The following is a 72,089-nucleotide window of genomic DNA, read 5'->3' as shown; positions in this document are numbered from 1 at the left end:
GGATCAAAACACATTGTTTTATTAATATTGTATTGTTCAGAGTCTACAAAATGATATCACAAGCACAGATGTCACAGTCTCCCCTACTTTAGGAAATTTCGTCCCGAAATTTATTTAGAGGAAACTTGTGAGAATAGATGCGGATATTTCGCTTTCATCTGATCTTCACGTTCCCAAGTAAACTCTGGGCCACGCTTAGATTCCCAGCGAGCTTTGACCAATTTAATTCGTTTGCCCTTTAACTGTTTAAATGAACGGTCCACTATCTCCATAGGTTTCTCAACGAAGTGCATCGTGTTATCAACACGAATTTCATCAAGTGGTATGTGGAGGTTCTCATCAGCTAAACACTTTCTGAGATTGGACACGTGGAATGTTGGATGAACATTTCCAAGTTCAGGAGGTAGCTCTAATCTGTAGGCTACTTTTCCGACTCTTTCAACGATCTTGAATGGTCCAACATAGCGAGGTGCAAGTTTTCCTTTCTTCCCAAATCTAATCACACCTTTCCAAGGGGATACCTTGAGTAGGACGTGATCACCAACTTGGAATTCCAAGGGCTTGCGTCGTCGATCTGCGTAACACTTCTGACGTCTTCTAGCTGTCTGAAGGTTTTCACGAATCTTCTTGACCTTATCTGTAGTCTGTCAGGTCCAGTAAGATGAGCTTCACCTATCTCATTCCAGCAGACCGGTGAACGACATTTTCGACCGTATAAAGCTTTGAAAGGAGCCATATTGATGCTAGAGTGATAACTGTTGTTGTAGGAGAATTCGATCAATGGAAGATGCGAATCCCAACTACCACCAAAATCAATCACACAAGCTCTAAGCATATCCTCCAGTTTCTGGATTGTTCTCTCAGATTGACCATCTGTCTGTGGATGGTACGCTGAGCTCAAATGAAGTTGAGTACCCATGGCGGATTGCATGGTTCTCCAAAAACGAGACGAGAATCGAGCATCTCTGTCAGATATAATGTTCAAAGGAACACCATGTCGAGATACAATCTCATCAGCATAGATCTTGGCAAGATCATCAGCAGATAGACTCTCACGGATCGGTAAGAAATGTGCTGACTTTGTTAGACGATCAACAACAACCCAAATGGCGTCATAACCTTTTTTAGTGCGCGGCAGCTTGGTAATGAGATCCATAGAAATGTTTTCCCATTTCCAAACCGGAATCTCTGGTTGCTCCAATAATCTAAAGGGATGTTGATGTTCTGCCTTAACCTTAAGACAAGTAAGGCATTTTGAAACATATAAGGCAATGTCTTTCTTCATACCCGGCCACCAGTACTGGGTTCGAAGATCCTTATACATTTTGTCTGCACCAGGATGAATTGAATAACGAGACTTGTGGGCTTCATCCATAAGCAAGGTGCGAAGATTATCTATACTTGGGACCCACAAACGGCCCATGTAATAGAAAATCCCAAAATCTCTCAGTTCAAGCTCAGGATTAGTATGACACGGTATCTCTTTACCCATCAAGTCTTGTGCAACACAAGTATGTTGAGCTTGAATTATGCGAGATTGAATGTCAGATCGAACCTGAACACAGTGAAGCTTGACACGTTCCTTACGACTCAATGCATCAGCCACGACATTCGCCTTACCAGGATGGTAGCGAATTTCGCAATCGTAGTCGTTTAGGAGTTCAACCCAACGTCGTTGCCTCATGTTTAGTTCTTTCTGATTGAAGATATGCTGGAGACTCTTGTGGTCAGTAAACACTACACACTTTGTACCGTAAAGGTAATGTCTCCAGATTTTGAGAGCAAAGACTACTGCACCTAACTCAAGATCATGAGTGGTGTAGTTCTTCTCGTGTACCTTCAGCTGTCTTGATGCATAGGCTATAACTTTGTTTCTTTGCATAAGAACACAGCCAAGGCCTAAGTTGGATGCATCACAGTACACGACAAAGTCGTCATTACCCTCATGCAAAGATAGAATAGGTGCATCACAAAGTTTCTGTTTCAAGGTCTGGAAAGCTTCTTCCTGTTTAGGTCCCCACTCAAAAGGTTTGCTTTTCTGAGTTAAAGCAGTGAGAGGAACCGCAATTTTGGAGAAGTTTTCGATGAAACGGCGGTAATAACCCGCCAGACCAAGAAATGAACGAACCTCGGTAGGAGTAATAGGAGTATCCCAATCCTTAATCGCGCTGATTTTGGCGGGATCTAGATGTATACCTTGTTCGTTGACTATGTGTCCCAAAAATTGAACTTTCTTAAGCCAGAATTCGCACTTGGAGAATTTGGCGAAAAGCTGTTCTTTCTTTAGGAGCTCCATTGTAAGACGAAGATGTTGCTCATGAACAGCACGAGTCTTAGAATAGATCAAAATATCATCAATAAAGACGATGATGAACTTATCCAAATAAGGCTTACAAAACCTATTCATCAAGTCCATGAAAACAGCAGGAGCATTTGTTAAACCGAAAGGCATAACTGTGAACTCATAATGACCATAACGCGTACGAAAAGCTGTCTTGGGAATATCTTCTTCAAGAACTCGAAGTTGATGATACCCAGAACGTAGATCAATCTTTGAAAAGCAAGTAGCACCCTGTAGCTGATCAAAGAGATCATCAATGCGAGGTAGGGGATATCGATTCTTGATGGTAAGCTTGTTCAGCTCACGATAATCGATACACATCCTAAAAGATCCATCTTTCTTTTTCACAAATAGGACAGGAGCGCCCCAAGGGGAAAAGCTTGGACGGATGAATCCTTTATCAGATAGCTCCTGAAGCTGCTTAGATAACTCTTGCATCTCAGACGGTGCAAGACGATAAGGTGATTTAGCAATGGGATTAGCGCCAGGTACAAGATCAATACGGAACTCAACTTGGCGCACAGGGGGTAAACCAGGTAATTCTTCAGGAAATACCTCTGGATAATCCCGAACAACAGGGATATCTTGGATACTCTTACCCTTGCCTTTATCCTCTACGACATGTGCTAGGAAAGCAACATACTTCTTGCGTAGATATTTGCGGGCTTGGGTACAAGACATAAGCTTAAGACTACTGACGAGTTTCTCCCCATGGATTTCTAAGATCTCACCGGTCGAAAGCGGTATACGGACCAACTTCTCAAAACATACCACCTCAGCATGGTACTTTGATAACCAATCCATTCCTACTATAATATCGAAGCTCCCGAGTTGCATCGGCGTGAGGTCGATAGGGAAAAGATGGTTATTGAGATTCAACTGGCAATTTCGAAGAACAGAGTCGAGTACAACAGGTTCACCACTAGCTACTTCTACTGTCAAGGGCTTTCCTAGTTTTGTTCTAGTCATCGCAAGCAAAGGCTCAAATGCTAAGGACACAAAACTCTTATCGGCACCCGAATCAAATAGAACAGAAGCAGGATGGTTGTTAACAAGGAACGTACCGTTCACCACTTCGTTATCCGCACGCGCCTCATTGGCATTCAAGTTAAAAGCTCTACCATGAGCTGGTGCCTGATTTGCGTTTGCCAACCTCGGGCAGTTATTCCTGTAGTGGGTCAGATCCCCACAATTGAAACATGAACCAGGCGGAAAGTGAGGTCGTGCAGGATTCTGAGCAGGGTTTTGTGCATGGTTTTGAGCAGGCTGATTCTGACTAGGAGCAAAACGGCAGGTATTCGCAAGATGACCAGACTTGCCACAATTCGTGCAGATATGGCATTGCATATGTGGCTGGTGGTGGCTGTTACATCTGGTGCACAGAGGTGCATTACCAGCATACTGCCTCTTGGTAGCAGGTTGTGCAACCTGATTCTGCGCTACCTGATTAGGAGCAGCCTGATTAGTCTGAGTAGTGACAGCAAAATTTTTGGAAGCCTTACGCTTCCTCGATTTCTTAGAAGACTCGGCAGCCTTCTTGCCCTTACTCTCCTTGGTGCTATCAGACTGTTTCTGCTTTTTGTCACCTTTCCTGTGGAGTTTACCCTTCTTGATCTGCGATTCAGTAAGGGTAGCAGCTAGCTCAATGGCTTGACGGACGGTAGTAGGGTGACTGCCAGTGACAATATCCTGAACAGGATCTGGCAAACCGTCTATGTACCTCTCAATAGCCTTATCCAAAGGCGTGACCATAGTCGGATAGAGCAAGCTTAACTCCTCATATCTGTCAGTGTAAGCCCGATGTTCACCACTGACTTGCTTCAGATCATTGAACTCATCTTCGAGTGCCCTCTGCTCGTGTTGAGGACAAAATTCTCTCATCATGAGAGCCCTGAGTTCCGCCCAAGTTTGACCCAAAGCAACATTTGCACCCCTATCTCTCATTACCCCATTCCACCAGGTAAGAGCCCTCTTTTGGAATACACTAGAGGCAAACTCAACCTTACGGTTGTTCGGACACTGAACATGGCGAAATGTGCTCTCAAGACTCTCAAACAACTGGAGAAGCCCTGTTGCTCCTTCAGTACCACTAAACTTGAGCGGTTTAGCCGAGTTAAACTATTTAAAGTTGCATGGAGCAGGTGCATTAACATTGCTATTGGTGGCTTGGTTTATTTGAGTTATGAGACCAGGTAGCATAGCAGCCATCTGCTGTGCTATAATAACTGCCAGTTCGGCATCAGGTTGAGGAACGTTACGTCGAGGAGGCATTCTAAAAGAGGAAACATGAGAGAAAACGAGTGAGATGATGTGATGAAAATGAGATAACAATAAAATCGACAAAAAGCAAGGATGGTGGTCGTTTGTTCGTTACCACAAAGCAAACAAACAACACACAGTGACAAATCAAAGTAAATGAGTCATAATAATGTATCGCAAAGACATGCTCGCCTATAAGTGAACACTCACCCCAAGAGTTCCCAGGTAAGAGTGACTGGTCCGATACTGCGGATTTGTACGAACACTCTAGCCTTAGACAGAAAACTCAGGGTACAGGCATTCACTCTTCCAGTTTGCACGTGTTCACATTATTTAGACACAAAACTTTGACGAGATTTTGAAAATTTGGAAGGCACACGGCCAAAAGAAATCGTCTAAGGATAGATGATTGATTTCAAAATCATTTTGGAATATTGTGTTCAAGTTTTGGTAATCACCTAAGGATAGGTGACGTGTATTGTTTTAAGATCTAAACACAAGTAAACTTGTGTTAGGGGCCTAGAAAGTTATAGTCTAGGTCAAAGCATTACTAATAACCTAATTCCCTATAACCATTGGCTCTGATACCAACTCTTCTGTCACACCCCGGCCGGGGTAAAACAACGAAAGTCGCGGCGGAAACGCCGGGGAGGTGAGTAGCGACAGAATTATTGTTTCAACAACCATGACAAATAAAGTTTTGTACTATTAAAATTAAAGTTACATTGTCTTTGAGTTCAACTAAAACTACATAATAACTGTCTTTTAAGTCACTAAGGCCCGAGTCCGCCTAAGTGAAGCACAAACACCCTTATGCATTAGCACCTGAAACACATGTAAAAATAGGTACGTCAGCATGAAAATGCCTGTGAGATACATAGGTTTTGTTTATGCAGATTCATGACTTGTTTTTGAAAGAAGTGTTTAAATAAAATGATGTCATGAATCTTGTAAAATGTTTTTCTTTGTAAAATCATGTGAAAATCGATATGAAAATCAAATGATAATGAATGAACAATGCATGGTTAAATAAATAACCAAGTGAAAATGAGTTTGTATAAAAATGTGTAATTTGTAAGACAATGTCATGTTTTTGTATAAAATGTTTCATGTCTTGTCCAAGTGGTTTATATAACGCAACGATGTATAATATGATAAAAGCACTTATATATAGGAAGTACCAGCGGTGTATCCACCATGCTTTTATCATATAACACATAGCCTTGTTACATAAGTCACTTATCAATAACCAACCAAAATGTCTTGTTCCATGTCAAAATGTGTATGTGTAAACCGTGTACAATGTCATGTGTATCATGTATAACCAATGAAATGCATAGCAAGTAGGAAATCATCTACTTAACTATGTAATGATGTCTAATGTGAAAACAATTGTCATGTATGGTGAATAACTAGAAGTTACTCAACCCCATAGAAAATGTACAAAACATGTTTTTGAATAAACCTAAGTTTAAATCAAATGTTATGTTTTGCAGAAAAACAATGCTTTATGATTACAAACATTTATGCAGTAATGTTAATCGCATACATTCAAGCCTTGCGACTATGGCGACAAACCCTTAAACGAATTAAAGGTTTATCTAAAGTTATGTAGTCGGATTCTGTCATCCCCAACTTCCAAACAAACCCAGGAAGTCGGAAACGGGAGTTGTCAATTCCTATGGTACCATTACATAAGTCCGAGCGGCGTGATAATGTTAATGAATGTATTATTGTCCCGATTGAACATACCAAATGTCATAACCAATGTAGCATGTGAAAACCATGTACTAGGTATGCTAAGTAAACATGCCCAGTAGAAATGTTCATGTAAAACAATGTGCTAGCATGCTCAGTAAACATACATAGCAGAAATGTCATGTAAAACAATGTGTTCCATATGCTAAGTAAACATATGCAACAAATGTGTAACAAATCAATGTGCTAGCATGCTTGACATACATAGCAAAACACAATGGAAAGCATGTACTATATATGTACTAGGTGAAAGTAGCATGTTTATGTCATAAAAGCATGAAATGCACGAAAGTAACATGTATGTACATGTGTATCACCCCAAAATATTTGGAAACGGTAAAAGAGGGGAACTATGTACTCACTTGGGATTGCTAATTAGTCTTGAGAATAAGACCAATTTAAGCTCCAAGTATCACGGAATCAACCGGCACCTAGTATAGGTAACTATGTTAATAAACGGCCCTAAATCGGGAGATAGGATAGAATGAGGTTCTATAAATCAAATGAGTAACTGAACTCATATGGTATGATTTAATAGTCCCAGCATTCTGATTAGAAAGCCTACCTAAGTGCTTTTGACCCGTTTCGACACATTATGGTAACATAAGTCACTATAAGGCGTCATTAGCGTAACACTATGTCCGGATGGTTAACTATGTGCTATGCCAAGTCTTACATGCCCAACTATCCCTAAACATGATACTAAATCAGATTATATGTCAAAAATATGTTTACGTAGGCAAAAATACGGATTTTAGCTTTAAAAGGGCATTTTGGTCATTTCCTATGGGCATACAAGCTACCTAGCAAATGACTAACCAATCCTACGTGATCATAAGGTTATAACCTCAGTGGTTATTCCCTATGAAACTATGATCACTAACTAAGCTTGGTCGGATCCTAAAGATCGACCAAACGGGTCGGGTTCGGTAGTATAAGCGGTTGTTTAGTCCGCTTACCTTACGACCCTAAACAAGCACAAACTAATAGTGTCGAGTTAAACATGTCAAAACATGTTTAACCTACTGATTTGGTATCAAAACAAAGTGTTTTGATACCCTAAAGTAGTTCCGAGGCAAAATGCGTGCTAAAACGCATTTTGACCGAAACTTTGACTCGACACTACAACTAGTTAACGTGGTAATCAGCAGTTATAATCACGAAGGATTATAACTATCGTGATTACAATCACGTTTCAAAGTTCAATTGAACTTTGACTTGACCAATTGATGGTCAAAACCGAAAGTCAAACTGTTGGCCCAACGTTTGACTTTCTGCACTACATAAGGAAAAAGGCAATAAAAAGAATGAAAGAAGCTCACTTAGGGTCCTTGCTATCTTTTCTACAAAGAAGACAAAGTCCCAATTCAGCTTAGAGAGCTTCCAAGCAGATGAGAAGGAGAGAAATGATGAATGAGCAAAGAAATGAGTGAACTTGGGTGGCTATTTATAGTTGTGGTGAGTTAATAGGATCATCACAAGTGTTTTGATTAGCCATTAAGCAAAGAAATCTGGCCATCCACGTGTTACAAGCTAATTAGAGCCTTGGTGAACACACAAACTTGCCCACCACACAAAGAATTAACCATAACAGCCCCTAAAGATCAAACAGATTGCTAAAACTCATTTCTGGTCGCTGGGCCTGCTTTACGGACCGTAAGGTGATGGGCATACGGTCCGTAAGGACCTGCAGATCAGCAACTTTCATATATTTACAGCATTGGTCCCTGCACTGGCATAAGCTCATTTTAGGCCCGTTTGACCCCCGTTAAGCCATTTTCAAGGATCTACAAGGTCAATAAAGTTTAAAGGACTCAAAATATGCTCAGAAAAGTCTCGGATGTCGGCTCGTTTGGTCGTACGGTCGCGTTGTTCGTTAATTTACGACGAAACTCAAACGAACGCGGAAACGAACCAAATTAAGCGACGAGTGGGATTTTTGCATGCCGATCACTAAAATAAAAATATTTTAGTGTGTACAAAAATTTTGGATGTCCAGATGTGTCCAGAACGTAAGATATGCGCGAAAATGCAAACTTACGCCGTTTTTGACACTTTTAGTCCCTATAAGATCATGTAAGCATGTTTTTGTACACCGAACCTATCAAAGCTTATTTCTAAGCCATGTTTAGGTTATATATGGTATGTTTAACTTATGATCAAGTTCCAGACTGTACGTTGTCTTACGAAACGGCAGACTTTTGCAAGTTGACGCAAATAGTCCCTGAGAGTGAATAAACTTGTTTTTGCCATACCAAAGCCTTTAAAACTTATTTCTAAGTTATGTAAAGGTCATTTAAGGTATGTTAAGTTTATGATGATGTTCCGGAGTGTTCGTTGCGTTAAACTGATCGTGTTTTCGCATCAGTTCGCGTATAACTTTCCAGAAAGCGATATAGAGTTCAAAATCGATCAAAAATCAACACGGGCACAAAACCAAACATAAATGACAAACACTGGGATCAAAACACATTGTTTTATTAATATTGTATTGTTCAGAGTCTGCAAAATGATATCACAAGCACAGATGTCACAGTCTCCCCTACTTCAGGAAATTTCGTCCTGAAATTTATTTAGAGGAAACTTGTGAGAATAGATGCGGATATTTCGCTTTCATCTGATCTTCACGTTCCCAAGTAAACTCTGGGCCACGCTTAGATTCCCAGCGAACTTTGACCAATTTAATTCGTTTGCCCTTTAACTGTTTAAATGAACGGTCCACTATCTCCACAGGTTTCTCAACGAAGTGCATCGTGTTATCAACACGAATTTCATCAAGTGGTATGTGGAGGTTCTCATCAGCTAAACACTTTCTGAGATTGGACACGTGGAATGTTGGATGAACATTTCCAAGTTCAGGAGGTAGCTCTAATCTGTAGGCCATTTTTCCGACTCTTTCAACGATCTTGAATGGTCCAACATAGCGAGGTGCAAGTTTTCCTTTCTTCCCAAATCTAATCACACCTTTCCAAGGGGATACCTTGAGTAGGACGTGATCACCAACTTGGAATTCCAAGGGTTGTTTAGTCCGCTTACCTTACGACCCTAAACAAGCACAAACTAATAGTGTCGAGTTAAACATGTCAAAACATGTTTAACCTACTGATTTGGTATCAAAACAAAGTGTTTTGATACCCTAAAGTAGTTCCGAGGCAAAATGCGTGATAAAACGCATTTTGACCGAAACTTTGACTCGACACTACAACTAGTTAACGTGGTAATCAGCGGTTATAATCATGAAGGATTATAACTATCGTGATTACAATCACGTTTCAAAGTTCAATTGAACTTTGACTTGACCAATTGATGGTCAAAACCGAAAGTCAAACTGTTGGCCAAACGTTTGACTTTCTGCACTACATAAGGAAAAAGGCAATAAAAAGAATGAAAGAAGCTCACTTAGGGTCCTTCTATCTTTTCTACAAGAAGACAAAGTCCCAATTCAGCTTAGAGAGCTTCCAAGCAGATGAGAAGGAGAGAAATGATGAATGAGCAAAGAAATGAGTGAACTTGGGTGGCTATTTATAGTTGTGGTGAGTTAATAGGATCATCACAAGTGTTTTGATTAGCCATTAAGCAAAGAAATCTGGCCATCCACTTGTTACAAGCTAATTAGAGCCTTGGTGAACACACAAACTTGCCCACCACACAAAGAATTAACCATAACAGCCCCTAAAGATCAAACAGATTGCTAAAACTCATTTCTGGTCGCTGGGCCTGCTTTACGGACTGTAAGGTGATGGGCATACGGTCCGTAAGGACCTGCAGATCAGCAACTTTCATATATTTACAGCATTGGTCCCTGCACTGGCATAAGCTCATTTTAGGCCCTTTTGACCCCCGTTAAGCCATTTTCAAGGCTCTACAAGGTCAATAAAGTTTAAAGGACTCAAAATATGCTCAGAAAAGTCTCGGATGTCGGCTCGTTTGGTTGTACGGTCGCGTTGTTCGTTAATTTACGACGAAACTCAAACGAACGCGAAAACGAACCAAATTAAGCGACGAGTGGGATTTTTGTATGCCGATCACTACAATAAAAATATTTTAGTGTGTACAAAAAATTTGGATGTCCAGATGTGTCCAGAACATAAGATATGCGCGAAAATGCAAACTTACGCCGTTTTTGACACTTTTAGTCCCTATAAGATCATGTAAGCATGTTTTCGTACACCGAACCTATCATAGCTTATTTCTAAGCCATGTTTAGGTTATATATGGTATGTTTAACTTATGATCAAGTTCCAGACTGTACGTTGTCTTACGAAACGGCAGACTTTTGCAAGTTGACGCAATAGTCCCTGAGAGTGAATAAACTTGTTTTTGCCATACCAAAGCCTTTAAAACTTATTTCTAAGTTATGTAAAAGTCATTTAAGGTATGTTAAGTTTATGATGATGTTCCGGAGTGTTCGTTGCATTAAACTGATCGTGTTAACGCATCAGTTCGCGTATAACTTTTCTAGAAAGCGATATAGAGTTCAAAATCGATCAAAAATCAACACGGGCACAAAACCAAACATAAATGACAAACATTGGGATCAAAACACATTGTTTTATTAATATTGTATTGTTCAGAGTCTGCAAAATGATATCACAAGCACAGATGTCACAGTTTTCAATATTCAACTCTTCCCTTTGGGCAATCTTCGGGAATTCAAGGGGATGGTTACGATGATGGGTATGAAGAGGAATTTAGGGGATATGAATAGGAGAATTTTTACTATGGGGGTGATGGAGGATATTTGGGGTTACAAGGCGAAGCGGGTCAACAAAGTCAACCCATTCAACAATTTCAAAATATGGGTAGACTACCGGTTGGAGTGCAACACATTAGACCGCAAGGGCCACAATTGCAATGCCCTAGACCGCTACAACAAGTGCGGCCTCAAAATATGCAACCTCAATTTCAAGGGCCGATTCCACAACAACAACCAATGCATCAACATCAATATCAACCACAGTTTGCTCCTCAAGGGCCTATGCAAGGGCAAATGGGTCAACCAAGGGCACCATTGGGTGCCCCTCAAAGACATCAACGGGAAGTAGTACGGGGAATTGAAGCTCACTTCCGGCCCATTATTACTAACAATCCTTCGCCGGTAGTGATCCCTCATCGTGCGGATGGAAGAACTTTTGAAGTTAGAACAACCGCTCTCCAAAGTTTACCAAAGTTCAAGGGGTTAGCAACGGAAGAACCTTACTTTCATTTGGAGACATACGACTCTATTTGCAACATTATTGGAGGTCAAGGGTTTTCTGCGGATGATGTTAAGTTGGTTCTTTTCCAGTTTTCCCTAGAAGATAAAGCAAAGAGATGGTTTCACACATTGCCCTCCGCGTCCATTTTTACATGGGCCGACATGCAGCAAATATTCTTAGATGAATATTATACTTCTCAAAAAACCAACGATGCTAGAAGAGGTTTGAGAAGCTTTCAACAACAACCAGGGAAAATGTTTCACGAAGCCTTTGAAAGGCTCAATATGATGTTATAGAATTGTCCTCATCACGGGATCCAACTTTGGGAATTGTTGAATGCGTTTCATGAATGGTTGAGTTCGGAGGATGCACGGGATCTAATGTCAATCACTAATGGTACATTCGGTACCAATTATGAACATGTTGATTGGGCATTTTTAGAACAAATGGCGGTGAATTTAAAGAGAAAAGCTCAATCGTCAAGGCGGGCAAGGCATGTGACACAAAGGCCCCAAGTGCATGGAGTAAAGAGTGGCAATGTTCAAACCACAAGCCAAGTGTACGACGTGTGCACTAATTGCATTGAAATAGGCCATACAGTGGAAGTTTGTGTAGTGGGAGTAGTTGATGAGCAAGTAGAAGAGGTTAATGCAATTCAAGGAGGGGGTGGTAGAAATTTCAATATGAACTCCAACACATACCACCCCGGGTTACGAAATCATCCGAATTTTCGCTATGGGAATGCGGCGAACCAAGCTAACCCAAATTTTCAAGGAGCTCAAGCTAACTTTGCACCTCGTCAATAATACAATCAAGGCAATTATCAGGGTGGAAACAATTATGGTTATCAAGGGCAATTCCAACAAACGGGTCAAGGTGGTTTGGGCCAAAGCTCATCAAGCGGGAATGAAGTCATGGATATGCTTCGGGCTATGCAACAAGATATGCAAAAGCGGAATCAACTAGATGAAGTCCGGATGCAAAAGGATGAAGTTCGTGATAAGAGCATTCAATCACTAACAACCCAAATGGGTCAATTGGCAACCGATGTGTCGGAATTGAAGAAAAGAAAGGGTCAACTTCCTAGTGATACTAAGGTAAATCCTTCACATGGTTCGTCACAAGGTAATGTTAATATTAGTCATGTTAGTGTTTTGAGAAGTGGCAAAGAATTTAAGGCCAAGTCACCGGGTGTGGTCGAGGGGGTCGTTGAGGATATCACGGGTAATGAAAGTGATGACGAAGTTTCACCGGTTAAACCTAAAGAATCAAATGTTAACAAACCGGGGTTGGGTGAAAACGAGAAAAGTGAAAAAGTTGAGGGTGAACGAAGCCAAGTCCCGTTTCCATCGGCCTTGCTTGACCCGGGTAGAAAGAATTTTATTGCATCAAGAGGTCCCCAAAAAGAAGAATTATGGGACATGTTTAAACAAGTCAAAATAAATCTTCCATTACTTGATGCAATGAAACAAGTACCCGCTTATGCCAAATTCCTTAAGGAATTATGTACGCCAAAAAGGCAACAAAAGAAGAAAATGCCTAAGCGGGTAGACTTGACCGGGCAAGTGAGTGCGGTTTTGAACGGGGAGCTTCCCCTAAGCTCAAAGATCCGGGTACACCATTGATAAATATACAAGTTGGTAATTTTCAAATGGCAAAGGCGTTACTCGATCTTGGAGCCGGGGTAAGCATTTTACCGGGGGGCTTATATGACCAATACGATTTTGGTCCATTAGCAAGAGTGGAGACAACAGTTGTTTTGGCTGATTTGTCTCATAAGCTACCCCGAGGGATGGTTCAAAACGTGATTGTGAAGATTGATGAGTTCTATTACCCGGTTGACTTTCTAGTCTTGGACTACTCGTCCGCGGACCCAAAACAACAACAAAACGTAATTTTGGGTCGGCCATTCTTGAGCACCGCGCATGCTGTGATCGATTGTAGATTTGGTACAGTCGATATCACTTTCGGGAATCGAAAAATGCGCTTAAATGTTTTTACTAACAATGCTAATGATGTTGGTGTTGATGAGTGTTTCATGGCAGATTTAGTTGACGGATGCAACCCGCATGAATATGAGGAGGATGGTATGGATGTTTGCTTGTGTGAATTTTCTGAACAGGTACATGCTTATGCACTACGGGTTGAAGAGGAAAAACAGGATGCCATGGCTTTGAGGGAAGGTCGACCACCATGGACTCATCAATTCGAAGGCTTACCAGCGGAAATAGACTCGGGTACTAAACCATCGCTGGAGGAACCGCCAAAGTTGGAACTTAAAGACTTGTCGAGCCACTTGAAGTATGCTTTCTTAGGGGATAATGACACTTTACCGGTCATTATTGCCTCTAATTTAGAGTTGGTGCAAGAGCAAGCATTGTTGAAAGTTTTGAAAGAAAACAAGGGAGCTATTGGATGGACGATTGCCGATCTCAAAGGAATTAGTCCATCTATCGTCATGCACAAGATTATTACCACCGATGATGCAAAGCCGACACGAGAAGCTCAAAGGCGATTGAATCCGAACCTACGGGAGGTAGTAAAAAAGGAGGTAATAAAATGATTGGATGCGGGAATTATCTATTCGATTTCGGATAGCGCTTGGGTGAGTCCCACCCAAGTTATGCCTAAGAAGGCAGGTATTCAAGTAGTCAAAGATGAAAATGGTGAACAAATTGCCACCCGACCGGTCACCGGGTGGCGTGTATGTATTGACTACTGAAAATTGAATGCCGCCACTTCTAAGGACCACTTCCCACTTCCTTTCATTGACCAAATTATTGAAAAATTATTGGGTCAAAAATTTTATTGCTTTTTGGACAGGTATTCGGGTTACAATCAAATAGCAATACACCCGGATGACCAACACAAGACCACTTTCACTTGTCCATATGGCACTTTCGCTTTTCGGCAAATGCCATTTGGCTTGTGCAATGCTCCGGCAACTTTCCAACGATGTATGATGAGTATCTTCTCGGACATGGTTGGAGAGTCGCTCGAGGTATTTATGGATGAATTTTCCATTTTCGGCACTAGTTTTGAAGCTTGTCTCAACGAATTACAAAAAGTTTTAAAAAGATGTGTTGAGAAAAATTTAGTGCTAAGTTGGGAGAAAAGTCATTTCATGGTGCAAGAGGGTATTGTGTTGGGTCATGTGATATCAGAGAGGGGCATGGAGGTGGACAAGGCAAAAGAGGGGCATGGAGGTGGACAAGGCAAAAATAAGGGTAATATCATCTTTGCCACCTCTAAAAAATGTTAAGGGTGTAAGATCATTTTTGGGGCATGTAGGGTTCTATAGGCGTTTCATAAAAGGTTTTAGTGTTATTACAAAACCTTTATGCAACTTGTTATTAAAAGATGTCCCATTTGATTTTACTAATGAGTGTATGCAAGCTTTTACTGTTTTGAAGGAACACTTGGTCAAAGCTCCTATTTTGCAACCTCCGGATTGGTCAAAACCATTTGAGATCATGTGTGATGCAAGCGACACTACTATTGGTTCAATTTTGGGTCAACGGGTTGACAAGAAGCCGGTGGTTATTTATTATGCGAGTAAAACTTTATCCGAAGCGCAACTGAATTACACCACAACCGAGAAGGAATTATTAGCGGTGGTGTATGCTTTGGATAAGTTTCGCTCGTATATTTGGGGGAGTAAAGTTGTGGTATATTCGGATCATAGTGCAGTCCGATATTTGATGGAGAAAAAGGACACAAAGCCTCGTTTGATTCAATGGGTTTTATTGCTATAAGAATTCAATTTAGAGATCCGAGACAAAAAGAGAAGTGAGAATGTAGTGGTGGATTACTTGTCCCGGATCCCGGTGGAAGGAATCGATGACATAAGTGAAATAAACGAGAGGTTTCCCGACGAGCATGTAACGTCTCGCTTTTCGCCGCTTTCTATTTTTAGAAGGTCTATCTTGTAATTCTATTTTCGGAAGTTTTGTTCCTCTTGTATTCGAACTTCGTACCACATCATTGTAAACTCGAGACTTCGATAAAAAAAAACTTAATATTTATGAGAATTATACATTACCTATTCATTTACATAGTCGTTCAAATTCATATTCATGTTTGATGCTTATTCGTTATTCGTAAAAACGCGATGCATATCGCATAAGCAACTATAATAAACACGATACGTCAGTGTTTTCAATCACCTTATCCAAATTTTACAACACATCACCTAAGATTGGTATATTTGATTTATACTTAAACCTTGTTATACATACTTGTTACTACTTAATCACATGCCTCCTTCTTTTCTTACCTAAAAACATGGTTATTTTTACATATGGAACCTTAGGTTATACCTTGAAACATCATGTAACATCTTAACTAGGTTAGTATACAATAACATGTCTTATACACAACTTGCAAAGTAAAAAAAAAAAAAAAGATTATAAACAGCCCAAGCCCCAATCACAGATCTTGGGGTGGGGTGTGTTTAATTTGCTTTTCTTTATTTTCCAACGTCCATTTACTTATAATATCATAAACACATGTTGGCTGATTAGTTTGTTATTTTTTTTATTATTATATACAAATCTCTCAATGTTATAATTAATTTAGTTAGTTGGGTGATAAATTAATGTATCATACCATATTAATGCCCTACCTATATGTTGAACAAAACAACAACAAAAAAAAGAAAGAAACGATGGACAGTAGATTTCCAATCGCAGCTTAGATTGCCTCTATGTTGTTGTTTTTTTTTTATTTAATTAACCTCCCACTTAATGTGCATTTGAATTAAATGGATAATATATGTTAATATGTACATATACTAACTTATGTTGTCAAAAAAAAAAGAAAAGAAAAAGAAAAAAAAAAGGTGAATGGCTGTTAACAGCCCACTTCCGGCCGCAAGCATGGAAGGGCTTTAATTTCTTTTTTTTTTTTTTTTTGTTTAATTAAACCTCCAACCACTTATAATTAAAGTCAACCAAATTAACCCTAAATCATTCCCTATAAATACCAACTTATGTCCAGCCCCTTTACCACTTTTACAACCCTCAATACTCTTAAAATAGAATCTAATTCACTCAAAAATATTCAGCTTTGAGCAGAAAGTTTAAGCGATTAAAAGTGAGTTCTAACTCACTTCATCATCTATTTTCTTCTTGTTTCTTTCTTCTTAACACTTGGATAACCTCTAGGAAGGTTTTTACAAGTTTGCTTGGGCAAACTAAGGTGAAACCTCACCATTTTTGAGGTCCAAAGTGCATATAAAATTCTGCTCGTTTTTATTTCTTTTTATGATCACGATTTGATAGAAAACCTAGTGGAATCTTGTTCCCACCAAGCTCACAACTTAGTCCATGGTTGTGGGTTTGTGTTTAGGGGATTTCCATCAAAGTTTTGGGTTCAAACACCCATTTAATTTCTGTTTAAACTTGATAATCGAATGATGAAAACAAGCGCAAGTCATCATCTCCTATATAATGAACTTGTGACTTGTGAAGTGTGAACAAATGGAGGCTTTGGCCTTCCAAACAAAGTTCCACTCCTTCATTTGAATACTTTTGTGACTTGATTAGATTAGATTTACTTTCTTGTTGTTCATGACCCTCCCACCATCTTCATGACGGTGTGTGTAGTGGTGAATCATATAATGAGGTTTCAACCTCCATGCTTGACAATACATGATACTACATGATATTCTTTGATTGGACATAGTTTAGGTCATATTATTACCTTATAAGTATACATATAATTATATAAACATGGCCGAATTTGTGATGGTAATCAAGTTGTGATTATTCGTCATAAACCTAGGCTAACATACCTAAGATTCTAAGTTATTTGTTATGATTCCAATGGGCAATTTGGGACCCATGAAACCACTTAATATGGTGTCATAAACGAGCTCTTAGAACTAGATAGTATTTTCGTATACATACTTTTGTTACTTTAATTTCTAAATCCCGAAGCTCACAACTTCCTAAATATCAAGAAACCTTGCCAATAAATCCTTATTCTCTAACAACTCGTCACTCATGGATAATCGGAAAGCATATGCAAATTTTGTGAGTATACTCGATCCCTTTTTCCCCTTTACACTTTGGGATGCAACATGTATACCTATTCAAAACAACTTTTATGCTTAAACAAAACATACTCTATCTATGAACGTGACATGAAACTATTATGAATATTTGCTATGCTTGTATGCTCTATGAACGATTTGAAACGTTATATGCTCATTAACTTTGCTAGCCCACCTTAACAATTATAGCGCTATAGGATTAACGCCCCGCCCGCTATTCTATTGGGTATTGTTAAGTTAAACATTACCACCCCGCTAAACTATTGGGATTAGGCTATTTTATGCGTTGTATTCATGGGTTTGATCATATAGTACGCCAAAATTGCATTGCTAGTAAATTTATTCATTTTGTATCATGTTGGATATGAGTTTTTATTCTATTATGCTATGTAGTCAAACTTGTATACTCGCCTTTGCTTTTGCATTGAACTCTATTTTAATACATGTTGCAGGTTAATTGTTGAGGTGATACTTCGAGATGAAACAAGATTTAGGGTGGACTAGATACACACCTAGATTAATCTATCTTTTATTGTTATGTTACAATTTGAAACAATGTTGTTATTTTTTTATTTGAATCTTGTATGACAATTTAGTATTGCAATAAAATTTGAATTTAATTAAATATTGTCACATAGTGTTATGAAGTCTCTAGCAATCTATACACACTTCGTCTCATCCCAATGTTTCCGCCATCGGTTGGGGTGTGACAGATTGGTATCAGAGCCATAACTATAGGGAATTAGGAAAAGTAGGAATGCTTTAACCTAGTCTATAGTTTTAGAGCTTTATTCGTATGTTTTACTTGAAACTACTTGCATGCCACTTTATGTGTTTCTTATTTATTCTCTTTGAGCCTTTTAAACATATATGTCGTTTTATCCTTGTGTACCATACTTGACATGCTATTCCTATGTGTTAATACTAGTTTCATTATGTGTTAATCTTTGTTTTAATATTTCATTCTTTATGTGCCATTCTCGTCAAGTTTATACTTGTATATTTAATGTTCAACATACGCTTTTTCCTCATACATTTTACTCGACTATTCTAATCCGTAAAACACTCGTATTATACAAAACGAGACAACTTCACCAAAATAGGCGTGAAACCCACAATTTGGCGAACGACTCTCAATCTACCTATTCTTTTTTTTTACACGAGATTCGTCATCAAGTTAGGAGTGAAGTCCTCACCTTGATGAAGAATTTCGATTTCAAATTCTAGTGGACCCTCGTCAATGTGTCGAAATCACATTTTGACCCGACGAGTACCAACCACACCTAGGGCATGAAATCGTCAAGTTAGGGGTGAAACCCGCATCTTGTCGACTAGTTCCACTCCTTGTTTTTTTTAAATCCCGCCAAGTCTCGAATTTTCGATTGAGTTGGAACATGTAGTAACCGGAAGGGTAAATACCGTTAACCGACTTGTCGGCGAGAGTATACCACCTATTAGGCCAAAGCATGTTTCTAAATTTCAAAAGACTTTTCGACCACTTTGGTTAGTCAAAGTTCCGCTTTGGAACCATCCAAAACTTTAATCAAGCATGTGTTTCTATTATTTATCTTATACGATGCAATCTTTCAAATTCAAATTTACTTTCGATATTTACTTTTCACGCACACAACATCTTAAATCTTTTCATACATTTATATATATATGCATGGTTTCATATACTTTTATTCATATTCCTTGTAACAACAAATGGAGACATATCATCGAGATAGGAGTGACTTCCTTACCTTGACGATTAACTCCACTCCACTCCTCTTTTCTTAAAATGACCTCACCGACGAGTTAGGGGTGATTCCCTTACCTAGGTGACCTTACCAAAACTTTACCTCAAAATGTCCTATTATGCAAATCCGATCATGTCTTATACCTAAGTCTTTTATCATATATCGAAATACCTACCTATATTAAATTCAAAATACATTGTTTTATCAAACGTACTTCTTATCCTACAACCTACTTTCACTTGCTCATATACACGAGATTCTTAAACATATCTTAAACGTTTTATTACACAAATTTCCAAACCTTACGAAATGCTACCTATCAATTTAATCGGTCCAATGAAACTCTTGCCCATGAACTTCATATTCGACTTAATCACTAAAACACGCTCACATTATATCGTCATACTAGAGAATTCCATTCTTAATCGAAACCAAAATAACCTTTCTCAATTACTTATAAGACCTTATAGATATTATAAGATCGTTTTACCAAAGACTATTTTCAACATCAGCGAATCATTTGTCAAAACCCTTTGCAATGAACACTAAGTCCTTTTTACTAAATCCTTTTTTTTTCTAAAGATCAACATTTTTACAAGAACCTCCTAAATTCAAAATTTTTTTATTTTGATGCAAAAGAAGCAAACTTATTATTTTCGAAGGCCTTTTTCCTACACTACTTAATACGTCAACCAAATTTCCTAAACATGTGGGCAAGAAGACTTCATGGGAACCGACAACCTTTGACTTACGTAAACTCTTTTAAAACAAAAGTAGCATTTCCATTCATTACAAAATACATTATGCATAACCAATAAGTACTTTATGTTCACTTACATTTACAAACTATATTCTACCTTCCCAATTAAACTCAATCTATTTTGATTCGATGAACCTAACGTTTCGTTTAAACAACTATATATGCATATCATCATACCCCTTTTAGTCGTTTCATCGCGACAATTCCATTTATATCGTTCGTATTTACATGCGCAACCTTTTGAGCACTTTTACATGCTTAAGTTTGTTATGTTTCGATTAATACTATATACGCAATCAGTAGTATTCGTACTCACACTCACACTCATATTCATAACAATACATTTTACGCTTATACTTATAATCGTATTCATACTTATACTCATACGTTTCATGTTTTTACTTACATTCATACGTTTCATGTTTTACTTATACTCATATGATTCATGCTTATACTTATATTCATACGTTTCATGCTTATACGTATACTCATACTACTCGTACGTTTTATGTCTATGCTCATACTCATGATCCATACATTCGTACCCGTACACAAGCGTAATCCGAGTGATTCGCTTACGTGGGTCCCATACATACTTATGCATGGACTTGCTTATACTATATTTTTATACGCACACATTCCTATTTTCAAATTATGCATACCCTGATTCATACACAACTAGTACAAGCTTTGCGGATCATGCGACGATCAAAATAATCACGGGTGCACACGGGATTATAGTGATTGGCTCATGAGAACCATAGAGTGTACTACTGTGTATGGTAAAACACGGAACGTAACATGACACCGACTACAAAACGGGCGTAATGTGGTCAAAATATGGTGGATACGCCGCTGGTACTTTCTATATATAAGTGTTTTCATCATGTTACCAAACTTTCGTGAAATGTGCCATGAGAAATTCGGTGTTTTGCAGACCTTTTTGGACCTAATACAAACTTTAAACAACTCACAAACGCATTGCTAAACATGCAATATCCGATTATCCACGACGAGACCTCATTCTTAACACATCGCTTTCGCTTATCCAATACTAGCACCGTTCTCATACTCGTATACGTTTATTAGATCAATCGTTCGCTTTTATACCTCCATTATTCCTCGTTATTCCTTGTCTTTTATGCAAACCTCATTTACAATCAACCGGTTTAAACGTTCGGATCCTAAATTACTTTCTTACTTTTAAAATTATTTTTTTTCCATTCTTTATTTATGCGCAAACGTACGTAGTCGGCACGTTATCCAAACTTTTGATAAAAGCGTAACTTTCTCATTTCTCTCAAATGAACAATTTTGCACGAACATGTGATTTTATTGATGTCCTTTAAAACCGATAAAACTTTTTTCTTACAACCTACAGTGCGGCCACACTTTTCATCAAAATACCGACTGCTTTTATATGAAAAAAAAAAAACTTCCCTTCTTAAGTAACATATTTTAAATACCTCTCCGTAGAGTTATTCAAACTTGTTTGAACTCACCTTACCTATACCCACACATACACGTCTTAGTTATGTTTAATATCTCAAATCATTTGTCAAACGAACTTTTTACAAACCCATCCTTTCGTTCCTCAAACAATTTAATGCAATTTCAACACGTCTCAAACTCCCAGATCTCGACTTTAGTCGACCATTTTTTTTTTTAGCCAACTGTCTTTTTACAAAGTTTTCATCTTGAATAAATTTCGGGACAAAATTTTCTAAAGGAGGGGAGACTGTAACGTCTCGCTTTTCGCCGCTTTCTATTTTTAGAAGGTCTATCTTGTAATTCTATTTTCGGAAGTTTTGTTCCTCTTGTATTCGAACTTCGTACCACATCATTGTAAACTCGAGACTTCGATCAAAAAATGCTTAATATTTATGAGAATTATACATTACCTATTCATTTACATAGTCGTTCAAATTTATATTCATGTTTGATGCTTATTCGTTATTCGTAAAAACGCGATGCATATCGTATAAGCAACTATAATAAACACGATACGTCAGTGTTTTCAATCACCTTATCCAAATTTTACAACACATCACCTAAGATTGGTATATTTGATTTATACTTAAACCTTGTTATACATACTTGTTACTACTTAATCACATGCCTCCTTCTTTTCTTACCTAAAAACATGGTTATTTTTACATATGGAACCTTAGGTTATACCTTGAAACATCATGTAACATCTTAACTAGGTTAGTATACAATAACATGTCTTATACACAACTTGCAAAGTAAAAAAAAAAAAAAAAGATTATAAACAGCCCAAGCCCCAATCACAGATCTTGGGGTGGGGTGTGTTTAATTTGCTTTTCTTTATTTTCCAACGTCCATTTACTTATAATATCATAAACACATGTTGGCTGATTAGTTTGTTATTTTTTTTATTATTATATACAAATCTCTCAATGTTATAATTAATTTAGTTAGTTGGGTGATAAATTAATGTATCATACCATATTAATGCCCTACCTATATGTTGAACAAAACAACAAAAAAAAAAAAAGAAAGAAACGATGGACAGTAGATTTCCAATCGCAGCTTAGATTGCCTCTATGTTGTTGTTTTTTTTTTATTTAATTAACCTCCCACTTAATGTGCATTTGAATTAAATGGATAATATATGTTAATATGTACATATACTAACTTATGTTGTCAAAAAAAAAAAGAAAAAGAAAAAAAAAGGTGAATGGCTGTTAACAGCCCACTTCCGGCCGCAAGCATGGAAGGGCTTTAATTTCTTTTTTTTTTTGTTTAATTAAACCTCCAACCACTTATAATTAAAGTCAACCAAATTAACCCTAAATCATTCTCTATAAATACCAACTTATGTCCAGCCCCTTTACCACTTTTACAACCCTCAACACTCTTAAAATAGAATCTAATTCACTCAAAAATATTCAGCTTTGAGCAGAAAGTTTAAGCGATTAAAAGTGAGTTCTAACTCACTTCATCATCTATTTTCTTCTTGTTTCTTTCTTCTTAACACTTGGATAACCTCTAGGAAGGTTTTCACAAGTTTGCTTGGGCAAACTAAGGTGAAACCTCACCATTTTTGAGGTCCAAAGTGCATATAAAATTCTGCTCGTTTTTATTTCTTTTTATGATCACGATTTGATAGAAAACCTAGTGGAATCTTGTTCCCACCAAGCTCACAACTTAGTCCATGGTTGTGGGTTTGTGTTTAGGGGATTTCCATCAAAGTTTTGGGTTCAAACACCCATTTAATTTCTGTTTAAACTTGATAATCGAATGATGAAAACAAGCGCAAGTCATCATCTCCTATATAATGAACTTGTGACTTGTGAAGTGTGAACAAATGGAGGCTTTGGCCTTCCAAACAAAGTTCCACTCCTTCATTTGAATACTTTTGTGACTTGATTAGATTAGATTTACTTTCTTGTTGTTCATGACCCTCCCACCATCTTCATGACGGTGTGTGTAGTGGTGAATCATATAATGAGGTTTCAACCTCCATGCTTGACAATACATGATACTACATGATATTCTTTGATTGGACATAGTTTAGGTCATATTATTACCTTATAAGTATACATATAATTATATAAAACATGGCCGAATTTGTGATGGTAATCAAGTTGTGATTATTCGTCATAAACCTAGGCTAACATACCTAAGATTCTAAGTTATTTGTTATGATTCCAATGGGCAATTTGGGACCCATGAAACCACTTAATATGGTGTCATAAACGAGCTCTTAGAACTAGATAGTATTTTCGTATACATACTTTTGTTACTTTAATTTCTAAATCCCGAAGCTCACAACTTCCTAAATATCAAGAAACCTTGCCAATAAATCCTTATTCTCTAACAACTCGTCACTCATGGATAATCGGAAAGCATATGCAAATTTTGTGAGTATACTCGATCCCTTTTTCCCCTTTACACTTTGGGATGCAACATGTATACCTATTCAAAACAACTTTTATGCTTAAACAAAACATACTCTATCTATGAACGTGACATGAAACTATTATGAATATTTGCTATGCTTGTATGCTCTATGAACGATTTGAAATGTTATATGCTCATTAACTTTGCTAGCCCACCTTAACAATTATAGCGCTATAGGATTAACGCCCCGCCCGCTATTCTATTGGGTATTGTTAAGTTAAACATTACCACCCCGCTAAACTATTGGGATTAGGCTATTTTATGCGTTGTATTCATGGGTTTGATCATATAGTCCGCCAAAATTGCATTGCTAGTAAATTTATTCATTTTGTATCATGTTGGATATGAGTTTTTATTCTATTATGCTATGTAGTCAAACTTGTATACTCGCCTTTGCTTTTGCATTGAACTCTATTTTAATACATGTTGCAGGTTAATTGTTGAGGTGATACTTCGAGATGAAACAAGATTTAGGGTGGACTAGATACACACCTAGATTAATCTATCTTTTATTGTTATGTTACAATTTGAAACAATGTTGTTATTTTTTTTATTTGAATCTTGTATGACAATTTAGTATTGCAATAAAATTTGAATTTAATTAAATATTGTCACATAGTGTTATGAAGTCTCTAGCAATCTATACACACTTCGTCTCATCCCGATGTTTCCGCCATCGGTTGGGGTGTGACAGAGCAACTCTTAGTCGTGTCTACCTTTGTTGCACCATGGTATGCTCACTATGTGAATTATTTAGCCACGGGTGCCATCCCAAATCATTGGACCAGGAAACGAAGACAACAATTTATAGTCCAAGTGAAGCAATACATTTGGGATGAACCGGATCTTTTCAAGATTGGACCGGATCAAGTTATACGGAGGTGTGTGCCTGAGACAGAAGTGTTGGAAATTTTGACCCATGCTCATTCATCTGCATGTGGAGGTAATTTTAGTGGGCACAAAACGGGCTATCGGGTTCTCTCATGTGGGTTTTATTGGCCCGGAATTTTCAAAGACGCGTGCGAGTTTGCAAGAAATTGTATAAACTGTCAAAAGATGGGAAGCATCTTGAAGAGGGATGAGATGCCATTACAACCGATCTTGGTAGTAAAGATATTTGATGTATGGGGTATTGACTTTATGGGTCCTTTCCCAAATTCGAATGGCTTCCTATATATTTTGGTAGCGGTGGATTACGTCTCAAAGTGGATTGAAGCTATTGCAACAAGAACAAACGACCATTCGGTTGTTTGTAAGTTTGTTTAATCCAATATCTTTGCCCATTTCGGCATTCCGAGGGTTATCATAAGTGATGGTGGTTCGCACTTTAAGAACTTTAATTTCGGGAAATTGTTGAAGAGGTATAGCGTGAATCACCGGAATGCCACACCTTACCATCCGCAAACGAGTGGACAAGTTGAGGTGTCCAACTGTCAAATCAAGGAAATTCTCATGAAGACGGTAAGAACGGATAGGAAGGATTGGTCGAGTAAATTGGATGATGTGTTGTGGGCATACCGAACAACCTACAAAACTCCTATTGGCACAACACCTTACCGGATGGTTTGTGGGAAGGGTTGTCATTTGCCAATGGAGTTAGCGCATCGGGCATATTGGGCGATCACTACGGTCAATGCGGACTACAATGAAGCGGGAAAGATGAGGAAGTTACAATTGTGTGAAATTGAAGAGCTTAGAGACGAGGCGTGTGAATGTGCATCGGCGTATAAAGACAAACTCAAGAAGGTACATGATGCAAAATTGAGGAAGAAAACGTTTGAAGTGGGTCAAAAAGTTTGGTTGTACAACTCAAGACTCAAGATGTTTGCGGGCAAGCTCAAAAGTAAATGGATGGGCCCGTATGTCGTTCGGCGAGTTAGGAGGTTTGGTGATGTAGATATCCAAGACGAGCAAACGAACAAACAACAAACGGTGAACGGTCATCGGTTGAAGCCGTACTTGGAGGGGAATGACATAAACAACTTGGAGCTTGACAAAGTGGGCTACATTCTACGCCCGGTCGATGAGGAACAACCATGGGAGGCCCAGGTTTGGTAGTGTAAATAGTAGCATTTCATTTTGTTTGTTTTGTATAGGTTGCACAATTACCGTATTTCCTTGAAATCCGTGTTTGAAACAAGTGTGGGGATATTCGGGTCACGAATTACTCTAACATTGTGTTGAGGACAACACGGGATTTTTCGAGGGGGTAGGGTGATTTTTACATGTTTTCGAAAAATTTTAAAAACACAAAAAAATCGAAAAAACTGAAAAAAAAATATAAAAATAACACTTAAAACCACACTTTTCAGCGAACCAGAGTTGCCCAGATGCCACTGTAATTTACGGTGGCACCGTAATTTACAGTGGCCAGTGAAAAATTCAGGGGCTTACGGTAATTCGCTACTGAGTTACGGTAGGAATTGTTGGCCAGCATCCACCGTAATTTACGGTCCACACCGTAATTTACGGTGGACCTGGCGAGACTAAGGGTCGATTCCGTTCCTGCGTTACATATAAAAAAATAATAATAATAGCAATAATCATTCACGTGACTTAACCCCAGCCACTCGTTTTCTTTCATTCTTCCCTCACCACAAACATTATCCATCACTTTCATCTAAACCCCACAAGATCCATAGCCTTCTTCAACCTTCAATCCCTCATATCTTCTTCAATTCTCAGTCAAATCAAGTGAAATCTAGGTCTATCTTGACTAATTTTTCATGTACTCTCTGATTTTGCTAAGAGATTTGCGAAAAAACGAAGTTTTCGGGTCTGAATCATAAACCCTAGGTCCGAAAATTTTGGGGGTTTTTGAAGTTCTTGCTTTACATGTGTTTCTTGCATCTTCAAACAAAGGTATGAAGTTTATTTACTATGTTTTGTTAATGCATTGTGAGAAAGAAGGTTATTTTTGTTACTTGTTCATACCCACTTGCTTGTTCTTAGATGTTGTTATGAATATGGTTATTTGAACATTGTTATGGTTGTAGATATAAGTTTGATGCAAAGTAGTGAACTTTTGGGAATCTCTACATTGTAGAGACACCATGCCCAAATTTTTTGAAAAGGATTTATAAAATTGTGGGTTCACTAATATCTACAACCATAGTAACACGCAAGTGTGGGAATGTTTTGGGGAGAAAGGACTAATTTTTTTTTTGTGTATTGGTTGTGTTGTTTGCTCTATGTGTGTAGGAAAATGGTCAAAACGAAAGAGAGAGCGGGAGCTAGTTCATCCTCTTCGTCGAAAGGAAAGGGCAAACAGCCGGAAGTGCAACCAAAGAAGAGGCAATATTTGGGTCGAGTTGATAAGAGTGAAAGCGAGGAAGAAATGGAGTTGGACCCGGCTGAAAAGCCAAAATGGGAGTCGGGTCCATTGGATGAGCAACCGGAGCATTGGCAACCGACACTCTTTCACGACAGTATGAACCGATTGAAAAATAAGGCGGCCGCATTTATCTGTGAAAGGGAGGTGAGAGAAGTTGAATTTGGCCCGTTTGGTGTGTTTGCCAAATTCCGCGCTCTAGGATGGGAATCGGCACTTAGTTGTTATGATAAGGATAAAAACAACTTGTTCATAACCGAAATTCAAGAATGGATGGCAACCCTTAAGTGTAACAAATATGATAAGCCGTCACAAATGAAGTTAACGGGTGAAGTGCATGGGATTCCGGTGGAGATGTCTTTTGACACGCTAAAGAAATTGGGGAAGTATAACAGTTTAAATGCTCGCGACTACATGATTCCTGACCTTGATAACCTTTTGATAAAGCCGGAGAGGTACCCTCGTTGGAATGATATGTTAGCGACGTTGTTCTTGCCCGGTACTTATCATGGAGTCTTGTATCGGAAGAATTTGAGAATCGAAGCAAAGTTGTTGCTGGCGATCTGCCTCTTAAATGTCATACCGCGAAGGGGGGATAAGGAGCAAGTGAGGTACCCTGAAGTACCCGTCCTCTATTCGCTACTCACTGGGTCTCCGCGTTTTCCAATCCGATATCTGATTATGAACCACCTCTGGATTTGCCGGAACAAGTTGGGAAGAGATATTATCCCGTATTGCCGAATTATCACGGGATTGATGAAGCAGCAAAAGGCAATCACGTCAGAGGATAGAGGGGCAACAAAAAGGCATCAGCCTTTTACTTTAGACAAGCTGGGGATTGGTTGGACTTACACGCAATCGGAACGGTACCATAAGCTCAAGTCGGAGGGGCAGAGATGGAGAGCATTAAAGGTGGGTGCAAGAGATCTTCTACCGGGTGAAAAGGAAGAACCCGAAAGTGATGCGGAAGTCCCGAGTGGGGATGAGGATTATGTAGAGGAACCGCAAGGTGGTGTGAATGTGAATGTGGGGCAAGGGGGACCGGGTGGAGGTTATGGTGGTGCTTTCTACGATTACACGGAGCGTTCTTATGAGCCCGGGTGGGCTTATGAGGGCACTATGCAAGAGGTTATAGAGAATCAACGTCCTCCGGCTTCTGTTTTTGAATCATGGTCGGGTTCGGAGCCGACGTTATTTGATCAAAACACAATGATGAGTGCAAGCATAGAGCGGTCTTTGAAACATAGCTTTGATCGTCAAGAGACGTGGAATCGCACACATGCATATTCCCATGAATTGGAAATGAACAACCGATACCATGATGACCAAGCAAGAAGATTGCATGCAGATTGGCATGTCGGGCGGCCGGTGGTTGTGGATCCACAACATGTGGACTATGCGTCTCTACCACCTTACGATGGTAGTGTGTCGTATTCGACCCCGCAGCTTCATCATTCACAATGGATTGACCCGCGCCAACAAGAAGGAGCTCCGCAACAAGGTGGGAGTAGTAGCGGTTCATTTGCATTTGGAGAATGGAATGACACGATGTCTTCCATTTTTGGGCCTCCACAGCCACGCTATTACTAGTCAGGTCGTGTTCCTTCTTTGTATATTTTGTGAATATTTGTTGCTTGTTTTGTTTATGGTCGGGTGGTTGGGTGGTGTTAGTTTGTGATGTTATGTTTGGGTTGGTGCTAGTTGGCGGTGTGATGTTTTAAAAGAAGAAAAATATGAAAAAAAAATATATAAAATGAGAAAAAATCCAAAAAAGAAATTTGTGGTTTGAGTATTGAGCTTTTGGGTGATGTGAAAGATGGTTAGTGATCAAATCCTCCTAAAACCATACATTGGGGTCAATGTATCCTAAGTGTGTGGATGGGGGGAAATTTTTGAAGATTTTAAAAAAAAAAATTAAGTCAAGCAAAACAATGTGAGAATTTGAACATCCTAGATTAACCCCAATTGATGCACCGGCAACCCTTGATACCCCTTTCATTCTTGGTGAGAGTTGAAGCCACACTTGTACATAAATAATGTCTTTGATGAGAGTGGCTACGGGTGGGGGTGCATTAGAACTTGTGCCTTGATACGGTTTGAGTCTTTAGTTGGGCGTGAATGTGAAAAGGATAAGGGCATTTAGGTAGCCTCGTCTTTAGTGTGTGTGAGTGTGGGATTTGGGGGGTTGGACCTCATAAATTACATATATGAGCATGGTAGTGAGAGGGGCGGGGGTTTGGACATTTAGTTGCCCAATTTTGTGCCTAAAAGCTTATCGTTTGTCACCCCTAGCTAGTTACCTAAAAATTACCCAATTTGACTCGGTCTTATAGTGTTAGTAGTTGTTTAGTATGAATTGATGTTTGTTTGTTAAAAAAAATATAGAAAAAGCAATGAAAAAGAAAAAAAAATGATGTTGAGTTATCTTGTATATAGTAGTTAGTTTGGTAGTTGTTTGTTTGCTTCTTTGTGTAATAAAAGACCGGGTTAAATTTTTGCTACTTCATATATATTCCATTTCCTACCCGTACACCTAGCCACGTTACAACCTTAAAAGTCCCTTTGATTTGCATTCATGTTTGACACGTTTTAGGAGAAGGATTGATTTAGGTACAAGCCTATAGTTGTGCAACCACCCGTTAGCCTTTGTGTGTCTAGCTCATATTGCTAGTGCTTACTTGTTACCGAGAGGAGAGACATAGCGAGGGGTGCATTATTTTGGGTGTTAAAAAGGGGTTAGTAAAAGGACTATATGTTATGCTTGGTTTACAGTGATCACTTGTTTTGAAAACGGTTTGATGAGTTGCTTGGGACAAGCAACGGTTAAGTGCGGGGATGTGACGGGTGGTCCATTGGACAACCCTTAATCATGTTAAAAGACGAATTAATCCTTCACTTAATCGCATAATTATCTTGAATTAGATGACTACGGTTGCTTATGTTTCAGGTGCGGTTCGGGAGCTAAAAAGGGACAAAACGCAGCTTTGGAAGGTTTAGAGACGAACGGGTCGTGCGTGGGAGAAATAAAGAAACAAAACACACAAGTTAGGGCTCCACCGTAATTTACGGTGGCACCGTAATTTACGGTGGCCCTGATACTTGTAAAATTCCACCGTAACTCAGTCCATTCTCACCGTAACAATTTGAAGACCACCGTAACTTACGGTGGCACCGTAAGTTACGGTGGAGGCTGCGAGGAATTGCGTAACTGCCTTCATTAAAACCGTTTTTGGGTGTCTTTTCACATTATCTCATGATTGGACGTTTCTCTGGCATGTGAGGGGCGATTTTGGCTAATTGTACTTGGTTCCAAACAATTTCTAACATTCGGTTTATGTTTTTTATTGGTATGAACACTAAACTAGTTGTTATGATGATTCACCAAGCTATGTGTGGCTAAACTTATGGTGATCATCCTGAATTGAAGGTTTGTCTATGACTTTTGTGTTTGGATTCGTATTTCTAGTATAATAGACTTGCAATGTTTGTTTGTTTATTATGGTGTGTGAATGTTTGTTTGTAAATTGTTGATTGATGTTATGATCATATTCTAAACCGTACGTTCTTGGTGTTGTTGACAATCGAGATATCACGGGAGGGATTAGGATTGGATATTAGTCAATTGGTTATCGGGTAACAACCTCGCGTTTTCATAATCCGAGTACTTAGTTCCCTTTTATCACGAACAAACAATCATACATGAATCATGTCTATGTGATTCTTTCTAGTGAATTTAAACACAATTGTCAAAAGCAAACCGGAAGTTTAGGATGGTTGCTTTCTCCTAATCTGCTTTACAACCAACCTTTGATTTGAGTTATTTAGTTAATTTTAGTTTTAAAACCAACAAACCAAACTCTTGAATTTTTATTTCTGCAAATTAGTTTAATTATAGTTAATTCGCAAAGCTATAGAATCAATACACTTTCCACATACTCCCTGAGTTCGATACCCATTTATCACTATTTATTAGTTGTTATTTGGATTAAATTTGTGTGTACCTACGACAGCACGTCACGGAGGTCTTGAAGTGTAAGCCCGGATCCTTTCCTTTTAAACATCTTGGTCTCCAAGTCGAGGCCAATATGAATCTTATAAAGAAGTGGGATCCGGTGGTATATATATTTAAAAAACATTTGGCTTTATGGAAGATGCACATGCTTCTGTTTGGTGGAAGAATAACCTTGGTAAGATCGGTTTTGAATGCTTTGCCAACTTACTACTTTTCATTGTATAAAGCGCCTTATCAAGTGATAAAAAGGTTGGAAAGGCTCAGGAGAGAGTTTCTATGGGGAGCATCGCTAGAACAAGATAAAATGAATTAGGTCACTTGGAAGGATTTTATGACTCCAAAGGATTACGGGGGCATAGGTTTTGGGTTGCATCAGGATGCGAATGGGGCCATGCTTACAAAATGGTGGTGGCGTTTCAAAGTGGATCGGAATAGTTTATGAAGGAAGGTGATTTAGTGTCTTCATAACAATACAAGAACTTGGAATTTTATTCTGGTAAGGCTAACCGCACCTGGGTCTTGGAAACAAGTGGCAAAAATTTGAAGTGATTTAACACAAGTGGGGATTGATCTGTCGTGTTTGTTTAGGGGATTTCCTGGTCAAAACCATGAACTAGCATTTTGGAAAGAAGCTTGGTTGTACGACGAACCGCTCTGTAGAAAGTATCTGAATTTATTTGCGATTGAAAGATATAAAAACGCATGGATTTCAGATAGAGTTAAGTTGGAGGGCAGTACGGTAATTTTGGAATTTAACTGGACGAGACATCCAAGCTCTCAAATAGAGGCGAACGAACTAAATGGCCTAACTGCAACAGTTAGTTCGTTCGTTTTTGGTGCAGGAGACGACGTCGATCAGCTCGATGAGGGTGCTTTCTCTCCCCATAATCCCACACAAGGTAAGGAAAGAAAGCAGAAAGAAAAGGCGAGAGCATAGCGATCACCGAGGTGGGAGTGGACTTTGGAACCATTGGGGCAGTTTTTGGTCAGAAGTTTGAGGCGGTTGCTGGGTCAAAAGAACTTCCCGGATCTAGGCATTAGGTTTGATTGGAGTGGATGGGTTCCGCTAAAAGTAAAGTTTGTTGCTTAACGACTTGTACAGAACCAGCTGCCAATGACTATGGAGTTGATTCGTCGACGAGTCAACATTTCTTATGTGCGCTGTAAGTTGTGCCGGGTCGATGACAAGACGACAACTCATTTGTTTATGGAATGTATATTTGCACAAAAGGTTTGGGACTTTGTAGTGGAATGGTGTAAAATAAATCATTTTCTTATCCTTGAACTCAAGGATCTAATGTATGTTCAAAAGCAAATCGAGGATCTACAAATAGAGAAGAATTATACACTAAGTTATTCAAGTATCTATTTGGGTCTTATGGAAAACTCAGAACGAGGCGACCTTCCAACAAAAACAAGGAAATCTCAGAAGAATTTTCGAGGATATAATAGCTTTCTTTGGATAAAAAAACAGGGTGAGGTGTTTTAACTTTATCGTAGGAGGATTGGTGTAACTTCAATGTAACAACATTTGGAGTGTAGTTTTTTTGTATGTTTTAACAGATGTTTTTTCATGTAATTTTGTTGGCCGTTAGAAAAAATTTAGAGTTAATTGCCAAAATCGTCCCTGAGGTTTGGGCATGTTTGCCATTTTCGTCCAAAATTACACTTTTGTACCAAATTGCACCCAACGTTTGTAACCTTTTGCCATTTTCATCCAAACCACTAACTTAGTTTATTTTTCTGTTAAGTTGAGGATATTTGGATGAAACTGACAAATATAGAACTACAGGGACGATTTTGTTAATTTACTCAAACTCTTTTAAATTTCTTTTATTTAATTAATTTTGTTACATATATAATAAAAATAATATACATGCAATTTTTATATGAAAAAAAGAATAGCTTTGTCACATATTTTTTATAAATTTTCATCCAACCACTAACTAAGTTAATTTTTCTATTAAGGCGAAGGATGTTTATAAACTAAGACAGAAATTAATTTCTAATTTTTTATATAGATCAGTTTTATAAAAGTAAAATCTACTTAAGCCTCTAGATTTTATTAAACTAAAATTCTGGTGACCTTATTGAAAAAGGTCAAATAAAAAATCTTATCATATGTACCAAGTTTGTAATTCATCTTCTACTCTTTTAAATTCACTCCTAAGGAAAAACAAAAGCCAGTGCTCCCCCCTCCCCCTCTATCAAACAACGTATCGTTACCAAACCTTAAAATTACTCACCAATTTGTAATTATAATGCTATGAACCAAAAGTTTTTCACGCAAGCCACTCAAAATAAGTATTAGTTAGTTACCATCATAATCTTAATTAAATAAATATTTTATTTCTACCAACATATTTCCTAGGTGCTCAACAAATTTAAAAAATATGTAACGTTTTACACTTTTTTTTCTATCTCTACAACTGATAAATACTAAAAGTTGTAATCGATTGTTATGTGCTGCACACCAATAACGTTTTCTCTTTATAAAACTGATTTATATAAAGAAGTTTTAAATTAATTTCTGTCTTAATTTATAAAATTCAAAACGTCATTCACCTTAACAGAAAAAATAAACTAAGTTAGTGATTTAGATGAAAAATTTTTAAAAATTATGTGACAAAACTATTAATTTTTTTTTTCTAAAAACTCCATGTATATTCTTTTTTATTATATATGTAACAAAAATAATTAAATAAAAGAAATTAAAAAGGGTTTGAGTAAATTGGCAAAATCGTCCCTGTGGTTTTATATTTGCCAGTTTCATCCAAATATCCTCAACTTAACAGAAAAAATAAACTAAGTTAGTGGTTTGTATGAAAATGACAAAAATTTACAAACCTTGAGGCAATTTGATACAAAAGTGTCATTTTGAACGAAAATGACAAACGTGCCCAAACCTCAGGGACGATTTTGGCAATTAACTCAAAAATTTAATTTCCCAAAAATCAATAATTTGGGTGAATCCGTGACACCGCGTGAACACTATACTACTACCTTTGCTGGATCCGGTTGTCCTTTGCTAGGTTGTCTCCTCTCCTACTTTCTCTCTCTTTCTCCCTCTGCTGCATGGTTGAAGAACAGAACAGAACAGAACAATTGTGTTCCTTCTTCAAGTATGAAGATTGTGATCTCGATTCTCCTTTTGCTATGTTGCATCTCCACTTGTTTCTCCTCTCCGGTTTCCGTTTCAGGTTTGTCTGTTGCTACAGTATTCTTCAATTCTGATTTCAATGCTGGTTTTACCGTTATCTCCAGTCGACTTCTGATCTTCAATTTTTTATTTTCGTCTTTGCAGATGGTGTCCTCAACTCTGATGTTTCAATCGGACGAAATCTTCTTCAGGCCAAGAAACGTTTGTTCTTTATCTTCCTTTATATATTTGTTTATTTTTATATAGTTTTTTTTTTTTTTTTTTTTTTTTTTTCAAATCAACCGATTTATCATATTGCCGCAATAATTTGATCCTTAAAGTTGGTTATATTGAAATTCTGGGTTAAATTTTTAAAATTTTGAACCTAATTCTGCTCAATGTCATGCTTTCAAACTAAATAGATTTTGTGCTTTTGGTGAATTTGCTTTGTTTCAACCTGCAGCTTGCCCAGTAAACTTTGAGTTCATGAATTATACTATCATCACAAGTCGTTGCAAAGGACCTCGATACCCTGCTGATATTTGTTGTCAAGCTTTCAAAGACTTTGCTTGCCCTTATTCTGATGACCTAAACGACTTGTCCAATGAGTGTTCATCAACAATGTTCAGCTACATCAACCTCTACGGAAGCTACCCACCTGGCCTCTTTTCTAGTCTGTGTCGGGATGACAAAGTTGGTCTCATCTGCCCTGCTTTAGCACCAGGAGCAGGCAAGAACAGTGTCGCGGCTGATTCAAACAACGGCAACCACATCCATAGTCCTATTATATTGACGTTGGTTGTGGGATACCTGATATTCATGTTCTTGTGAAGTTACTGGGTCAAGATCGATTATCCACGTTGTAAGCTGCTATGTGTTTCAAATATTATAACTTTAACCACGCGTATTTGATGGTACCCTCATGAAATTCTTTCACCTTCTTGTATGATTGTTATTTAGCTAATCTATACAGGAAAACATATTTTTTATAACAAACTTGTGTAAGAGGGTTTGTTCCGCATCTGTATTTGCAGTTTTCTTGTGTTGTTGTCTTGGTGTTCTGTAATCAATCACGCTATCAGTGTCGTCAGACCTGTTCTATGACAAAGTCTCCTTTGTGGTTTTGATGATTGGATAGAATTTATATAGATGTGAAGGGGTAGCAAAGTCAATAACTCAAATGGCATCTTCAGAACTTCCAGTCCCTGTTTGTGTTGTAACATTCAAATGGTGCTGTCGGGATGGATGGACCGCGGGGTTAATGGAGGGCATGTGGTGAAATCCCTAGAAACCCTTTTCTGACAGGAAAGAACTACATGCCCATATCATCAAAGCTGGAAGAAACCTGACCCTTGTAATCACATCTTGATGATAGACATCTAAAGAAACCCGACCCCGATAATCACAGCTTGATGATAAACATGTATGTGAACTCAGCAGAGACAGGTCCTGCCAAACCTTTTGGAAGAGTATGTTATTTAAAGGAACTCCATTATTACTTGTGGTTGCTCACTAAATGTTTGATAAAATGTCAAAACTAAACAATAACAATGCTTGGGTGGTTGCTCACCAAATGTTAAACGGTATGCAGACAGACCGTCCATTTTCGAAAAATAACTATAAATGATTAGTGTCTTGTGATCAAAAAACAAAAATTCTGTCCAAATATTTAAATAAAGCTAGAGTAAAGTACTGATATCTTCTCAGTGGTTTGTCAAAAATTGTCTCTAGGTGTAGTCTGTTGAAAATTCATCTTTGGTTTCTAAGTTTTGTAAAGTGCAAATATCGTCCCTGCAGTTTGCGAAGTCATCACGTTCTGTCCCATTAGAAGCGACGAATGAATTTGCAATAAACCATATGGACGATCAGTAAAATTATTTATAAAGTTGTATGCGTTGAAATAGACTTTGATAACTGTTAACAAGTTTGACATAAAAAATGGATAAAACGAGCAACCTTAATAACAAATACATGATTAAGGAAATCTTTGAGGTTGCACCAAATTCTATCATAGCATATGTTGAACCTTGTTCGTCTATTGAGGGCTTATTATTACAAAGTTGTTTTGCCCACAACAGGCGTATTATTATTACACAAACTGCACAGATCCGGAACATAAACACTCGACCTTGATATCACCTACCGATGGCTTATGATGTATAGTAACTAATTTGGTCGTAAATAGGCAAGGCTAAGTTCACCATAAGAAGTTTCTTCTGGACTTAGGTCGGAAATCCTTTTTCTTAATGCACCAGGAATCTGGGAAGGTGCTCAACTGCATTCCAAGGAAAATGGTGCATCAAGTTTAATAAAGCTGACATAATTTTACTTTTAACTTTGGGACGTTGATTTAACTAAAACCATTGTGTATTTAATTCAATTATACGTAGTACAAGAACTTACATTGCTAAGAAGTTTAGCCCCATACCATGCAGAATCTGCACCATATGGAGGTGGAATCACACGTATTCCATTGGATATGGCCGGGGGAAGAAGAAGATGTAGTTCCTTATCCAATCTTTCTGCAACAAAGTTGAAAAGAAATGTGAGAACCCAACACCAGAAGAAGTAAGGGCCCCTGCTAACCAGTAGGGCAAGGGGTTAAAGGTATAAACCTGCTTCAAAGTTCAAACCCAAGACCTTTGCTAGACGCTTATTATCGCGTCACCCCCTTCCCATCACTTTATGGATCAGATGTACTTGCAAAGGAAATAAAAGATATGATTCATACCTACTACTCCTGGTAAGCACGCAGTGCCTCCAGCCAAGACAACAGTCGTGAACCAAGAATCATCGGGGGTTAATCCGGCGTCATGGCAATTTTCGATGCAAAGTGCCACGGCTTGATGCAAACCCTTATCACTCCTGCTCTCAAAAGAACCTTGAAATATTGTCATAATAATAAAAGTACACAAATGTATGCTGAGGTGAGTTGGATAAAGGGTTCTGGTCAAAACAGGTCATTTTCTTGCCCATTTACTTTATTTAATAACTGAGAAAAAAGGGATACATACAATCCTGCAATGCGTGGCTGGAACAAAATCTCTCCTGTTCGGAAACGCTCTTGCTTGAGAGTATACCAACCCTCAACAGGAACTTCATACGATGCTTCTGTATCCTTCCTTAATTCTTCTTCGTAGTCAATAGCAACATAACAAAGGTTCTGCAAGTTAATTCAAGTATTCAACTGTATCATTTAACTATACTTACAAGGAAAATAAACTAAAAATTAATGCATTAAGTAGTTAGTTATTGTTCAAGGCTTAGTTGATGCAGACACCTAAGTACAGATCTTTTTATGTCAATTGTCAAATGACACTTAAAAATATTAGCTGTGTGTTCGTGTAATGTCAGGATTAAATCATGAAATTCCCTTTTAGTTAATGTGTATATCTTTTAGACTGTAATCTGTTTTTATCCAAAGAAAATCTTCTTTTAGTTATTAAATTCTAAACACAGTAATCCTGGTTCATGTGAAACCAAATATTTGTTCAGGTAAGGTGTTCTTCTCAACCCAGGCCGGGTTAGAACCTTATTAAAAGAATTTCAACTTCAGTGTCTTGCTAATATTGCAGCATTCCCAAACCATAATTACCTAAATCGCTAGGGTAGCCACGATCCTTAGACCCTAGCTTAGCTTTGCTATTGGTGGGATTTACCTCTATCCCGTAGGAATAGAGAGGCTGCTTCCAGTGAGCCCCCCCGGCTCGATGGTAGTTTTGCATCAAACCTTGGACATAAGGCACATAACACTCGGCAATTAAGACAAAGGCCAATTAGTGCATGTACTCCCTTGTCTTTCGGCTATCAACGCCACCACATGATGCATGATTAACCATCCCGCTCTTTATTATTTTCACGAAATTAGTAAAATAACGTTAAAATTAGTGCACTTTCACTTTTGCTCCCCGAGCGCCCACACATAAATACATTATATGCGCATACCGCAAGCGGGCGTTCCCAAACAACCTGAATAAGAGTTGAATAACTTTCTATAGTTCAAGAATCTGGGCAGGTCATGATAAAGCACGAGAATATTATCAAATCCTGTGAAAACAAAAATGGTGAAGGCTACCTCTTTCAATGTGCGAACTGTGTATAATGAAGAGAAATTAAGATTTCTCTGATGCATTTGCTCCCTAAGGTATCCAGTAAGCTTCAAAGCTCCAACTCCCAACACTTCCACACCCACCTGGTGCATTATCTTACCGTGTAATACTGGAAACATAAAACCAAAATTTATAAGAATAACAGTTGATCTAAAAAGACACCTATGCCGATATTAGGATGATGAAAAGAGCAACAGAAAGCATACTGGGTACAACAGATGTTTGATTAAAACCAATATTGACAAGAATTCCTGAAGTTCTTCTTGCTGCAAACAAAGCTAAAGTTGCCTGCACATCATGCAACAGAAACATTAGGGGTATTACTGTAAATATACGTTATTTTATGAAAGCAAAGAGTGTACAAAAAGAAGTGCAAACCTGGCTAACTGCGCAGACTGAAGGAACATTCATATCAAACAATTCTGAGTAGATGGCTTCTTTAAGTTTCCTCCTAGCAGTTTTATCCTCTTGTGTATCTGAAACATATTTAGAAATAACAGTATGGAAGTAGTCATGTAGATCTTATAATATATTAATCAAATGTCAAAAAATTAAAAAATAATATGAATTCGAGACAAGAATGAATAGAAGCATACTTCCATACTGGGTTATTGGAATTGAGACAACAGTTGGCTGTGAAGTTGATTTCACCTGCATCCTGCAGAGGATAACATCAAGAAAAACCTCAGATTCAGATGAAGTATAAAAAAGTTGAAAATTAAATTATGATGTGCCGTGTCGAAATACACTTGAAAGTGATGAGCACCTGCTATATATAGTTGCAAAAAAATGGCGAAACCTAGAGTACATTGGAGACTCGATGTTTCCAAATTCCTACACATACAGTTGATCTTTTTAGCATATCATATCAGGGAAGTAGATTTTTGTATCATGTAAAAATCAAGAAAATAGACTTCAGTGGTTAATTCAAAGGCACCAAATTAAGTGTTATTGCAACATTGATAAAGCAGTCAGTTACCAAAAATGTTGCAGCACGCCCAGATGGAGAATCATACTTGCTCCAACCAAATTTGCAATAGCCAGAACCACCTTTATGAGGATAAGATTAAAGAACTGAATCCTTTAGAATGAACAAGATCGACTAACATGCTCATAATAGTAAATGCTGTTTAAGCACACACGTATTCATCACAAATTCAATATTGAAAGATTCATTTTGAACATTCTTCATTTTCATTTTCTGGAGAGACACAAAGATGAGGTGCACAAATTACAGATAGGGAAAAGAGGGAAATGGTCAAAACAATGGACCTCCCCTTGAAGAAATATTCGCATAAGAAATGACAACATCGATACATACCATCAATGATAATAGCTCCCGGAACCTGTGCTCGTTGACCATAAATCTGCATAAACGATTGCATCCGAGAAGGATACGTCCTGCAATCACAAATCAATGATGTCAGGCTCACCAGGTTACTACTAACGCACAGTAACAAGTAGCCCAAATGATAAAACATGTAAACAAATAATTATCTTTTTCACAATTGATTAAAACATTTAAAAACAATCAACAAAAGTCCAATTTTCCAAAGAGCACAAAGAACAGCTGGAGAGAATTGACGACAATCAGTAATGTTAATATTAACATGTTTGTGCCTAGAAACTAGAGTAGCCCTCAACCAAAGCCCTCCCAATTTGACTGTTGTCTATATCAAATTAGTAGTAATAGATTATCAAAATAACCCTGTATGTCTAAAAAAAGAACAAATAACAAGCAGTCAATTTGTGTATAGTCATGTTGGAGCCATTAATTCTTAATTCTATATTCTATAAATTCCTAAATTCCACATATAAACCTTTTTCATACCTAACAAAATATAATATAATATTAGCCCCAATTTTTTTCAATTAGAACTCTTAACACAGTAAAATTAGGTAAAAATCCAGGCCAATTTTCCTATCTATAACTCAAAGCTTAAAATTCAAATAATAAGTCGAAAATTCATGTAACTGTATAATAATTACAGACAGAAAGTTACCGAAGAGGATAACCAGAGCGTAAATTAGTTTCCGCAAAGAACTTAGAGTCCCAAGGATCCTGCTGATTCTGAAGGTAAGATATCCACAGCATATTATCAGAAACTATCAATTTCCATGACTTGCAAATAACTGTAAGCTTAGCAGCCTCTTTAGGTCCAAGTAATTTCAGAATTTGCATAAACACATCCAGAGGAATCCGATCAAAATCACCAGTAGATGACACAATAATCTGATCTGAATCCGATGCATCCGAGCTGTTCATATCTGACGATGAGCTTGAATTAGAGCTGTAATCACTCGAATTCAAACGATTTGCAGATTCCAGAATCATCTTCAACAAATACGCCATTAGGTTTCCGCCGCTGGAGGTGTTGCCGGAGGGAAGATTTTCTTTGGGAACCGCCCTAACAACTACCACTAACCATTTGATGTGTGGATTTGAATGTAACCACCACTTTCCATAAATATAACCCTTTAGTTTAGTTTATTTACAGTTACTGTCTTACTGAACCCTAAACTTTTAATTCGTTACACATTTAGTCCCTAGATGTTAGTTAGCACTTCTGGACAAATAAACATTAGTTAGTTGAATATGAATTTAGCCAATGTAAAGTAGATACATGCCTTTAAAAAGGAGATGTATTTCAAATCAAGGCGAAAGAGCAATTTATTAGTGTAACCTTTGTATCTTAAACCATTTCAAACTTTTTCTCCTTCACTCCACTTCACACGCACAAAATCAAATATTCTTTCTCATATAGCCATGCATAAACAAATAACAAGTAGTTTAAGCAAAAAACCGAGGGGCTAAACCAGTGCACGCGTACTGTAGGTCCGGTTTGCGGATCGAAGTTAACGTTTACGGAGATATCTAATCCTAAGTCAGATGTGTGGTATCCATCAGAAATAAGTAGAAACACATGATTTCACAATTTTCTTTGTTTTCTATTAAATTCACAGTTATGGTACAATTTTGACAGCGCTTCGCCTCACAGTCCGACACACCCACTTACCTAACACTCAGTCCGCTCAACTATATATACTAGATTACATTCATGCGGACAGGTTTACGTTCGTACAGACCAGCACCTTCGTGCGGACTAACCTGCTCATCTGTGCGGATATACTGCATCCATACGGATGAGCTTGGTTTACATAACAAACTCATATTTGACAATATCTAGCCCTACTACATCAAGACGTAGGCAACAGACATATGCATCAATAGTCTCCCCCTTGGATGTTGTCGTAGTCTTGATCTGCACACTTGATCAACATCTTCAAGTGAAAACCCAGCCCCCCCCCCCCTTGAATGAAGGTTCAAATCTCTAAGATTTGACTTTTAAGAACAAACACACGTATCCACACATAAACAGTTTTCTCAACAGTTTCATTGGTCCGGCTCACATTCAACATTATCTAGTTTCAATGGAAGATTTGTGAAAGAAATCTTTTTGGATTTTTAATATAGAAAACAAAAATGTAAACATACTGAAATGTAATATTTACAGTTTATATTTTTGTGAGAAGACGTGCTAGAGGATCATATCAGTTTAACGGAGACATATCAGCTGCACCGTTGATCTTGATGAAACACTCAGTATAAACAATTCACATGGATTGTCGATATTGTTGTCCACTTAAACTCAATCTAAAAACTTTCGTAATGCTTACCGATACGTTAAGGTACACTTAATTTGCACTAAGTTCTTATAGACCCCACGATCTCAGCATATCCCCTCATCCCATGACACAATATAACATTAGAAACCCTCATAACCATCATTAGCTTTGTCATGAGTGTTGTTACTAGCATGTTGTTCACCAATATTTGGATTACCATCTTCAAACAAGTTGTACAAATTTATCATCATTTAACCTTACATGTTATTAGGTATAAAAATCAAGTGGTGGGTAAACACTAACCGGATGATGAAGAATACAAGAGTGTGTAAGATAGTTAGAGAGAGAAAGCTTCCAAAATGATGAACACCGATCGCCTTCACAGTGATGATGATGCAGTCGGATTTCCAAAGAAAGCGGAAAGATGTTGGGGGTGTGTTAGGGTTTCTAGAAATAGAGGAATGTTGGTGAAAAAAGAGGAATATTTGTTGGATGTTTCCAGCCGTCGCATTGATTAGCAAATCATTCTAGGGTTTTGCACATGAGGGTATTTATAACCTCACTAGGATACCGCACACACACACATGTGCGCCCCATATGAGTGTGCGGCTCCTTCAGGGTTTATGGTGGGCTTGCTGATTGGTCCTAAATACCCTTATCTTTGAAGTGTGTGGCCCAACCGCTAAGTTAAAGAGGTGTGTGGCTGTAGGGTGTTGTGCGGTTGACATTTATTTACAGACATAGGGAGTGTGCGGTTCTTATAATAATAATAAATATAATATTACATCATTAAGCATACGTTCCACATAACATATTCATAGAACAACTTTTAAATAATTAACTCACATTTATAACTTCCCGTAACTACAGCAAGTAATGGATCGTGTAGGAAAACCCGAAGTGTCACACTGAGCATGTGCAGAACTTGATTTCTATGGAAGTATACGAACTGGAAAGGAAAAACGTGAATATTCTCATTGATCTCAATTGTTTAAATACAAAGATACAACAACTAAAGAGGAGAAATAGTAGGATAGTTACAACAAATATTGACCAACTAAAACTACCAAATATTCTAGATAACTTAGATAATTAAATTACAGTAATGTAATTTATTTAGTGCTAATACGCCCCCGCAAGATGGATGATCCATTGGATATGCCAATCTTGGAACGAATACGTAGAAATGATGATCTTGGAAGCGGTTTTGTCAGAACATCGGCCAGTTGATCTTTGGAGCTAACATGTAAAACTTTTAAGATGCTGGTATTGACTTGTTCTTGAACAAAGTGGTAGTCTAAAGCAACATGTTTCATCCGAGAATGATAAACTGGATTCGCACACAAGTATGTAGCGCCTGTGTTGTCGCAAAATAATGTAGGTGTTTTAAGGTTTTTGATGCCAAGTTCACAAAGTAGATTTTTAACCCAAGAGACCTCAGCAGCAGCATTTGCAATTGCTTTGTACTCCGCCTTCGTAGAGGACCAGGAGACAGTCTTTTGTCTGGATGAACGCCAAGAGATAATATTGGAACCAAGGTATAGCAAATAGGCAGTGGTAGACCGGCCTCCATCAGTGACCCCTCCCCAATCCGAGTCTGAGAAAGCCCGCAACTCAATCGGTGAATGTCGGTTGAAAAATAATCCATGGTACACCGTACCTTTCAAATAACGAAGAACCCGTTTGAGAGATTGCCAATGAGACTGTTTGGGATTATGCATGAACTGAGAAAGTTTGTTAACGGCAAACGAGATGTCCGGTCGGGTAAAGGCAAGATATTGAAGAGTGCCCACAAGTTGGCGGTATGGAGTGGGATCAACAGAAGGAGAGGAGTCATCGGGTGAAAGAACATCTGAAACACTTAGAGGTGTAAGAACATCCTTGGCACCATCCATTTTGAAGGTGTTTAGGATGTCTTGGATATGGCGATGTTGAGAAAGAAATAGGCCATCAGGTGTTGAGACGACCTCGATTCCGAGAAAGTGATGTAAGGGACCAAGATCTTTAATGGAAAATTTGTGACCCAATGCCTGAATGAATCGGTTTAGAAATGTGTCATTGTTGCCCGTGATAACGATATCGTCAACATAGACAAGAAAGTAGCATGTGACGACATAGTGTTGGTAGACAAACAGTGAGGCATCCGAGAGGGATTTTTTTAACCCAAAGGTGATTAGAAATGAAGCTAGCTCGTTATACCAAGACCGGGGAGCATGTTTAAGCCCGTAGAGAGACTTTCTTAGCTTGCAAATGTGACACGGAAATTCGGAGTTAGCAAAGTCGGGTGGTTGGACCATGTACACATCTTCATGTAAGGTGCCATGAAGAAATGCGTTGTTTACGTCAAGTTGACGTAAGGACCACCGCTGAGAAAGGGCAATGGATAAAACCGTTCGAATGGTTACCGGTTTTGTAACCGGGCTGAAAGTATCAAACTAGTCCTTGCCATATTGTTGGTGAAACCCCTTGGCGACAAGACGTGCTTTATACTTATCGATCGAACCATCCGGTTTGTGTTTGATGCGGAAGACCCATTTGCAACCAATGGGGTGTTGGTTTGTGCGCGGCACGAGATCCCACGTATGGTTTTGAAGGAGCGCATTAAACTCAAGATCCATAGCATGTCGCCATTCGGGATCTTTCATGGGTTGGATGTGCGTTGAGGGTTCGAGAGATGGAGGGATAGGATGCAAGGTGGTGGAGTTGATGAAGTTGGGGTTGTAATATTTTGGGTTGGGTTTAGGTTGACGACGAGTATGGGAGGTCGATGGATGAACAAGAGAGTTAGGTGGAGTGGTGTTGGGCGGTGTAGCCGTATGTGAGTTTGGAGCTGTGGAGTGAGTGTTGGGTGTTACTAGATGGGAAATAGGAGAGTTGGTTTGGTTGGAGGCTGGGAACGAAGAGAGATGGGAGTGTGTTGAGGGAGATGGAGAGAGAAAAGGTGGTGGGGAATCTTGTGTGTGAAAATGAGAGGATAATGTAGGGAAATTGGTGGATGGGGAGAGAAAAGATGACGTAAAGGAATTTTGCGTAGAAATAGAGTGGGTGGGTGGGGTAGGAGTGCATGGGGTTTTGTTTTGTGTGGGAATAAAAGTGTCAAAAGTGTGATAAGAAGAAGAAGAAGGACGCGTTTCATGGAAAGGAAAAAGGTGAGGTATAAACTCGACGTACGAGAATGATAGATCCGATTGGTTTTTGGATCTAAGCATTTATAGGCAGATTTCGAATTAGAGTAGCCAAGAAAAACGCACGACTTAGAGCGAGCTTGAAGTTTGGATGTGGTGTATGGACGAAGCCACGGGTAACATAGGCAACCGAACGGTTTAAGTTTGGAATAAGATGGGTTTATGTTGAATAACATGTGAAAAGGTGATGTGTTGTTAAGAATGGGCGTTGGAAGGCGATTTATCAAATATGTAGCGGTTTGAAACGCATGGGGCCAAAATTGCGATGGTAAGTGAGCATAATGAAGGAGGGCAAGGCCCGTTTCAACTATATGACGGTGGCGACGTTCGGCTACTCCATTTTGCTCGGGTGTGTGGGGTGGAGTCGTGTAATGGGAAATGCCTTGAGATGTAAGATATGGTGTAAGGCCAACATATTCCCCACAATTGTCGCTAAATAAGGCAAGAATGGGTGTTTTAAAAAACTTTTCCACTAATGTTTTGAATTGTGGAAAGAGTATAGACAATTCTGATTTTCGTTTGAGTGGGTATAACCATACATATTTCGAAAAGAAATCAACAAAAATAACGTAATATTTATACCCATCAAATGAAGTTTGAACCGGTCCCCACACATCCGAGTAAATAAGTTCTAGTGGTTTATGTGCAACAAAAGAATTTTGGCCAAATGGAAGTTTATGGCTTTTATTCAATGAACAGGATTTACAATGAAACAACTCATGTGACATTTTATTACAATTAAGTCCTAATTTAGCAATTAAAGACTTGAAAATCTTGAACGAGGGATGTCCAAGAGTGTGATGCCACGCGAGTAGAGATCCTGTAGTCGTTGCATTTATTTGAGGAGAAGAAGCGATTGGTCCATAGTAAACATCATTGACGTGTACTCCCCGCATTAGAGGCGCCCCCGTGCGTAGATCCTTAACCAAAAAATGATAAGGAAAAAATTCAACGGAAACTTGGTTAGTACGACAAACTTTAGCAACAGAGATAAGATGATTTTTTAAATGAGGAACAATTAAAACATCATTTAATAAAAGTGATCGAGATTGTGTGGGAATAGTAGTGTGACCAGTATGTGTGATAGGGAGGGTTTTACCATTACCAAGGACAATCTCATCCGGGCCTCCGTATTCGGAAAGAACGGGCATCGAGTTTTGATTCGGTGCGGTATGACTTGATGCGCCAGAGTCCCACATCCATGATGGATGCATCGCCGCAGATTGAGGAGAGGTATTGTTGACGACCGGAACTGATGTGGATAAAGCACTTTGGACAGAAACATTGTTGTCCTTTAGAAAACGTCCTAACTTGCGACAATCTTTCGTTTCGTGGCCGGGAATATTGCAAAAGTGGCAATAGGTTTGGGAGCGGGGCAAGCGGTTATTGGAGAAGGTTGGCCGAGGAGACCATGAAGCACGGTTTGGAGAGTTGTAGGCAGATGGGTTGGATTTGTGGAAGCGAGTATCAGTTGAGGAACGGTTGTATGAGCGGGTAGGGTGGCGTTGGGTTTGGTTTACAGTGGTAATAATGGGTTCTGTGGCGGTATCCTTGAGGCTACGTTCAAAGTCAAGAAGTTTATCAAATAGATCAGGGAATGAGATCGTAGTGTCTCGGGTTTTTAAGGCAGCAACAAAATTAGCATAGTCGTCACCGAGTTGGTTCATGATATGGACGACGAGGTCTTCTTCGGCAACAGGACTTTGAGCTAGTGCAAGAGCATCTGAGATGGACTTCATGTGTGACAAATGGCAATTAACCAGAAAATCCGTACAAACTAATCACTATTTTATTTACATAATCTCATGCATTTAGCGTAATTTAATTACGTAACAGTGTCGTTAATTGGATAACAAGGTTAGGACAAGGAAACAAAGCTAAAACATATGCTGGTTTTCGGCATATTTCGAAACCAGTCAAACAATGTCCTAAAAAGGGTTGGTAGAAAGTGCCACGTGCACTATTCACGGTTACACTATTCATGCCAGTAAACCGTGGAATCAGACCGAAACACTGAAAAACGACACTCGGATAACATAACTGAGTCCATTTATATAAGAAAACATTATTATGAAAACACATCTTGCAAAGAAACAAGACTTTCCGGTATAACGCCCTAATCTCAAAAATGTCTATTTCGGCTAAAAATATAGCACTTTTAACTTGTCCGAACCTATAACAAAGCATTTCCGGGACTTCAGAATTATGTCACTTGATGAAAAACACACCAAAACATTTTAAGGATATCAATGGGATGACCAAAAATCATAAGCTTCCGATATTATATCGCTATGCGTCAAACTAGTTCGTTAGCGAACCGACGAACTAGTAAGCGATATTTTCGTCATCCTAACAACCAAATGAAAATTCTAGTGAACTAGTTAAGCCAAATTTGGAACTCGGAATTGCTTCATACATCACTTGGATGCGAGAAAACAACATTCGGCAAAGATCCGTCGGTACGCCACAAAAGTGTCGTAAATCCACCGACGACCAAACGGAAGACATTTAAAGCATCGAAATACATTTTTTACTAGTTTAATGAACTAGTTAATATTAATTTTGGTTCCGAATCCCTAGTTACCTCTTAATAGTGTAATTAAACGACTAATCACCATACTTTACTTAAACCCCAAAATACCTAACTAGTTAAGATTTTTATTAAAAAAAAATGTTTCACTTACCCCCATGCTTGGTTACGGTTTTGGTGGATCCCACTAGACTCACCACTTGCTTGAGTTGTTGTTGAAAGGATAAGAAGGCATGGACTTGATGTAGTGAATGATTATAATAACATGTCTTACATGCTAACACCATACTTCATTACACACATTTTCAACACTTTTTAAAATCACAAAAACCTTCCCTCACTCCCCTAAAACTCACGACAGCCAAGAACTCCCCCCACAAACTCACCATATTTCACTTATAAACACCCCATTTTTCTCATAATCTAGCCATTTCAAGACCTTCTAAACATGGGTTAAACATGGAGCTTTATTAGGAGTCTTCTTGGAGCTTAATCTTCTTCTTATTTTCTTATTTTGGCTTGTGCAATATTGTAAGTCTTCTAATCACCATTTTTTTTAGCTTCATATTACTAGTAGATTATGGAAGTACAAGTTGATCATCAAAAAGATTAATAAAAATCACACCAAAAACCCTAACCCCAAAGCTAATAAACACTAAATATAACTATATTATGTGTTGATTTATTAGATTAGTGTTAGCTAGTTTGCATAATTATGATGATTATGTTAAAGTAAGTTATTTAAGTGGGTGATCTTGTATGATTAAGAATGTAAATGATGATTTAAACATGGTAATGTTTAAATCTAAACAAGATCCTCAACCTCATGGTCCATGAACTTTACTACAACTTAAAAATGATTTATTACACATAAGGGATTTTTATAAAGAATAACCACCATGATTTTTATTATGAGCATCCTAAAAGTTTAGTAAACAAAGTGGTTTAAAGAGGAGATTTTAATTAGAAAATATAATGAAAATGGTGTCTTTAAAGTCCTAATAAATATGTGAAGATTTCATTATTTTTAACCAAGTTGTTAAAAATATACTTATAAAAGTTCATGGAAATAAAGAGGAAAAGAGCATGAATCATGCATGCAAAGTTGGTGTAATGAAACTTGATTTGGAAATTGATTATGATTATGGGTTTAAACATGGCTTAAACGCGTTTTGGAAACGTGGGAAACGTCATAGTTTAGGGGAAACTATGGCGAATTTTTCTAAAAATCTAATCGCGATTAAAAATGGGATTAAAGGGTGATTAACAATGTTAAACGCGATTAGTGGTCTAAAACGTCATTATGGAAACTTTGATGGGAATATTTAAGGTTTAAATATTCTAGAAGTTCTTATGAACTTAAACTTATATTTTTACAAAAATAAATGGGTAAAAATGTAACAATGTATAAGTATAATTTTTGGTAAGAAAAATTATATATTTTGGAGACATATCAAGTATATGTATATGTGCCATATATGTGTATGTATTAGATACCTATAGGGTGATCAAAATAAATACACATACATGTTCCTACATGGTTCAAGAAATGTTAGTAAATTGGACAATTAAATAAAATGGCCGAAATGGAAATCCATAACACTTGATGACGACAAATTGGGCGTATCGACATCGTGAACAAGTTACTACAAAGTCGAGTCTAAAATAACATATTTTAGACGTTAAAACGAGCACATATATAAGTGACCAATAACAAGAATCCGGAAAGTCAAAAAACTATAAAAATTACCAAATATTTTTCATAGGAAAAATGAACTTATTTAAAGTTTACTACTTGGTAACATTTTGATAAAAATTGCAAGATTATGTTAATGGACTCATAAAGTTAGAATTGGGCCTATCAAAGTTAGTGATGGGCTAGGCCCAAATTCCTTAATACATGGGCTAGGGCCCAATGGCAATATAACATGGGCTCGGCCCAATAACAATAAAACATGGGTTAGGCCCAATAACATAGATAACATGGGCTCGGCTCAATGACATGGGCTCGGCCCAATAACATTAAAACATGGGTTAGATACGATAACATAGATGACATGGGCTCGGCCCAATGACATAAGCAAAGGCTCAATGACATGCGTGCACTACACAAGGACGTGTTAAGAACGAAACCAATCACACATAAGTCAATACACATAGAATACATGAATACGCTTACGAATTCAACACGTATAGAATATATGTATACACATAACAATCGAGCGAGTAAACTATCAACGCTCTAAAATACAAAGTTGTTCCAAAAATGACAAACGAGAACATAATAAAGAATTCAAGATGAACAACTTGTACGAGGTCCGAAAGACCTAGTGTCTAACGAGATTAGTACACATGTAGGTTATTGACACGTACGGACGCTCACTTCGATATCATAATACACGGAACGCAAACCTGTGAGTTCATGTCCCTCCTTTCACTGATTTCAATGTTTTGTTTTAAAAAACATCGAGGGGAAATACATGCTAAAACTATTGGTATGTTAGTTACGGAGTAGAAGATAACATGATCAATGTGCATAAGTAGGATGATAACATTAGTAACCATTAATCACATAGTGACCAAGGTGCAAAAGGTGTAGATCTATTGGGCTTGAGGCACGCCCCACTCCTGGTTGGTATACCCTGGAGTGCTTTTGTGATCCCAAATGATGACAAAGTGTTCTCGGTTTGGTTATTTACTTATGGTACATTATGTCAGGGGGCTCGCTACCCACTGATAGATCCTTAACAGACTCCATGAATGAATCAGAACATACCATGATTACAAGATTTCATTTTCATGAATACTACGATTACAAGATTTCATTTTCATGAATACTACGATACCAAGATTTCATTTTCATGAATACTACGGTTACAAGATTTCATTTTCATGAATACTACGATTACAAGATCTCATTTTCATGAATACCATGATTACAAGATTTCATTTTCATGAATACTACGATTACAAGATTTCATTTTCTTGAATACTACGATACCACTTTTCATGAATACTACGGTTACAAGATTTCATTTTCATGAATAATATGATTACAAGATCTCATTTTCATGAATACCATGATTACAAGATTTCATTTTCATGAATACTACGATTACAAGATTTCATTTTCATGAATACTACGATACCAAGATTTCATTTTCATGAATACTACGGTTACAAGATTTCATTTTCATGAATACTACGATTACAAGATCTCATTTTCATGAATACTATGATTACAAGATTTCATTTTCATGAATACTACGATTACATATGATAACAAAAACTGCATGAACTCGCTCAACTTTTGTTGACTTTTTAAAACTACATGTATTTCAGGAAACAAGTCTTGAGCCGGTGATACATGATTGGATGCAATGATTACCTTTCTTACGTCACACGCAACACGCTTCCGCAACTAGCAGGGTGTGACAGATTGGTATCAGAGCTCCGATTGTAGTGAACCGGGGACAAACTTTTATAAAGTTTGGTCTACAATCACCAAGGGCTCTCACTGAAAACAAATTTGATAACATTAAAAAGATTATTTCAAAAAGTATGACAAAATGACAAAAGGTTTTCATTGTGTCACTATAACATGAGGATCTATCACGCGGGCTCAATCATAAGTAACTGATATGGTTCAATACATGTTTAGTCTATAAGGAGTAGACTTGAAAACACTAAGGCTTACATGTGAAACATGAGAACAAAAATAACATGAGATTTAGTGATTACATATATAATGTATTTATATATGTGTTGTACGGAATATTTGCCAAGAATGAAAATACCTTCGACTATGAATTCTATTTTTACACTTGACTCACGTGATGAGAATGATGACCTCGCGTCTATTACGAAGCTTATGGCGGCCGTGGTCCCTAAGCGAGACCTTAAAGCATTAATCCCGTGGAAGATGGTTGTTTTCCCTCGGATGGTATATGTCCGGCTTCGGTAGTGACGACGAGGCGGAGGTGGCGGCCTTGGACAACAACTCTACTAGTGGGACGAGGTCCCTGAGGCTCATACTAATCGTGATTGATGACACTCTCGTCCAGAAAAGAAAGATGAAGTACTCATCATAAAGTTGCCCCTCCAGTTGTTATTGTTACGGATTCTCTATATTTCTATTTTGTCTTATGTTGTGCCCTTTCACGAATAATGACAATGGGCGTTGGCACGTGGACCAGCACGAAGGTCCCTTCTATGTTGAAGGTATGTAGACAATAGACTCCTCTCTCTGACTGATCGTCTGCTTTGAACGAGAGACACTGGGGTGACCATGCAAGACAATTTATTATTACGGGGGCCCACGTAATAACAACTTGTAGTGCATGGGAATCCTGGTGGGCTCTGCGGGTCAAACCAAGATGTCACACCCCAACCGATGGCGGAATCATCGGGGCGCGGCACTAGGCGAATCAGATTGCTCAAGAGAATCCATAACAACTATATTGCGATAATGATTATTACATTTGTCATCCCATACTAACAAACAATACAATCACGTAAGTCATCACAGATTTCTTGTCCTCTCGAACAATTCAAATCCGACAACCTAGATTTTAGATGAGTTTCTAGACTTCCTAGCTTGATTTGATGTAAACTTCGGCTAAACCTGCAACATACGTTAAAACTTTGTCAATACAAAAGTATTGGCGAGTATACAGGTTTGATATGTGATAGTATGATAGATTAAAAGTGCTGCGAATTTCCACATGCATAAACGTAATACACGACATATATACTCACAAAACTGATACTACCAGCTAAGTCCTCGATGCTCGACTCTTGATGGCATAACTAGACCCCGTCGGGCGAAATAGTACTATACTAGTTGTTGGTGGGACGTCACGAGTATAAGTCCTAGCATACATGCAACTAGCATCACGTATATCTATGCAAACAGTTATTCGCAAGTGATAAATTGTCAAATTGAATCATTCGTTTGATAAGTTTGGTTTTTATGGAACGTATGTTACACCCAAAATTCGATAAAAGGGGTCAAGTATACTCACAGCGCGTATTCGGTTAGGTTTGCGGAATCGGTGCCGGAGAATGTCCTGATTTCAGATAATTTACGTGAGTGATAGGTTACTACGCGTTAAACGGTATCGAATTGCGTGAAATTGGCGAAAATTGGGTTGAAATTGGTTAAAATAGTGAAATTGGGCTGGCCCAGTCGAACAGGCCACTCGATCGAGTGGGCCTGGTCGATCGGTTGGACTTGGTCCTGATCGATCGGACAGGCTGATCGATCGAATGGCTGTTCGATCGACTAGCTGTTCGATCGACCAGCTGTTCGATCGACCAGCTGTTCGATCGACTAGCTGTTCGATCGACTAGCTGTTCGATCGACTAGCTGTTCGATCGACCAGCTGTTCGATCGACTAGCTGTTCGATCGACCAGCTGTTCGATCGACCAGCTGTTCGATCGACTAGCTGTTCGATCGACTAGCTGTTCGATCGACTAGCTGTTCGATCGACTAGCTGCTCGATTGGCCATCCTGTTCGGCTGTTTTCGATGATTTTTCGAGCGTTTTTCGGCGTTTTGGGTCGAGACGTTACGATGAGGTGTTAAGCAACTGAAATCCCGTCAATTCCAACCTGTTTCATCGGCCGGGAATCACCCCGTTCGTCGGAACTGGTCGTTTTTGTCGGTTTTTCAGTGTTTAACTCGAAATCGATCATTTTATCACTAGAAATGTGTAGGAGATTGGTCTAAGTTCTGGTTTTACCATTTTTATGTATAGATCTGATGTAAAAACCTTGATTTTACTTAGGAAATGCCCTAAATCTAAGTTGTTCTTGATGATATGAGGTCAACACCTTGAAGTTCATAAGAACTTGTGATGAAATCAGTCAGAACATCTCAGATCCATGACCATCTTGATAGGAAAACACTGATTTGGTTGAGATTCACGAAAAATCGTATGTAAATCATCCGAATCTGAGTTGTTCTTCATGGGATGACATCACATTTGAAGAACTTTGTGGTGACATCACCTTAGAACACCCCAAATCCGTTGATTTCACGGTTAAAAATTGGGATTTGAAAGATAGAAAGATGAAGGATTGCATTTGGATCAAGAAAGTACAAGATTCGGGTTGAAAACTTACAAGAATCGGAAGAAATCGAGAGATTTGAGGGCTGGAACGTCTTGGTCGGTTAGGAGCAGCAACACAAGTGTTTGGGAGTGAATGGAGGGGTATTTATAGGCAAGGAAGGAGAAAGGAAGGCAAAACTGCAGTTGGATCGGCTGGCCCAGTCGATCGGTTGGCCCAGTCGATCGGCTGGCCCAGTCGATCGGCTGGCCCAGTCGATCGGCTGGCCCAGTCGATCGGCTGGTCCATTCGATCGGCTGGTCCATCCGATCGGACTGGCCCATCCGATCGGACTGGCCTATCTGATTGGGCCGGTCTGACCAATTGGACTAGTCTGATCGAATTGATCCGTTCGGAAGCCTTTTGATCCCGTTTTTGGTGCGATTTCGACGGTTTGAGCCATATTTTCATATATTTATATAATTATTTATTATTATTAATCACAAAAGGGCCGTATATACGTATTTATGTATCCAATTCTCAGTGCGGTGATCGAGTTACACGTGCCTTTGAGTGCGTTCTTCGATGTGATGTGCCACAATGATTATCGGGGCACCACTTACTCATATTTCCATCATCGTCATGACGGTTAGAGTCATAGTACTCATCCGATAACCCTCGTTAGCGTTGATTACTCACATTTTGACACCTCACGCTCATCGAGAATGGTAGTTTAGGCCCATATTCGACATCATCGTGAGTGTTATGCAAAATAGGTTTGTAATAGCGATAGAATATGCGTAATTATTCGATTGTACTTCGATTTAGCGATAAAATTGGTATGATTACATTATGATCCGAATCTCCGGTGCTAGGCGTAACGAGTGTATCGAGTAGTAACAACGCACGAAGGTGCGGGTTGTTACAGTATCCCCTCCTTTAGGAAATTTCGTCCCGAAATTAATCCAATAGTAGGGTCGTAAGAGTTGATGCGATTGATGGAAGGGATTAATAGCGTCTAGACAACGAGCGATTGATTACGATTTGACGAGTGAGAACGGAGAGAAGATACGATTCGATTAGTTAAAAGTGATAACACACACAAAAAGCAATTCCATAGCGTTTTAAACTTACCAATACTCGATTAATCTTCGAAGTTATTTAGGAAAATCTCCTCATGGCGCGGCGTGGACTGTATCGATGTCCACCCCAGCGCTATGGGGAGGGTTTTTGTTAGTTGATAATAGGTTGTGAGTTATACGTTTTAAAAGAATTCGGCGGCAAAATAAGTTTTAAGAAAGTTTTCCTACAACGTGGGTTTGAGCTGAACTCGGTTGTCAAACCCTCGTTCTCGGGAAGGTTCCTTTCTGTCATTGCAAAAGTTTTTAAGAAAAGGATCGGGACTTATGAATCTTCCATTGGGCATGGAGCCAAACTGATTCAATGTTTTCTCCATGTTGTAAGGAATTTCATTTGTCCAACGGTTTTAGTAAAAATTTTATAAAAATAGGTTTTCCTTAATACTATGGAAAAATAACTTACATCGGGCCCCACGTGGCACCTTCCCACAAAAGTTCGTTAATATGGTTAAAACACTTATATATAGGAAGTACCAGCGGCGTATCCACCATGCTTTACCCATATTAACTCTGTTTCATGAGGCAGTGTCATGCGTGCCGATAAGACACAGATAGAATTTCGATTCCCTTGATCCTAGCGATGAGGTGCTAGACCGAGTTTTGAATAGGAATAAGTTGGATGCAAACCAAGCGTAGGCAGCGGGTGCGAGTAGTCCGGTCGCACAACGCTGATATGGTATGCTTGGTTGGGCAACGAATGACACGATTTTGATTCGAGTAAATGAGATTTCGATTTGATTCCATACGAAGTTCGCATGGCACGTTTCCACGAGACTTGCTAATATGACAAACACCATGTTTCCATATTAGTTTTATCTTGTGAAGCAATGTCATGCACCCTAACATTACACCACCTGCGATGACTTCCAAGTAACCTTCGAACATCGATAGACAATAGATTTCAACAGATTGATAAGCGACGATTGTTGCGTTGCGAGTGATAGACGATTGATTGAACTGATTACACCACGAATAGTACTAAGGCTAGCCCACACGGCCTTTTTCCACAAAGCCAACTAATATGGTCAAAACATCACCATGTTTCAACCTTGTTAGTTTCGTCTCGTGAAGCGAGGTCTTGTGCGCTAACATGACACGTAGAATGCGTGCATTGATAAGTAATAGCGAACCACGATAAGAGTATCGAGTTGGTGGATTAGGTGCGAGGCGCGTTAAGAGTGGAAGGCGGCGAGTGATTCTCGATACTCGTCTAGCGAATCCACAATAGGCGATCCACACCAGCTGATAGAAGTTCACACAATTGACAATAACTAGCGTTAGAAATTTCTAGACAAACACATGATGCAATTGCGATTTCGAGCCACATATCGAATGATTTGATTGCAAGATTGATCCGGCAAAACTGCGATTTAGTTGCGTTCTAGACTTTACGACCAGTCTCGCATTGCTCCAATTGCTCTTCGGGGTGAACTTACCTAAGTTCATCGATGTGGCAATTGGTGTACGCGGACTTACGAGAAGCCTCGCAGTGATGCGGTTTAGTTTTGTTACGCCTTGTGATTGATGGTAGAGTGTCAAATTAACCATAATAGTATAATAGGTCTAATAACGTCCAACTCCACATGGCACTTTCTTCACGAAGTTTCGGTAGTATGGTAAAGCGTACCCCCGCGTCACCCCTACTACTTATGCCCCGTGCTTTGGTGTCACACTTTGTTGACACGGCCTTGACCGTGCTTTTAAACGTTATGGCACCATTAGAACTTCACTACGATCTCCGTGCACTGACCAAGATAATCCCGTGTGCACCCGTGATTAGTTGTCCCTTGCACGTATACCGTACCTCGTTCTAAGAGTGTTATAGGGATAAAATACATAATATAGTACATAGTGCTAGCGTCTAGATAGTGCTCGATTGTAAGAGAAATAGAATCCACACACGATGATATATGAAATAAGTTCCAGAAATGATAGCGATAAGTCGGATTATTACAACAACATTAGGATCAAAATAACGTTGTTGTGGATACTTGCGGAGACGGCGGTTGCTGATGACTTCCTTCCAGGTTACGGTCTTGTACGGCACTGCGACGTATAATGCCCATACCAGTTGCAATTTGCGCAATAGCGACACTTTGCTTCTAGCGGGTGATGATACGTGCATGTGAAACACAGGGGATGAGGTCCATTGTAAGCGCGTTGTGACTGAACTGGGGCTGATCGGAGAGGTTCGGGTTGTGGCAGTCCAGTTGTTGAGGAGTCTGGGCTCACGGTCTTTCGTTTGCGGCTAGGTTGGGCTTCCTGAGTTGATGCAGTGTCGTCTTCGGATTCGCCTGATGATTTGACGGAGACACTGTCGGAGCAATCCTTAGAAGAATCCTCCGAGGAGCTGTCAGATGAACCACCGACCGATTCTCCAGAGGAATCGTCGGATGAGTGGATGATGATTGCTTGATGAGCTCGTGTGACAGGCTTCTTGGTGAAGGATCCGTTTACGACTCGTTTGCTGTTGAGCTCTGCGGCTAGACGGTAGGCTTCTTCGATGGTAGTAGGTTTTGCAGCTTCGACAAAATCACCCACACACTCTGGTAAGCCACGAATATACTTCGCGATAGCTTTCTTTGGAGTGTCGACTTGACTTGGGCAGATTATGCTAAGCTGTTTGAACCTTGCTGTATAGCTCGCATTGTCACCTTCGGTTTGCTTGATTTCCCAAAATTCGTTCTCTAGCTTCTGGACCACGTGAGGGGGACAATATTCTTCCTTCATGAGTTTCTTCAGCTCACCCCATGAGAGGGCGTAAGCTGCGGAGATCCCACGTTTGTTGCGTTCGGCGGTCCACCAATCGAGTGCTCGGGATTGGAATACTCCGGTGGCGCAAGTAGTTTGAAGGTCCTCGGGGCACCCACTCTGACGAAGGGTAACCTCGATGGCATCGAACCACTGGAGTAATTGAGAAACATCTCCTTCACCCGTGAAAGGCATCGGATCACAGGCTTTGAAGTGTTTGTAGAGGAATGCAGATTCCGTCTTGACGTCTTCCGGGGTTCGAGAGTGGCTTTGAGAGTGCACTTGCGCGACAATTTGAGGAATGAGCTTGACCACTTCCTTGGTCACAATTGAGGCAATCCTCTTATCGGCGCGTCGTTGGGCTCTTCTCCTAGCTACTCGTCTCGAGATCGAGTTGTTGGAAGGCATCTAGACAGAAGGATTCGGAATGAGATTCGATCATAATGATTTTTGAGCTTTTGATGCGATTTGATTCGATCAAAACTCGGTATAGAATTTAATTAAACACATAGGAGCCACATAGGAAAATTCTAGGTTCCTAAACTCTCACATAATTGATTCGTTTTGTATATAGTACGTATAGGTATAGCTGTAGGTTACACATAGATATTGATTCAGAATTCGCGAGGACGCGGTAAGGGGAATAGCGTAAGCGAATTCGAGTACTTAGGCGTTTGTTTCGTTGCGATCATTCGGTCTTTGTTTTAGATTGCGATGGCTGTGCAGGTTGTGCGCTTGGTAAATCTAGGATCGTAAATCCGATAAGTCGAGAAATCGATAAATCGTAAAGTTTAAATTCGAAAACACCTAAACGTAATCGATACCATAAACGTAACAGCTTAGATAGAATGCCTTGGGTGTTTAGGCGTTGACTACCCAAGTAACCCGACTATACCAACAGGTTCGGGCATACGCGTTGACCTAGAGGACTCACGCTTCCACTGGGATGCAGCTCCTAACATTCGTCTCTCTAGTCTTTGCGCAGCCTGAGTCGTTGTTATGGTCGTGTCCTTGGTGAGAGTTTTTGTAAACCATTTTATAGAGTGGAACAGTTGATTAAGGTATGGGTTTCACCCCTGGCTTAACAACTTCGTTCCCATCTGTGGTTGTGCTCATCGAATAAATCCGAGAGTTCCACCAGAATTTCGAAATGGAGACCTTTTGTCGAGATGTGGATGTCACTCCTAGCTCAACAAAGAGTTCTCGTGCTAGAAAAATACGCTGAGTGAGTGATCCTATCGAGAGTTATTGGTTTTCACACCTGGTCTCGACTAGATCACTCGGTTTTGTTATGCGAGTAGTTTTGAAAACATGTGTATTGTGTCAGCCTTAGGAAAGGCTAAGTAACCTTCTAGCCTTAGGAAAGGCTCTTTGTGTGAAGCTGTAGTATGCGGTGTTCACACAATAGTTGTAACTTTTCAACAAATTCGATCGAGAGTAGCAAGTTGGCCCAAACAAACCCTAACGAGTTCGTAAGAGTCGGCCTGTAGGTACTTAGACTATAGACTAGGTCAATTTTTCTAAGACATCGACCCGGACTAGGTCGAGTCTCAAACTTTGCCTAATTCCCTATAGTTATGGCTCTGATACCAATCTGTCACACCCCAACCGATGGCGGAATCATCGGGGCGCGGCACTAGGCGAATCAGATTGCTCAAGAGAATCCATAACAACTATATTGCGATAATATTTATTACATTTGTCATCCCATACTAACAAACAATACAATCACGTAAGTCATCACAGATTTCTTGTCCTCTCGAACAATTCAAATCCGACAACCTAGATTTTAGATGAGTTTCTAGACTTCCTAGCTTGATTTGATGTAAACTTCGGCTAAACCTGCAACATACGTTAAAACTTTGTCAATACAAAAGTATTGGCGAGTATACAGGTTTGATATGTGATAGTATGATAGATTAAAAGTGCTGCGAATTTCCACATGCATAAACGTAATACACGACATATATACTCACAAAACTGATACTACCAGCTAAGTCCTCGATGCTCGACTCTTGATGGCATAACTAGACCCCGTCGGGCGAAATAGTACTATACTAGTTGTTGGTGGGACGTCACGAGTATAAGTCCTAGCATACATGCAACTAGCATCACGTATATCTATGCAAACAGTTATTCGCAAGTGATAAATTGTCAAATTGAATCATTCGTTTGATAAGTTTGGTTTTTATGGAACGTATGTTACACCCAAAATTCGATAAAAGGGGTCAAGTATACTCACAGCGCGTATTCGGTTAGGTTTGCGGAATCGGTGCCGGAGAATGTCCTGATTTCAGATAATTTACGTGAGTGATAGGTTACTACGCGTTAAACGGTATCGAATTGCGTGAAATTGGCGAAAATTGGGTTGAAATTGGTTAAAATAGTGAAATTGGGCTGGCCCAGTCGAACAGGCCACTCGATCGAGTGGGCCTGGTCGATCGGTTGGACTTGGTCCTGATCGATCGGACAGGCTGATCGATCGAATGGCTGTTCGATCGACTAGCTGTTCGATCGACCAGCTGTTCGATCGACCAGCTGTTCGATCGACTAGCTGTTCGATCGACTAGCTGTTCGATCGACTAGCTGTTCGATCGACCAGCTGTTCGATCGACTAGCTGTTCGATCGACCAGCTGTTCGATCGACCAGCTGTTCGATCGACTAGCTGTTCGATCGACTAGCTGTTCGATCGACTAGCTGTTCGATCGACTAGCTGCTCGATTGGCCATCCTGTTCGGCTGTTTTCGATGATTTTTCGAGCGTTTTTCGGCGTTTTGGGTCGAGACGTTACGATGAGGTGTTAAGCAACTGAAATCCCGTCAATTCCAACCTGTTTCATCGGCCGGGAATCACCCCGTTCGTCGGAACTGGTCGTTTTTGTCGGTTTTTCAGTGTTTAACTCGAAATCGATCATTTTATCACTAGAAATGTGTAGGAGATTGGTCTAAGTTCTGGTTTTACCATTTTTATGTATAGATCTGATGTAAAAACCTTGATTTTACTTAGGAAATGCCCTAAATCTAAGTTGTTCTTGATGATATGAGGTCAACACCTTGAAGTTCATAAGAACTTGTGATGAAATCAGTCAGAACATCTCAGATCCATGACCATCTTGATAGGAAAACACTGATTTGGTTGAGATTCACGAAAAATCGTATGTAAATCATCCGAATCTGAGTTGTTCTTCATGGGATGACATCACCTTTGAAGAACTTTGTGGTGACATCACCTTAGAACACCCCAAATCCGTTGATTTCACGGTTAAAAATTGGGATTTGAAAGATAGAAAGATGAAGGATTGCATTTGGATCAAGAAAGTACAAGATTCGGGTTGAAAACTTACAAGAATCGGAAGAAATCGAGAGATTTGAGGGCTGGAACGTCTTGGTCGGTTAGGAGCAGCAACACAAGTGTTTGGGAGTGAATGGAGGGGTATTTATAGGCAAGGAAGGAGAAAGGAAGGCAAAACTGCAGTTGGATCGGCTGGCCCAGTCGATCGGTTGGCCCAGTCGATCGGCTGGCCCAGTCGATCGGCTGGCCCAGTCGATCGGCTGGCCCAGTCGATCGGCTGGCCCATTCGATCGGCTGGTCCATCCGATCGGACTGGCCCATCCGATCGGACTGGCCTATCTGATTGGGCCGGTCTGACCAATTGGACTAGTCTGATCGAATTGATCCGTTCGGAAGCCTTTTGATCCCGTTTTTGGTGCGATTTCGACGGTTTGAGCCATATTTTCATATATTTATATAATTATTTATTATTATTAATCACAAAAGGGCCGTATATACGTATTTATGTATCCAATTCTCAGTGCGGTGATCGAGTTACACGTGCCTTTGAGTGCGTTCTTCGATGTGATGTGCCACAATGATTATCGGGGCACCACTTACTCATATTTCCATCATCGTCATGACGGTTAGAGTCATAGTACTCATCCGATAACCCTCGTTAGCGTTGATTACTCACATTTTGACACCTCACGCTCATCGAGAAGGGTAGTTTAGGCCCATATTCGACATCATCGTGAGTGTTATGCAAAATAGGTTTGTAATAGCGATAGAATATGCGTAATTATTCGATTGTACTTCGATTTAGCGATAAAATTGGTATGATTACATTATGATCCGAATCTCCGGTGCTAGGCGTAACGAGTGTATCGAGTAGTAACAACGCACGAAGGTGCGGGTTGTTACACAAGAGGTCACAATCCATTCGAAATTCTTAAGTTGTTCAAATTTTTTTATCTAGTAGAACGCTAACCGGAATGGTTACTATAACATTCTATGATACATGAAGACCACATGTATTGTTCGCAGATAACATTCGATCTATAATACGAGTCGTTTGAGACTAGTCGTCAAAAGCAAACAAAATTTGTTGTCCACTCATGGAGGATTTTCCTCAACATTCTTGGAATTCTTGTACATGGGCTGGTTCTTTGTTGTCTATGACACCTTACCCTATCTTAGTTATCGGAAATGATTACATTAAACTCCGTCGTTTGACATTTGTCTTATTCTAAGGAATGATATGGCATGAGCCATGCTACAACCCCTTCCTTGCATTTTATCCGACGTCTATGGAAGTCATAACAATTTTGTCATAGCTCGTGGAGCTCAAGGAGTATCAACGTATTCGTCACACGGGCTAGTGCGGCGAAGGATTTTTCCTACTTTGGGCGATCGAGATCCAGGAAGTATGGGATACACGTTGTAAAAATTGGAGACGACCGTTTGGTTTCTCCTCCTCAACGAATTACTTCTTTTCCCATTTAGGCACATGGCTAATACACTCAAGAGGTACTATGCATTTTGGAATTCATTTATTCATGAATATCATTGTTCAAACATACCGGAGCAATGCTGTCTTGAGGTTTCCATGACCAATCACATTCGTAATTCTTAGGCGCATGATAGGCTATATCTGTCCAAATAAAGGCCTAGACCCAATGATACTATGTATCGGAAACAACGTGGCATCGACAAGAAAATCTACGCCTAGAAGAGGGTCAGTTAATCAGCGCCCTACTATTAAAGTTGAACTAGAGGTCATATGGAACAACATGAGGTTGTCGAGTCGACACTAGTGATGGTACTGATGGTACCGGTAGTTCAAGTGGTTCAAATCCCGATGGGACGAGAATGAGTGGCAATGCCACACTGGGAGATGCAATCACACCAGATTTTAATCCTAAGGCTTTTCCGGATTATAAGCCGCGAGACCTCATTGATACGGAAGGTGTGGTGAGTTCTATCCGTTAGATAAAGACAACGAAGTCCGTTAACCTTGCTAATAAATGTACTCCTAAGTAAACATTTTGGGTAAACTAATAGCCTTCGGTTGAATGAGGCGTTAACTTGGTGGAATCTCCAAGTGCAAACTATAGGGAGTAATACAACAAGAGGTTATTGTGGGAAGAACTCAAGAATCTTAAGCGAGAAGAGTATTGCTCGCTAGTGGAAAAAAATTCCAAGTTTGGGAACCAAGCTCTAGAACTCGATCATGATTAGAGCTAATGTTGTTAGTTACCCCGACGCCGCTACAATCTTTCAAGGATTGATTGCATATTGGATAATACTCGAATCTAAACGCACTGAGCGCTACATTTGGGGTTTAGCCCTGAGATCCCAATCATGATCACATCATGTCACCCTACCTAGATTTATTTTCAAGTAACTCTCTCAGTTAGTCTCGCCAAGGGTGTAGTGAGGATGGGGGACTGCCCAAGGAGGGTGTTAAGAGAAAGAGAAATCCCGTGACACGCAAAGTGAAGGTGATTACTGCCATAATCGATGATCGCATTAAGAAGTATGCTAATAACTTGTCAAAATTCGGAATGAGATAGGTGAAACTTTCATCATGAGGGCACTTGCAAAAGTGACAAGAGTAGTAGTGTGGTGAGACTTGGCACAAAACAGAAACTAATGAGTTAGCTATATTTAAGAATGAACGAGGTGGTTTTTACTACGGCAAGGAGGTCACTACGAGCATGGTTGGTTAAGGATGAATCAAGCTAGTGAGTAAGCAAGTCCAGGGGTATGCTCTACTCCACAACCATCAGGTATCAATTCTTTGGATACCAACGTCGGCTTAACTTAGTGTCTTTAGATACTAAGCATATACACGAATTAGAGTCATGTAGGTTAAACATGTCTTGCTCTATCAAGTTAGCTAATGAGGAACTAGCGAAGGCATGTGAAGTCATTAAGGGTCACCGATACGTTCCTATCAACCGACCCGTTGCATCCGTTTTGTTTAACACCGGTGTCGGTATTGGCTTCATCCCCATAAAACTCAAAGTATGCTTGGCCGAGTCAAGTAAACAAGACATTCTCCCATTCAATAGGATTGACCAATGGTAAATTAGTCAAGTCAGGAAAGACATCAAAGGATGCACACTCGAACTTGGAGCACGGAAATTCAGTAACGACTTTTCACTCATTCAATTAGGTTGTTACGACTTAACTTCTAGCATAGACTGGTTGGCCGACAACCGAGCAGAAGTAGTTGTGCTGCGAAAACTATTATTCTTTTCCCCCCTGTCTGACGAGAGAACATCTTTTGGTGCACGGAGAGAAACACGACACACGGCTGCTGACCAACAACTGTATGAAGGCTCGGAAAAGTCTGAGAACAGGATGCATCGCCTTTCTTGTCCATGTGGTCAACAAGAAGGCCGAGTAGCGCAAGGTGGAGGACCTCCCTGTGGTAATGGAATACCCTGAAGTCTTTCCAAAAGACTTGCCAGGACTACCTCCGCAGTGACAAGTCGAATTCAGTATCGATCTTGTGCCAGGAGCTGCACCGGTGGTGAAAGCTTCGTATAGACTCGCACCCTTGGAGATGCAGGAATTATTTATTCAGTTTCAGGAATTATTTGACAAAGGATTCAATAGACCGAGTTTCTCACCTTGGGGAGCTCCGGTGCTATTTGTCAAGAAGAAAGACGGAACCTTTCGAATGTGTATAGATTACCGAGAACTGAACAAGTTAACCATAAAGAATCGATATCCTTTACCGAGGATCGACGACTTGTTCGATCAATTACAAGGTTCCAGTTTTTATTCCAAGATTGATCTAAGATCCGGATATCATCAGCTGAGGATTCAAGAGGAAAGCATTACTAAGACAGCGGTTAGGACTCGCTATGGGCATTCGGAGTTCCTTGTTGTGCCTTTCGGCTTAACAAACGCTCCCGCTGTTTCCAAGGATTTGATGAACCGAGTATGTAAGCCATATCTCGACAAGTTCGTGATCGTATTCATTGATGATATTTTAATATACTCATGAACCAAGGCGGAACATGAGCAACACTTGAGAACTATTCTGGAGCTACTTAAGAAAGAACACTTGTATGCTAAATTCTCAAAATGAGAATTTTGGATTTGCGAGGTCCAATTTCTCGATCACGTCGTGAACGAGAATGGAATTCATGTGGACCCAGCTAAGATAGAAGCTATAAAGAGCTGGAACGCTCCCAAGAACCCAACGGAAGTAAGACAATTTCTAGGCTTAGCGGGATACTATCGTAGATTCATTGAGAATTTCTCTAAAATTGCTCAACCGCTAACCTCGCTCACTCAAAAGGATAGAAAGTTCGATTGGGGTGAAAAACAAGAAACGACATTCCAATTACTTAAAGATAAACTATGCCAAGCGCCAGTTTTATCCCTCCCTGGCGGTACCGATGACTTCGTGGTGTACTGTGATGCAACGCGTCAAAGCTTGGGCTGCTTGTTAATGCAACGTGAAAAAGTCATCGCGTACGCGTCGCGACAGTTAAGAGTTCATGAAAAGAACTATACCACTCATGACCTGGAATTAGGCGCAGTGGTATTTGCTTTAAAGATTTGGCGCCATTATCTTTATGGTACTAAGTGTACCATATTCACAGACCATAAAAGTCTTCAACATATATTCAATCAAAAAGAATTAAACATGCGCCAGCGGCGATGGGTAGAATTGTTGAATGACTATGACTTTGAAATCAAGTACCATCCAGGCAAAGCAAATGTTGTGGCGGATGCTTTGAGCTGGAAAGAGCGACTCAAAACTTTACGAGTACGAGCTTTAGAGTTAACCATTCAGATGAACTTCACTACTCGTGTGCACGATGCACAACTAGAAGCTCTAAAGCCGGAGAACATTCAAGCAGAATCCTTGCGAGGATTAGAGAAATAACTGGAAGAGATCAAAGATGGCGCAAGGTACTTCATGGGAAGAATCTGGATTCCTTACTTTGCCGGATTGCGAGACTTAATGTTGGATGAAGCACATAAGTCAAAATATTCAATACATCCCGGATCTGATAAGATGTATCAGGATGTAAAGGAATATTACTGGTGGCCTAATCTCAAAGGAGGTATTGCGACCTACGTTGGGAAATGCCTAACTTGTGCAAAGGTCAAGGCCGAGTATCAAAAGCCATCTGGACTATTACAACAACCCGAGATTCCCGTTTGGAAATGGGAAGATATATCAATGGATTTCATTACAGGACTCCCACGGACCTCTCGAGGTCATGACATGGTTTGGGTTATCGTCGATCGATTAACCAAGTCAGCTCACTTCTTGCCAATTCGCGAGAAAGACAGTACAGAGAAGTTAGCTGAGCTTTATCTCAAAGAAATAATAGCACGTCAAGGAGTACCTATTCCAATAATCTCGGATCTCGATGGTCGCTTTGTGTCAAGAACATGGCAATCATTTCAGGAATCGCTTGGATCTCGTTTGGATCTAAGCACATCATTTCATCCGCAAACCGATGGACAAAGCGAACGAACCATCCAAACGTTGGAGGACATGCTTCGCGCCTGTGTGATGGATTTGGGCGGAAACTGGGATACTCATTTACCCCTGGTGGAGTTTTCCTATAATAACAGTTATCACACAAGCATCAAAAGCCGCCCATACGAAGCACTATACCGACGGAAGTGCCGATCACCGCTGTGTTGGGCGGAAGTCGGAGACAAACAACTCATTGGCCCTGAACTAGTCCAAGAGACTACGAACAAGATAGCAAAGATACGAGACCGTATCAAAGCGGCTCGTGACAGACAAAAGAGCTACGCGGACAGAAGACGTAAACCATTATCCTTCGAGGTCGGAGACAAAGTCTTACTGAAAGTCCCGCCTTGGAAAGGCGTAGCTAGATTCGGGAAAACGCGGAAAACTAAACCCGAGATACATTGGGCCATTTGAGATTCTAGAAAGGATCGGTACCGTTGCGTACAAGTTGAAACTGCCAGAAGAACTCAGTAACGTACACGACACATTTCATGTGTCGAATCTCAAGAAAAGTCCGACCATTGAAACAGTTATCATCCCAGCGGATGAAATTCATATAGACGACAAACTCCAGATTACCGAAGAACCCGTCGAGGTTATGGACAGGAAAGTCCATAAGACAAGGAAAAGTCGTATCGAACTAGTCAAGGTCCGCTGGAATTCACGTCACGGACCCGAGTACGCCTGGGAACGTGAAGATTAGATCAAGGCAAAATATCCCCACCTGTTCGAGAAGACTCCTGCAAAGGATCACTCAACTTGAATTTCGGGACGAAATTCTTTTTAACAGGGGGAGAATGTGACAAATGGCAATTAACCAGAAAATCCGTACAAACTAATCACTATTTTATTTACATAATCTCATGCATTTAGCGTAATTTAATTACGTAACAGTGTCGTTAATTGGATAACAAGGTTAGGACAAGGAAACAAAGCTAAAACATATGCTGGTTTTCGGCATATTTCGAAACCAGTCAAACAATGTCCTAAAAAGGGTTGGTAGAAAGTGCCACGTGCACTATTCACGGTTACACTATTCATGCCAGTAAACCGTGGAATCAGACCGAAACACTGAAAAACGACACTCGGATAACATAACTGAGTCCATTTATATAAGAAAACATTATTATGAAAACACATCTTGCAAAGAAACAAGACTTTCCGGTATAACGCCCTAATCTCAAAAATGTCTATTTCGGCTAAAAATATAGCACTTTTAACTTGTCCGAACCTATAACAAAGCATTTCCGGGACTTCAGAATTATGTCACTTGATGAAAAACACACCAAAACATTTTAAGGATATCAATGGGATGACCAAAAATCATAAGCTTCCGATATTATATCGCTATGCGTCAAACTAGTTCGTTAGCGAACCGACGAACTAGTAAGCGATATTTTCGTCATCCTAACAACCAAATGAAAATTCTAGTGAACTAGTTAAGCCAAATTTGGAACTCGGAATTGCTTCATACATCACTTGGATGCGAGAAAACAACATTCGGCAAAGATCCGTCGGTACGCCACAAAAGTGTCGTAAATCCACCGACGACCAAACGGAAGACATTTAAAGCATCGAAATACATTTTTTACTAGTTTAATGAACTAGTTAATATTAATTTTGGTTCCGAATCCCTAGTTACCTCTTAATAGTGTAATTAAACGACTAATCACCATACTTTACTTAAACCCCAAAATACCTAACTAGTTAAGATTTTTATTAAAAAAAAAATGTTTCACTTACCCCCATGCTTGGTTACGGTTTTGGTGGATCCCACTAGACTCACCACTTGCTTGAGTTGTTGTTGAAAGGATAAGAAGGCATGGACTTGATGTAGTGAATGATTATAATAACATGTCTTACATGCTAACACCATACTTCATTACACACATTTTCAACACTTTTTAAAATCACAAAAACCTTCCCTCACTCCCCTAAAACTCACGACAGCCAAGAACTCCCCCCACAAACTCACCATATTTCACTTATAAACACCCCATTTTTCTCATAATCTAGCCATTTCAAGACCTTCTAAACATGGGTTAAACATGGAGCTTTATTAGGAGTCTTCTTGGAGCTTAATCTTCTTCTTATTTTCTTATTTTGGCTTGTGCAATATTGTAAGTCTTCTAATCACCATTTTTTTTAGCTTCATATTACTAGTAGATTATGGAAGTACAAGTTGATCATCAAAAAGATTAATAAAAATCACACCAAAAACCCTAACCCCAAAGCTAATAAACACTAAATATAACTATATTATGTGTTGATTTATTAGATTAGTGTTAGCTAGTTTGCATAATTATGATGATTATGTTAAAGTAAGTTATTTAAGTGGGTGATCTTGTATGATTAAGAATGTAAATGATGATTTAAACATGGTAATGTTTAAATCTAAACAAGATCCTCAACCTCATGGTCCATGAACTTTACTACAACTTAAAAATGATTTATTACACATAAGGGATTTTTATAAAGAATAACCACCATGATTTTTATTATGAGCATCCTAAAAGTTTAGTAAACAAAGTGGTTTAAAGAGGAGATTTTAATTAGAAAATATAATGAAAATGGTGTCTTTAAAGTCCTAATAAATATGTGAAGATTTCATTATTTTTAACCAAGTTGTTAAAAATATACTTATAAAAGTTCATGGAAATAAAGAGGAAAAGAGCATGAATCATGCATGCAAAGTTGGTGTAATGAAACTTGATTTGGAAATTGATTATGATTATGGGTTTAAACATGGTTTAAACGCGTTTTGGAAACGTGGGAAACGTCATAGTTTAGGGGAAACTATGGCGAATTTTTCTAAAAATCTAATCGCGATTAAAAATGGGATTAAAGGGTGATTAACAATGTTAAACGCGATTAGTGGTCTAAAACGTCATTATGGAAACTTTGATGGGAATATTTAAGGTTTAAATATTCTAGAAGTTCTTATGAACTTAAACTTATATTTTTACAAAAATAAATGGGTAAAAATGTAACAATGTATAAGTATAATTTTTGGTAAGAAAAGTTATATATTTTGGAGACATATCAAGTATATGTATATGTGCTATATATGTGTATGTATTAGATACCTATAGGGTGATCAAAATAAATACACATACATGTTCCTACATGGTTCAAGAAATGTTAGTAAATTGGACAATTAAATAAAATGGCCGAAATGGAAATCCATAACACTTGATGACGACAAATTGGGCGTATCGACATCGTGAACAAGTTACTACAAAGTCGAGTCTAAAATAACATATTTTAGACGTTAAAACGAGCACATATATAAGTGACCAATAACAAGAATCCGGAAAGTCAAAAAACTATAAAAATTACCAAATATTTTTCATAGGAAAAATGAACTTATTTAAAGTTTACTACTTGGTAACATTTTGATAAAAATTGCAAGATTATGTTAATGGACTCATAAAGTTAGAATTGGGCCTATCAAAGTTAGTGATGGGCTAGGCCCAAATTCCTTAATACATGGGCTAGGGCCCAATGGCAATATAACATGGGCTCGGCCCAATAACAATAAAACATGGGTTAGGCCCAATAACATAGATAACATGGGCTCGGCTCAATGACATGGGCTCGGCCCAATAACATTAAAACATGGGTTAGATACGATAACATAGATGACATGGGCTCGGCCCAATGACATAAGCAAAGGCTCAATGACATGCGTGCACTACACAAGGACGTGTTAAGAACGAAACCAATCACACATAAGTCAATACACATAGAATACATGAATACGCTTACGAATTCAACACGTATAGAATATATGTATACACATAACAATCGAGCGAGTAAACTATCAACACTCTAAAATACAAAGTTGTTCCAAAAATGACAAACGAGAACATAATAAAGAATTCAAGATGAACAACTTGTACGAGGTCCGAAAGACCTAGTGTCTAACGAGATTAGTACACATGTAGGTTATTGACACGTACGGACGCTCACTTCGATATCATAATACACGGAACGCAAACCTGTGAGTTCATGTCCCTCCTTTCACTGATTTCAATGTTTTGTTTTCAAAAACATCGAGGGGAAATACATGCTAAAACTATTGGTATGTTAGTTACGGAGTAGAAGATAACATGATCAATGTGCATAAGTAGGATGATAACATTAGTAACCATTAATCACATAGTGACCAAGGTGCAAAAGGTGTAGATCTATTGGGCTTGAGGCACGCCCCACTCCTGGTTGGTATACCCTGGAGTGCTTTTGTGATCCCAAATGATGACAAAGTGTTCTCGGTTTGGTTATTTACTTATGGTACATTATGTCAGGGGGCTCGCTACCCACTGATAGATCCTTAACAGACTCCATGAATGAATCAGAACATACCATGATTACAAGATTTCATTTTCATGAATACTACGATTACAAGATTTCATTTTCATGAATACTACGATACCAAGATTTCATTTTCATGAATACTACGGTTACAAGATTTCATTTTCATGAATACTACGATTACAAGATCTCATTTTCATGAATACCATGATTACAAGATTTCATTTTCATGAATACTACGATTACAAGATTTCATTTTCTTGAATACTACGATACCACTTTTCATGAATACTACGGTTACAAGATTTCATTTTCATGAATAATATGATTACAAGATCTCATTTTCATGAATACCATGATTACAAGATTTCATTTTCATGAATACTACGATTACAAGATTTCATTTTCATGAATACTACGATACCAAGATTTCATTTTCATGAATACTACGGTTACAAGATTTCATTTTCATGAATACTACGATTACAAGATCTCATTTTCATGAATACTATGATTACAAGATTTCATTTTCATGAATACTACGATTACATATGATAACAAAAACTGCATGAACTCGCTCAACTTTTGTTGACTTTTTAAAACTACATGTATTTCAGGAAACAAGTCTTGAGCCGGTGATACATGATTGGATGCAATGATTACCTTTCTTACGTCACACGCAACACGCTTCCGCAACTAGCAGGGTGTGACATCATGTCGTGCAAAAAGTCGGTGATAGAGCGAGAGCCCTTTGGATTTTTGGCGAGGCAAGACTTGAGCGAGACGATGCGGGATCTAGAGTTGTTAGCATAACTGGAATTGAGAGCATTCCAGGCTTGTCGAGCGGTTTCAGCGGATGAAACGATTGGTTGTATCTGATCGGAGCAACTGCCAAGGAGTGCACTTATGAGCATCTGATCCTGGCGGAACCACTGGAGATATTCCAGGTTGGATTTCGTGACATCGCCGGTGGCCAAGGTTTTGGCAGGTGGAGTTGTTTCTCCAACAATGTGATGATCGAGCTCGAGTCCGATGAGGGTTAAAAGAACTTGTTTGCGCCAGGACGGGAAAT

The 72,089-nt window shown here is 39.0% G+C and overlaps 3 protein-coding genes across 3 annotated transcripts; 2 read left to right on the top strand and 1 right to left on the bottom strand.

Annotated features, from left to right (window-relative positions):
* The first annotated feature begins 12,470 nt into the window (after positions 1-12,470).
* LOC110888746 lies at positions 12,471-15,349 on the top strand. Its single transcript, XM_022136255.1, has 6 exons — positions 12,471-12,653; positions 12,735-13,121; positions 13,217-13,597; positions 13,679-13,942; positions 14,970-15,095; positions 15,242-15,349. The coding sequence occupies exons 1-6, from the start codon at positions 12,471-12,473 to the stop codon at positions 15,347-15,349; spliced, it is 1,449 nt and encodes a 482-aa protein (XP_021991947.1).
* Positions 15,350-34,245: 18,896 nt separating this feature from the next.
* Positions 34,246-35,652, top strand: LOC110888745 (GPI-anchored protein LLG1). Its single transcript, XM_022136254.2, has 3 exons — positions 34,246-34,583; positions 34,688-34,744; positions 34,986-35,652. The coding sequence occupies exons 1-3, from the start codon at positions 34,271-34,273 to the stop codon at positions 35,351-35,353; spliced, it is 738 nt and encodes a 245-aa protein (XP_021991946.1). The 5' UTR covers positions 34,246-34,270; the 3' UTR covers positions 35,354-35,652.
* An 809-nt stretch (positions 35,653-36,461) lies between these two features.
* On the bottom strand, positions 36,462-41,093 carry LOC110891042 (actin-related protein 8). The gene is made up of 12 exons (XM_022138702.2): positions 40,635-41,093; positions 39,953-40,032; positions 39,611-39,681; positions 39,398-39,465; positions 39,228-39,289; positions 39,010-39,107; positions 38,838-38,919; positions 38,598-38,740; positions 37,537-37,685; positions 37,254-37,387; positions 36,926-37,044; positions 36,462-36,797 (listed from the first exon to the last, which is right to left on the bottom strand). Exons 1-12 carry the CDS (start codon positions 40,982-40,984, stop codon positions 36,720-36,722), a joined length of 1,434 nt encoding a protein of 477 aa, XP_021994394.1. The 5' UTR covers positions 40,985-41,093; the 3' UTR covers positions 36,462-36,719.
* Between the last annotated feature and the right edge of the window lie 30,996 nt (positions 41,094-72,089).

This window comes from Helianthus annuus, chromosome 6 (genome assembly GCF_002127325.2).
Source record: "Helianthus annuus cultivar XRQ/B chromosome 6, HanXRQr2.0-SUNRISE, whole genome shotgun sequence".
Classification (NCBI taxonomy): Eukaryota; Viridiplantae; Streptophyta; class Magnoliopsida; order Asterales; family Asteraceae; genus Helianthus; species Helianthus annuus.
This window is presented reverse-complemented; position numbering and strand designations above follow the sequence as displayed.

What these genes read in the sequence shown, in the direction of transcription:
- LOC110888746 (XM_022136255.1), top strand. Translation starts at nt 12,471, where the DNA reads ATGGATATGCTTCGGGCTATGCAACAAGATATGCAAAAGCGGAATCAA. An exon ending in AACTTCCTAGTGATACTAAG is followed by an intron (nt 12,654 to 12,734) that starts GTAAATCCTTCA and finishes AAAGAATTTAAG; the next exon opens with GCCAAGTCACCGGGTGTGGT. An exon ending in GTGTTGATGAGTGTTTCATG is followed by an intron (nt 13,598 to 13,678) that starts GCAGATTTAGTT and finishes TTTTCTGAACAG; the next exon opens with GTACATGCTTATGCACTACG.
- LOC110888745 (XM_022136254.2), top strand. Translation starts at nt 34,271, where the DNA reads ATGACAAACGTGCCCAAACCTCAGGGACGATTTTGGCAATTAACTCAA. An exon ending in CTCTCCGGTTTCCGTTTCAG is followed by an intron (nt 34,584 to 34,687) that starts GTTTGTCTGTTG and finishes TCGTCTTTGCAG; the next exon opens with ATGGTGTCCTCAACTCTGAT. An exon ending in TCTTCTTCAGGCCAAGAAAC is followed by an intron (nt 34,745 to 34,985) that starts GTTTGTTCTTTA and finishes TTCAACCTGCAG; the next exon opens with CTTGCCCAGTAAACTTTGAG.
- LOC110891042 (XM_022138702.2), bottom strand. Translation starts at nt 40,984, where the DNA reads ATGGCGTATTTGTTGAAGATGATTCTGGAATCTGCAAATCGTTTGAAT. An exon ending in TCCAATAACCCAGTATGGAA is followed by an intron (nt 39,108 to 39,227) that starts GTATGCTTCTAT and finishes AATATGTTTCAG; the next exon opens with ATACACAAGAGGATAAAACT. An exon ending in GTGCTTACCAGGAGTAGTAG is followed by an intron (nt 37,045 to 37,253) that starts GTATGAATCATA and finishes ACTTTGTTGCAG; the next exon opens with AAAGATTGGATAAGGAACTA.